The following is a 72,089-nucleotide window of genomic DNA, read 5'->3' as shown; positions in this document are numbered from 1 at the left end:
AATATTGTGGGACATATCTTCATGACTCTCTGCTGCAAGTGAACAAGACTCATGCGAGTGCTTTGAGCAATCTAGCACATTAGGTATCACAGTACACCACCACACAGCACCAATAGCCCAGTTCCCAAAACCAAAATGGCAGCTTTAATGTAGCACTGCTCTCAGGTTAATCAATCCTCTCCATCACTGTACTACTTCAGGTGGAAAACTGTGCTCAAATGTCTAGATTTCTCAGTCCTAGAGCTGACATGGTCTGTGGGAACTTAGCAGCCTCTGGATAATGCATGGCTGAGTTGAGCAGTTTTTCTCTGGATGACTGCAAACAAATTAGACTTGAAGTGTCTGGGCATCAGGGAGAATGGAGAGAAGACAGGAGTGCAAGTCCTCAAAGATGAAAAATAGAAGAAAATGTAGAAAACAATGGAAATGTGAACCTAAGAGGAGGGAAAAGAAAGAGAACAAAGATGACCTCAGCAGTACCAGAATACATCAGCTTTGTTTCAACAGGGAGAACTGTAGCACACAGGGCACAGTTCTCCCTGTTTCTGTGCCTGTTCAACTGGAGGCCCCATATAGAATCATAGAATAGTTAGGGTTGGAAAGGACCATAAGATCATCTAGTTCCAACCCCCCTGCCATGGGAAGGGACACCTCACATTAGACCATCTCACCCAAAGCTTCGTCCAACCTGGCCTTGAACACCACCAGGGATGGAGCATTCACGACCTCCCTGGGCAACCTGTTCCAGTGCCTCACCACATTAACAAGAATGAATTTCTTCCTTATATCCAATCTAAACTTCCCCTGTTTAAGTTTTAACTTATTACCCCTTGTCCTGTCACTACAGTCCCTAATGAAAAGTCCCTCCCCATCATCCTTATAGAACCCCTTCAGATACTGGAAGGCTTATATGAGATCTCCACACAGCCTTCTCCAGGCTGAACAGCCCCAACTTTCTCAGCCTGTCTTCATATGGGAGGTGCTCCAGTCCCCTGTTCATCCTCGTGGCCCTCCTCTGGACTTTCTCCAACAGTTCCATGTCCCTTTTATGTTGAGAACACCAGAACTGCACACAATACTCCAAGTGAGGTCTCAGGAGAGCAGAGTAGAGGGGCAGGATCACCTCCTCCGACCTGCTGGTCACACTCCTTTTGATGCAGCCCAGGATATGGTTGGCTTTCTGGGCTGTGAGCGCACACTGAAGCCAGCTCACATTCAGTTTCTCATCAACCAAAGAACTCTTCATCTTCTGTGGCACCCTTTCCTCTCTCTTCCATTCTGTTTCTCTTCTTTTTTGGTTGTAAGATTTTGGGACCGGGATTTGGATATTAAATGTGACTTACAGAATACTTGGCCCCACTATGCTGTGTCTATATGGATTCAGGAATAAAATACATCAAATAAATACATCAAAAACTATAAAAATAATCCAACACTTCTTTGAATAAAAATGTTCTAAACCAACCATAAGTGACATTTTATTGTATCCAGTAAATGATGGGTTGACCCAACAAAAGAGCTAAGAATGCTCTTTTTTTTCAAACTTTACATACTTGATAACATAAAAGAATAAAGTCCTCATTACTAGGATATGTTTAATGTTAGAAGTTCATACTAAGACAGTATGAAGAGAATTTTAAATGCATGTATCATGATTACAAAAAAACTTGTTCTACATAATTTTTTTAAGACTTATTGAAGAAATAGGTTAGAGTGTGTAACAATCCTTAAAATGTCTCACATAGTACGTGTGGGGCTAGCATTTCCTCACACAGCATTTCCTGCCCTTTCACACCAAGGACAGAATGGCACAGAAGAAAAGCAGAGGGATGTGAGGACTGGTTAACAAGTTCAGACACTGCTTCTGACAATCAACCACAAAACCAGGAGAGTCCAGTCAGGGAGCCTGGCATTTCCCAAGCCCATCAGCTGGTCCAACTTATTTATTGTCTGGAGAAAAAGCCATGCTTTCTGTCCACCTTCCTGATAACCATAATTATGAAAGTCTTTGCATGCCCAGATACTAATTTTAGCCCAGTATTGATGAATTACTGGATTTGCTATTGTAACAACCCAGCTAATCATACTACTGATTGTATTTGTTACTGTACTATTATTTAGAGATAAATTGGTGACTATTACTGTATCCCAAAACTCAGTAGGGCTACCTTAAGCCCTTATAGTACAACATACATAGTGCTGTATATAGGCTGTGGTTTAGTCCATATATTTATGGTCCTATGTTCTTGCTTTGAAAGCTCAGTGTATATTGCCAGTAGCAACAGTGGTCATGTTGCAGGGAAAAAAAACACACAGGCTTCTCTGCACAGAGACAATCCCACCTCAAATCTGTAAATGCTACTGATGCATTAGTCTATGCATACATGATAATTTATCATTTCCCCTTGCAAAAGAATGCGTCAGTGTAACAGCACACAGATGAGTCCAGTCCGGTATACATGCAAACCCCCCACACTTACTCTCCTGCCTTTGTCACACCTTAATATACTCTGTCTCTGTATATGAACAAAGAAACTTATGAAGTCTAAACCCAATTATAATGCGGCAGCTTTGAAAGTGGAATATATTTTTCTCCACAATGAACAAACTGGATCCTCTTCCCTGAAACTTTAAATTGCTTTGGTATTTTATTTGGGTAACAGTAACCTTAATATAATTTGTATGAGTTCATAACCTGAAGGTTAATTACCATTCACCAGAAATAAGAACAGTGCTGTCCAGACAGTTCTATAACTCTCTATATAGCAGTAACCTGAAGAGTCACTATGTGAAAATGGTATTGCAAATGCAAGTGGTGTTGGCTTTCTCCAATCTCAAGGATATCATTTAACCTGCTTTCTAAAAACAAACATAATATTTTATGGGTGAAATATGATTTGTATTAATGGAAACTGGATGTAAAAATTTGAAGATAATTTGAAGATGCCTTTTCTTATTTTTGCAACACCTGTAAAGAAATTCCGATATATTTCCTATGCTTGGAGGAGTCCAGCACTCCATCAGAAAGTTAATTTGAATTTTACAAAAGTAAGAGTAGAAATTAACTTAGGCCCCAACACGTACTGCTGTGTCTCAGAATACAGTTCTAAGACACTGATGCCTTACCTCAGTAATATATCCCCCAGAGATGGTCGTGAGCTTGAGAACACATCCGTACTCCTTTTTGTGGTTTCAGCCCATGTCACTTTACATTCTCTCACCAATGCCTAGGCACAGCTCAATAGATATGAAAGACCAGGACTGTTCCTTAGAATATGGTGTTGTGTCCCTCACCCTCCAGGCTGAAAAATGGACCCAGGATGGGATTCCACCAACGAAATCTTAGTTTTCACTGCAGAGAATCAGCATACAGTGGTAAGGCCAGACAAATAAACAAAATAAATTTAAAATTTATTATTACACTAATACAATTAAACTTGCACAATTTTCTGAGTCATGTTCTTCATCAACTTTGCAATAACTAAACAAATTCCTAAACTGAACCTCCCTAAGACTGCTGCCTGGTGTTACACTATCTGCCACTACTAAGAGGAGTCTGATAATGTCACATTTGTAACTCCAAGCGCTCAAGAGTGTGTTAGATTGTCCCTCTTCACCAACATGCTCAGCTACCTCTACCATTCCTAAAAGAACATTGTCCTATGCTTCTGACCATTTTGGTAATGCTATTCTGGACTCACTACAGTTGCTTAGTCCAGACAGGCTGCGGAGGTTATCCAGATTCACCAGATAAAGACATGGTTTACCATTTTATTCCTGCAATCAGCTCCACTTTGAGTGAGAATTTTAACTGAATGACTTCTCAACAACCCTTTCATGGCACGCTCATACAGCTCACAGTAGATACAATAATCTACCAATGCAATCCAAAATTACTTCGTTGCTTTTTAGACAAGTCAATTATATAGGTTACAATAAGAAAACCAGATGCCCACGGTGTGTGTAGACCACATAAATATTCACAACAGAACTTTTTCTTTATAGGCAAAAAATTATAATTTCACTGCCATTTTGTCCTGCTCATAGAATCACAGAATAGCTAGGGACCTTAAGATAATCTAGTTCCAACCCCCCTGCCACAGGCACAGACACCTCACATTAAACCATCTCACCCAAGGCTCTCTCCAACCTGGCCTTGAACACCACCAGGGATGGAGCATTCACAACTTCCCTGGGCAACCTGTTCCAATACCTCACCATCCTTACAGTAAAGAACTTCTTCCTTATACCGAATCTAAACTTTCCCTGTTTAAGTTTTAACCCATTACCCCTTGTCCTATCACAGAGGAGTCCCTAATGAGGAGTTCCTCCCCATCATCCTTATAGAACTCCTTCAGATACTGGAAGGCTGCTATGAGGTCTCCACACAGCTGTCTCTTCTCCAGGCTGAGCAGCCCCAGCTGTCTCAGCCTGTCTTCATATGGGAGGTGCTCCACTCCCCTGACTATCCTCGTAGCCCTCCTCTGGACTTTTTTCCAACAGTTCCATGTCCTTCTTAAGTTGAGGACACCAGAACTGCACACAGTATACCAAGTGGGGTCTCACAAGAGCAGAGGGGCAGGATCACCTCCTTTACCTGCTGGTCACTCTCCTTTTGATGCAGCTCAGCATACAGTTGGCTTTCTGGGCTGTGAGCTGACAGAAGTTAGCTCATGTTCAATTTCTCATCGATCAACGCCCCCAAGTCCTTCTCAGCAGGGTTGCTCTGAGTCACTTCTCTGCCCAACCTGTAGCTGTGCCTGGGATTGGCCTGACTCAGGTGTAGGACCTTGACCTTGGCTTGGTTGAACTTCATCAGGTTGGCACTGGCCCACCTCTCAAGTGTGCCAAGGTCCCTCTGGATGGCATTCCTTCCCTCCAGCGTATCAACCGAGCCACACAGCTTGATGTCATCGGCAAATTTGCTGAGGGTGCACTCAATCCTACTGTCCATGTCGCCGACAAAGATGTTGAATAGGATCAGTCCCAACACCGATCCCTGAGGGACACCACTCGCTACTAGTCTCCAACTGGACATTGAGCCATTGACCACAAATCTTTGCATGCAGCCACCCAGGCAATTCTTTTTGTGGAGTGGTCCATCCATCAAATTTATGTCTCTCCAGTTTAAAGACAAGAATGTCATGTGGGACAGTGACAAACACTTTGCACAAGTCCAGGTAGATGATGTCAACTGCTCTGCCTTTATCCATCAGTTCCATAACCCCATCGTAGAAGGCCATCAAATTGGTCAGACTGGATTTCAGTCTCCTGATGGTCTCAAACCAGATCCTCTCCTACAGTGGCCCTAAGGTATTCATTCTCACAGTCTCTGCTTCTGCCTTCCAAGACTTGGGCAGTGTGGTCAGAGCATTTGCCAGTGAAGACTGAGGCAAAGAAGTCATTGAGAACCTCAGTCTTCTTCAAATCCAGGGTGGCCAGTTCTCCCGATAGCTTCCAGGGAGGGCCCACATTATCCGTAGTTTGCCTTTTTTTTTGCTGTTTTGTTTTGTACCTATAAAAGCCCTTCTTGTTATCTTTCACATCCCTGGCCAGACTCAATTCTAACTGGCCCTTAGCTTTTCTGACCTCATCCCTACCTTCTTGGACAACGTCCCTGTATTCTTTCCAGGCTGCCTGTCCTCAGTTCCACCTTCTGTAAGCTTCTTTTTTTACTCTAAGTCTTCTCAGCAGCTCCTTATCCATCCATGGAGGCCTCCTTGGCCTTCTTGCTCCATTTCCTTCTAGTTGGGATGCAACACTCCTGAGCTTGTAGCAAGTGATCCTTGAATATCAGCCAGCAGTCTTGGGCCCCCCTGCTCCCTAGGGCTTTATCCCATGGAACCTTACTAAGCAGGTTCCTGAAGAGGCCAAAGTCTGCTCTCTTGAAGTCTATGGCAGTGAGCTTCCTGCACGCTCTTCTCACTGTCCTGAGGATCTCAAACTCAACCATCTGATGATCACTACAGCCAAGGCCACCCTGGAGCACCACATTTCCAACCATGAGAACAAGGTCAAGCATGGCACCTCTCCTTGTCAGCTCCTCTATTACCTGCAGAAGGAAGTTGTCTTCCACACAATCGAGGAACCTCCTGGATTGCTTATACTGTGCTGTATTGCCCCTCCAACAGGTACCAGAATGGTCAAAGTCACCCATGAAGACAAGGGCCTGTGAGCATGAGGCTGCTCCTGTCTACAGAGTGCTTCATCAAGAGTCCTCCTGATTGGGCGGTCTGTAACAGATCCCCACAGTAACATCTCCCATCTAATCTGGTGCATCAGCTGGTTGCTCATTTGGTGGGTGTGTGTTTCTTCTTTAGCTCCCTGCAGAACGGCGAAGCAGCTGTCGGTGGGGACATAATATCTTGGAAGAAGCCCCTTGCTTTTAATTGTCCTCTTCTACTTTTGTTGGTTTTTTTCTCTCCTTTTTTTTTTTTTTTTTTTGGGGTGGTGGTGGTGGTGGTATGGGGAGATTGTTACTAGCTCCCATCTTCCTGCATTAACACCCTCCTGCTTTTCTCTACATGCTATGCTGGACACTTCTGGCCCCTGCATAGTTTGGGCCTGGAGCAAGCCCACCAGCTCCCTCGCAACCTCCCTGACATCTCTTGGCCTACGGACAGTGCACCACAGCTCAGCCCCTGGTGCAGGAGGGCCTCCATCACGGCACACTGACTGCAGCCCTGTCCATTGTGCACCGTTGCCCTAAGAGACAACTGAAGGCATTTTCTACACTCCAAGCTCTGGGCTGCAACCTCCCCTCTCATCGGCTCGCTCTGGTTCTGACGCTGCCTCTGCCAGCGCAGAAAAAGCAGAAAAACCAGACAGACCCTAACCCTGAAGCAAGTGCTCCCAGAAGCCAACTGCCGCGACATTTGCTTGTTTACATCTTGTTTGTGTTAGATCCTAAATTAAGTTAGATGTTAGAAGCTGGGTTTTATTTTTTTGTTTGTTTGGTTGTGGTTTTTTGTTTGTTTTGTTGGCTTTTTGATTTTTTTTGTTTGTTTTGTTTTCCACGGGTTCAGTAGCTCACAAAAAGGGGTTTCTGATTGCTGACTTCGACCTGTAAGTGCTATTTTAGTGCATTAACAGCACTGTGTAAGCATCACATAGAGTAATTATAGTGGACTGAAGTCGTGAAACAGATGACAGAAAGCTTCGGAGCAGGGAGCCACTAACAGGTGAGAAAAGTTAGAAATTGTGAGGAAGGATAGGAGGTGTAAGGCCGTTACATAGCACAGAAATTAAAAGTTTACGGAAAAGCACAAAGACATGGAAAATACCAAAAACAACTGCTTTTTCTTCTGAAGCTCTGGCAAGATCACTTACTTTGAGATGGATGTAGACTGCCAACAAAACCACATCTTTTTCACAAATAGGTTTTTTGCTTTTTCACATTAGCTCATTAAAAATATATGGCCATTGGACAATTCAAAAATGTACTAAACATGAAATAGTGATAACATGTTGAAGTCCTCCTTTTCTTGGTCAGATGAAAGATGAGCTTCCTTGAAAAAAAAATTGAAATCTGTAATCAAGTAAAACCTAGGTAATGTTTAGGTGCCTTAATCTCGAAGTAGGTACAAGTGTTACCCTTTAATAATGTAGAACAAGATCCTTGAAATTGCTAAGACCTTTTTAGAGGAGCATACTGTGACCGCTTTCCATAATGTGACAAGGTCCTTTTGTAAGTACTCCTAATGAAATCAAAGGAAATTAAAATTAATTTAACTTCTTATCAGTACTTTAGAGGTTTCAGAGACCTATGCTATAGCACCACAGCTTGATGTAGAAAAAGAAATGAGAGAACAGATCACACATCGTAAATTCTTACTGAATACTAAAGTGTACATTTGTTTAATTTAGAATGAAAATATCATGCAAAGGTTGCTGAATGCTTATTCAATGCTAGTGCAGAAATATGGTATGTGCCTGTGCGAAAAGTGACAATTTTAAATAAATACCCTTACAAAATACTGCACTCTTCAGAGAAAACACCCTATAAAAAAAAAAGAAAAAAAGAATGCATTATTGGTTCTGATTTATTTGCTAATTTGCAGAGATGCTGTATTTCTAATTTTTTAAACTTGTTTCCTTGTTCACAAAGATAAAGACAAATATCTTGCTTCACACACTGCACTTTTTTTTTTCCTTGATATATATGCCAAATTCAAGGACCATCCAATAAAAAGCATCCTTTGATGGCCTTTATCAAGGGTAATAAAGGTCATGAAAGGCTGTCCTTTGCACAGACTGCATCTGATTTTTTTTCTAGAATATTAAGGAACATATCAGTGAGCTGTCATTCAACCTTGAGGTGTAGTTAAAATAGAAAAATGATGAGAGGTACTTAGCAGCTACTTATTTAACTAAACCAGTCTGTTTAAAACAGAGCATTAAGTTTCAGTGCAATTAAGGGTCATGTGGCGAAGTGGCATCTCTAAAACTCCATCAGTGGGAGATAATGTCAGACTAGTCACTGTGAACACAAGTTTTATTTAATTTCTCATAGCACAGAATTCTTGTAGTTATAGACAGGATAAAAGAACTCTCCAGAAAAAACAGAATTTCATATTTCAAGACAATAAACTCTCCCTTAGGAATCACTGCTTACAGATATTCAAAGGTTTTGTACATAACATTGCCGTGTGTATCACTTGGAAACTTGCAAAAATACAGTGAAAAATCTAATTAAATTATATAAATCCCACTTGCCCCGGTAAAATTCTCAAGTCTATGCAAATAATACTATCGTTCAGGTTCAGTGAAATTGCAATAGGAATGTCTGGAAGTGACACATGATTAAGCGAAGCAGGAAGAAAAAAAAAAAAGGTATTCACATTTTAACTAAAATGCAGTCAACATTTGTAACTTTCAGAATCAGTTCTTTCCTGAACAGCACTTGTCACAATCTGTACAGTGTTTCAATATGGGACAGATGTCGTGTGAACTAAGAAATCTTCAAATCCACTGTACATTCCAGATGTATTATTCCCCCAAAGGGTGCATAGTGCTTCCACTAAAATCTGCTTGTGATTACACACCTGGGAAGCGTCCACCTTTACCCAGTTTTGATCAGAACTGTGTTTTTTTATTGATAACATACTTTCCTGGGTTCAGCTGGGTTCATCATATGATTGTTTTGCCCCCAAATCTCAAGTACTGCATACAGACCAGACTGATTCCTAATAAATCAGAGCCTAGCAAGCTGCCCTGTGCATGCTAAAGCTGGCTTTGAAACTTGGAAGAGCTAAAGATGAGACTTACTTATTAACAAGCTATCTGTGGAGACTACCATCATTTTATCAGGGATCTTAGAACAGCATTCAGTAAATTTCATCATCCCCATGCCTGAAGCTGCATTATTTACTATGCTGACTGTAGTCTTAAGATCAAAACTGTGAATGACATATGAATTGGATGATGATACCTAAATGACCCTATTTTGAGCATATGAGCAGGTACTGATTGCTCACAAGAGCTCACTTACCTAGCAAGTCACTTGAGCACCTTCTCCATCATCAGCAAACAGCACCACACCTTCATGCCACACAACTAAAGGATACAAGCATTTATTCAAATCAGGAAGTGTTGCAGTTAGCTCTTACCTCTGTACAATGCTTTCAATAAAGGCAGGACCCTGAATGTTGTATGTATTGTTGAAGATACGATCCATTTTGACTTGTGACTTGCCAGCATTGCAAACATCTCAACATCCTATCCTATGATCATGTTCTTCAGCTGGACATGGAGTAGATATTTGTTTACTTTATGATTTATTTTACAGTCAAATTTTCATTCAGTTGACTAATAGGTGGTGCATTCTGCCCCCAAGGGCCAGAAATGCACAGGTTCTACTCCTGGCCTTGAAACTCTTACTGTAAATACATCCATTTCTCTGTATTTTTATCTCCCTTGAAGGAGTGTTAAGAAGAGTAATTACAGTTTGTAAAGTACCTTAAAAATGCACACACAGAAAGAAAACTATCTAGTGAACGAAACTAGATAATAGGAGTAGTAGTGGTAATAGAGACTTTTAATGTAGATATTCAGTCACCTATCACAGCCATAAACTTTACCTTAAAGAGGAAACAGAACTAGTTAAAAATTCATGAAATACATAATTAACATGTTAAGTAGATTTAAGTCAACAGACTGATGCAATCACAGATTAAGGAATATAAGCATGTCCACAACTTGGTACTTGCAATTCCCAGAGACAAAGCCTCTACTGCTTCTTATCCGAGTCTCTAAGCACTCAAGCAGCATTTTTCCAGCAGGAGGACTTTCTTCTCACTAAACATGCTGAATTAGTCAATTCAAATTAATCTTGACTCTCTCCTTCCTGCAGCAGACTGCACTAGCTCTCACCATCCATCCGTCTGTCCATCCGCCCACCCACTCATGTTTCCAAGCAGTATTATTTTCTCTAACAGGAGAAAAACCCTATTCCTGATCCCAAGGCAAGCACAGCTGAGGTGTGAGCAGAGGTAGCAGGTGTGCAGCTATTTTCCTTTTATTATGTCCAGAAAAAATACAAATAAGATATTCACCCACCAAAGAACATTCTTTTCATTATCCTTTCTATAAACTTCTCTATATCAACAGAGTATTGCCACTTACCTTTTTAAATGATCAGTTGTATTATCTAATCTTTATAACATACTTTCCAAGTGAATGTTTAGTAAAAATATTCCCTTTTAGCAGCACCTTGATGATTTCTGCTCTAAGCTTAAGAATTTCAAAGAAACAAGGATGCAGGGAGGACTCATTTATACATGACAAAGTCATGATCCCTCATAGTCCCACTCAGCTAATAAAAAAGTCCCCAGTATCACAGCTGTTGTTAGATGTCCTAAAACAGGACATCCACAGATGTCCTAAAATCAGGATCTGGATGCTAGATTCCCATCAGCACCTTTAGGCAGTTTTGAGTCATGTTTTCATTCCTGCAAACCCAGCTCAGATCCAGAAATTACTGCTTCTCTGACCAAGCTCCCCAAAGGAATTTACTCCATACATTTTCTTACAGCTTGACTTAGCCTGACTTGATTTTGCACATTTAATTCTATTAATATATGCACAATAAAGAAGGCAGCAACACCTCATTTTTAAGATCTTGGTGGCCGGAGGCTGGGAAGTAGAGAGCTAGATTTCATTCCCTCTTCTCATGGAGAATGGGATGAATATTTTCCCTGGGAAGAGACCTGGATTCTTATCACTCTCAAAGGACTCATGTCTTTGACATGAAACACTAATTAGATGGAATACATTTACTGATTTGAAATCAGTAAAAGTACGGGAACTGCGTGTGCTCAGTACCACTTCAAATAAAATGGCAGAAGATTTTTAGTAGTTTTCTCTAGATTTTCATGTCTATTTCAAAAATGGGATTTATGTTCAACTACCTACCAGTTCCTAGTAACTTTGAACTGAATTGAATAAATGCCTATGAAAACCAGGTATAGGTATCTGTTAGACATGTTCTCAACTCAATATCCAAACTTACAGGCTATGTTTAAAAATACTGTCCTTCACTAATATCATCCTCAATTTGTTTGTGCTCTGGAAAATGAAGTAACATGTTTTAAACTCATAAGAAAGAATGTCAGATGTCCTGGAATAAGAAATGAAAGCAAAATTAATAAATAGAAAAGCCAAAAGCTAGCAGGTAATAGAAAGGAAAATACAACAAGCAGCACAAAGCCTAAAAGTAGCCACCACAGGGCTCAAGTTTCTCCGTTTTGTAGAATTTAAAGGTTCAGGTTCCTGAATGTAAGCAGGGGAAAGTGATTATGGGGGAAGGACAGGTGCAGCCATCATTATGGTAAAACCCCTCCCGATCTGAAGGAAGTCTATGCTTCTGTATGCTGTACGCAGCCAGGATATCTCAGCACTGTAAGAACTGAATTTTAGACACATGTTAATTCAAATGTTAAAAATAGTCTGTTGATAAAGTCTCGAGGACTTTGATGTATCACATTTTTCTTAATGGATTGTCTTAATATGAGCATATTGTCTCAAGGTTTCGTGCCGAATGCAATACTAGGAAAACTAATTAGATTTTACTCCTCCCTATATCTTGCTTAGTATTTGTCCTCTGTTCACATTGTAATATTTCTTGCTAAGCCATACACCAAAGTATTGTAGAAATCTTGTTGTTATGTAGGGCTCCCTAAGAAGGATATGTTAAAAAAACCCCATAGATTACTGACTGATGTTTAAATTATATTTTCACTTACTGATAATTAATGTAACAGAATGAGCAGTTGAGTAAAAGGTTATATCTATAAAATTATTAAAAAGGATTAAATTATGCCTAGAAGCTACTAGTGAAAATGCACCCAGCCATGGCTATCTATAGTGCAGTTGCACTGGCTCAGGTGGAAATGGCATATTAATATGGCCCATTTACTTTATGCTATAGACTTCTCTGAAGGAGGAACAGTGCAAGGAGTAAGATAAAATACAAATGGAACATAATAAAATATGGATGTTGATATTGAGACACTAGTGGCAATTTTGTACTGCTGCTATAAACGCGGATGTTGATATTGAGACACTAGTGGCAATTTTGTACTGCTGCTATAAACGCGCTATTATTAATTGGTACTAATTTTTAGTTCTTCAATTTGCAAAGTATTTCAGTAATCTGAATAAATTATGCCTGCAAAAGAAAAGGTAAAACGACATTCCCCTTGGTAAACACACCCTTATCAGTAAAAAACATTTTAAAATCAGTATCTTTCAATTGCTTATGCCTTTCTATAACTTCATGTTAATACTCTTTTTATTGTATATTGCATATATCCTTAGATGCTTATTAAAGCATCTAAGGATCTGCTGAAGCACAGAGGCAACATTTCCAATAGCCAAAATTATATATTAAATGGTAATAGTTTATACATCTGACTTTTAGTCAAATTTGAGTATCTTTTATCTGATGAATTACTTTTGCTTCTGACTGTCCCTTAATACTTTGCTGAAGTCCAGAACTGAAGCGTACTTATTTCAGAACTTGCTTCAGGGCTGCAGTATACCTGGTAATAACAATGGAAATACTTAGAAAGAACCTATCCTGTGCATCCACTTACCAATGAATCTTTTGATTGTTCTTAATATAGAAACACACAGAAATTCAACAACTAAAAATACAAGATTTAATTCAAGAATTGCCTATAATTCTTTCAATTATTACACTTCCCCATTTCTTATCATCCTGAAGGCTTATCCATGCAGTAATTAAACATGATTTTCCCCACTCTGTTGACAAGTCTTCGATTTTGGTATGACAACTCTTGTTTTATAATGAGGTAAAGGATATTACTGTAAAGAAAAAATGGACTTCTCTGCTTTCTAACGACTGTCAAATATACTCCTCTGAACATACTGTCTTGGGAAGAAAATAGTCATATGGGATTCCAAATGTGTGCTGGCATGTTTATTTTTATAATACAAACAGCCATGAATTTAAGGTGACTTTCTCCAAAATTTAGAAGAGGCAAGACCCCTTGTCTCTAGTGCTGGCTATTTCTTCTACTAACTTTTGAAGTTTATAAGCAGCCATGAACAAAAATCACAAACTTGTAATTCTCTGTTTGGCATCTTTGCTTCCCAGTTAGGAAAGGGAGGATAAGATCTGATGAAAGTTATGTCCTGTGTTTTGAAGTCTAAACCTCTAGACTGGAGGTTAAGTGTCCATCTGTGTCATTTAAAAAATACATATGTAAAATCTGGATTGCTTATTTTAAACAGTATTTTCTTGGCTCTATCTGGTGTTAATTTTCTGTGCTTCCTTCTCTGTTTGGTATGTAAAATCAGCACAACTGTCATCTCACACCAGCAACTCCTTTAGATAATGGCTTTATTTCTGCAATATATTTAAACCAGTTACTCTCAAAGGCTTTTTTGGCATCTGTACGCGGCTTAAAAATATTTTAGGTGCTTCCTCAAGTAAAAGGATGAAGGCCAGTTTACAGAATCACTTGCTACCTGACCTTCTTAGCAATACCTTTCACTGTGGAGAGACTTTCCATCCTCTGGCCTTTGGTTAGCTTTAGTTAGATGCTGATTCATTTCCTGCAGCTTTTTAAACACAGCCAGCTGTGTGCTGCTGAAGGTCAATATTATTTAAGCATTGTTTCAGAGACTTCCTGTCCCTGCATTCTGTAAGGGGGAAAAAGTCCTGTTTTGTTGTTTGGTTTGGGCTTTGTGGGGTTTTGGGGTTGTTTTGTTTTGGTTTTTAGGGGTGTACATTTCTCCCTGAGTAAAAACAAGTCCTTGGGGAAAAAGCTTCTGTAAATGACTGATAAGGAATAGAAAAGGAAGTGCAGACTCAAAGCATCTAGTTTTCCATCCAGTTAAATCCCTCCAAGACCAGGGCATCAAAGAATCTGAAGTCTACATAGAAGAACAACGGGAAATTAAATGTATCCTTTGCATAGTTTCATAAGGAAAAAGATGTTCTTCTAAGGAACATTAGAGATTATCTGATTCTGCGAGTCTTAATTCATCAGCTGTTTCATTGCCACAGAATATGCAGTGACAATGACAGGAATAAAAAAAAAAATAATCCAAAGGCTCTGAAACCTTGTTTCTGTATTTGCTTTCAATAATAATTCAGGTTTCATGTCTAAATAATGGTAAGTATTACCACTAAGATGAACTATTAGCAATGGGTCTTTGGTTCTTAGTTTTTATCACTCAAAAAGGCTAAGTCTTTAATTTTTTTTTATTAAATATATGGTGGCTGTGAAAATATTAGAAACAAAACTATGTTACGTAAATTGGTTTATATCTTACTCTGTTTCAAGGCAAATCCAGCCATAAACCACATTCCTTCTTGATTAATATCTCAGTAGTGTTTACTACTCTTCAACTGCTAGTACAGTGTTTATTCTGTTCATAATACTGTTTCCTGTATCACTGTGATGTTTATTGTTCTGGTGTGTATTTTTGACCTCTAATGTTTTATCTCAAGCTCTGCTATTAAATATACTCTTTTGTTAAATATGGATTCCATCTTGTTTGTGGATTGCTGAATTTTTCAAAGCCTTCACATAAAACTATCCTAATTTTGATTGACAGCATGAAGTCAGAGAAGTTCAGTAGCCTTGGAGACAGCTTTTGCTCTCTAGCTACAGGGACTTATTTGGGCAAACTGTTTGCACTGCCAATTCTTCCAAGCTATTCTGCTGTCTCAGAAAAGCAGCATGACTGAGCTGTTGGTGGAAAAATGAAACTCTTCTTGTTTCTTTTCCGGAAGTGTATGCAACTTTTTTCCCAAGGTAAAAAGGATGCTGTCTCTAGAAAAGACCCAGGTATGGGCAGAAAATGGCTCTGTATAATCCGTACAGAATTTGTAAAAGATTTCAGCTTTCTTTTTCTTCTGAACTGATCTAAAACCAGTTATCAGATTTCCTATAAACCTGTAAGATACTGGTATTTTACAGTCACTCCAAGTAAATTACATTTTGTCCTGACACTCAGTTTCTAAAGCTTATATTAGCTACATGGTTAAGAATAACAGTGAGGTTTGAAGTTACACTTCTGCCTGTGTAAATCCTTTGGTCATCTCCATTCATCACATGCTCAGTTGCTTCACAAGGTGATTTTACTGTCCTATCACTTGGAGAAGAATTTTGTTAAGGGACTATGCTGTTTGCCAGATGTCCTCATTTTCCTCTGATGAATCATAGGATAGTTAGGGTTGGAAATGACCTTAAGATCATAGAATTATAGAATAGTTAGGGTTGGAAAGGACCTTAAGATCATCTAGTTCCAACCCCCCTGCCATGGGAAGGGACACCTCACACTAAACCATGACATCCAAGGCTTCGTCCAACCTGGCCTTGAACACTGCCAGGGATGGAGCATTCACGACCTCCCTGGGCAACCTGTTCCAGTGCCTCACCACATTAACAAGAATGAATTTCTTCCTTATATCCAATCTAAACTTCCCCTGTTTAAGTTTTAACTTATTACCCCTTGTCCTGTCACTACAGTCCCTAATGAAAAGTCCCTCCCCAGCAACTCTATAGGCCCCCTTCAGATACTGGAAGGCTTCTATGAGATATCCACGCAGCCTTCTCTTCTCCAGGCTGAACAGCCCCAACTTTCTCAGCCTATCTTCATACGGGAGGTGCTCCAGTCCCCTGATCATCCTTGTGGCCCTCCTCTGGACTTTCTCCAACAGTTCCATGTTGGTTTTATGTTGAGGACACCAGAACTGCACACAATACCCCAAGTGAGGTCTCAGGAGAGCAGAGTAGAGGGGCAGGATCACCTCCTCTGACCTCCTGGTCACACTCCTTTTGATGCAGCCCAGGATAAAGTTGGCTTTCTGGGCTGTGAGCTCACACTGAAGCCGGCTCATGTTCATTTTCTCATCAACCAGCACCCCCAAGTCCTTCTCCACAGGGCTGCTCTGAATCTCTTCTCTGCCCAATCTGTAGCTGTGCCTGGGATTGCTCTGACAAACAATGAAGAAGCCCCATAAATTACATTATGAATATGGAGTTTGTTATTGTGCTGAAATGCACCCTGCTAATTTTTCTTGAGCTGTTCTGTGGCCTGAGGCAGAAAACTCTGCTATGTCTCTGCTGAGTGTCCAGAAATGGTAAAGTCCTCTAACAATCAATATATGAATGTATGGTCTGTTAAATATAAACAGGCCACACCAGTGGAGTGGAGAAAACTGAAGAGTGTCTTGAAGACCACCAAAGAGAAGTTCATTGCTTAGACCAACTAGATTAAAGAGTGTGGGATACCTCAAAATGGAAACTGAAGCTTTCGGAGACCTATATTAGTTCTCCTCACTTCTTTTTGCAAGTTGAACATATCACTGATGCAGGTAGACATGAAAAAAGAAACAGGCAGTATGATATATTTTCAAAGATGGAGACAAGAGTATTTCATTTGCAAAACTGGTATACTAGTATATTAGTGATAAAGGGATTAACTATACTTTCTAACTTCAGGTGGTACCTAAATAGGCAGCCTCTTTACTAACCTCTTAGAGAGTTCAGGCATGGAAATTACACATCTGTAACACTTAAATGGCAATTCTTCCACAAAAATGATAAAATTAGAATAAAAAATAGTATCATAAAAGGAGATAATAAATGAAAGGAAACAACATTTTGTGTGCAAGAATTACATCCATGTCACAGTTATCTACATGAATTACGCTATTTCAGATATATTGCCAAAAGTACCCAGAGAAGACAACCAACCAACCAACCATCAAAACATGAAAAGCAGGCTTCAATTTGTAGAATATTTCAGTTTTCTTTTTCTTCTAAACTGATCTAAAACCAATCATTAGATTTCCTATAAACCTGTAAGTTACTGGTATTTTACAGTCACTTCAAGTAAACTATATTTTGTCCTTATACTCAGTTTCTGAAGCTTATATTAGCTACATGGTTAAGAATAACAGTGAGTTTTGAAGTTAAAACTTCTGCTTGTGTAAATCCCTTGATCATCTCCATTCATCACATGCTCATTTGCTTCGCAAGGTGATTTTGCAATCCTGTGACTCTTTTGGGGGAAACTAAAGCAGCAGTCCTACTCCAGCAGCACCCTGGGAAGCCTCCACGTCAGGGCCATGGACTTCACCACCACCTGGTGAGCACAGTGTTTTTTCCTTTCAGAGAGCCTTCAAACCACTTTTTGTACCAAAGACATTTGGTCTGGTAAGCAGACAAATTGTCACCTGATGTAAATTCCTCAAAACATGTAATGGAGATGGGAAAGGCCTCAGTCCTAACCGTTTAAAACTACTGATTAAATCTACTGCCCCAAATTACTTGCTAATGTAGAAACAGCCTGCTCCATATCTGAGAGAAATTCAAGGGAATCCATGCAAACTCCAATGAAGCTCCTCCTTGGGTTAAGTGGTACTGTGTTGGACCCAAGATATCTTACATAAGAGAAACCAGCTTTTCCTGATCAACTCAGTTCCCAAATGATTCAAATCAATACAACTGCATTTTGAAGTCAGAACAAACCTTTTTTTTTGTCTTACGATTTTAGATACCACTTTTAAAATACATTTAGGTAGTACTTCTTTATACTGTTTTCACCTACTTATCTGTCTTCTGTATATACACGTTTAGGTGATAACTGGTAAAAATTCAAACATACGTTTATCCAGATTGGATTTCAACTTCTCTCTCAGTTGCTAACACCTTTTTACTAGTGACCTCTTCCAGCAGATGTCATTATCTTGTAAGCAGCAAACAGAAAGCAGGCAAAGCCTGCATTGCAAAACAGGAGCAGTAGAAAATGTTTAGTGTTCTTACTAATTGAATGTGTGTGTATGGAGGGAACTGCATAATAAACAAAAAAAATTGTGTAATCTTTTATTTTTCACACTCTCAAATATATTCAAACCACATTTTCAAACCTTGCAAGAACAAAATGAAGAATCTTAAAATGCAAAACTACATTTAAGTGTGTGCTTGAGCTCCCATTAGGCATCACATTATTTCCTTATGTTATCCATATGGGATTATCTTCAATATTACTAAAATTTGACAGTGCTGAGATGGAGCATAGCTTATGCTTTCTAATAAACAAACAAACAAAAAACCAAACAAAAAAACACCCCAAAACAAACTTATTCTTTCAAACGGAAAGACAATATATCCTGAATTACAGAACTATGGGAGTTGCTCAGATTCAGACAGAACAGCAAATATGCTAAGGTACTCATCAACTCCAAGTAGTCTGAGCCATATTGTCAGGTGCATCTGAAAAACAGTGGTCCAAGTTCTCATGTATTTAGTGTGTGAGGCAGTTCTAATCCAAAGACATGTCCTGAGACAGGAGTGAAAATTGTTTATCCTGGGACATGTGTACATTTTTCTGCCCTTCTGTTAGTATATCTCAGAGATTACTATATCATTTCACCTCAGAAATGACTATATACTTTCTGTAACACTCAACCACCCACTGAGCATCCATGACTGCCAAAAAAAATAACAGAATATTAAAGTATCCCAAACCAAGACTAATGCACTTTGACACATAAGTATTTGAACTACAGTAGTACAACGTGTGGTGTGAGCAGATGAGCTGTCTTTTACAGTGGAGGCAGAAACATCTAGGCAAGAAGCAAAATTAATATGAGGGCATAAGAAACACCACAGTCATACTGAACTAAGCCATTGTTTCTTGTGAATATACAGCCAGACACTGCCTATCCATTAGTAGCAGTATCACTCTTGGATGCCAGGCAGAGATTAGGACCCCATGTATGAAAAGAACTTGGAAAAAGCTGCAGTCCAAGTGAGTAGCTGCTGCATCAAATACTGATTTTGCAGAATGCTGCAGGCTTACCCCATGGCAGTTCTCAGCTCTCTAAACCCCAGGATAAAGAGAGTTACTGCAGAATTACAAAGAATTTCTCCATGTCACAAGCACATACAACACTCTTCGCGTGTCAGAGCACAACATATGGAAGTACCAACACCATTTTCTGCAGTATTCTTGAACATATTATTGTAAAGATCAGAAAATTCATTTTAGCCTCAAATGATAAAATATATGTGATTTTGAGAATATACAGTATTCTTTGATCCTCTTCTCAAGTGAAAAATGGAATACACCATTCATTATGCGCTCTTGTCTAATGATGGCCTTCTGGTTTCCTTATGCTCTATTTTGGAGACTTCTTAGCTTTTAATCCCAGCATGGTGTATATATATATGTCAGCACCTTTTTGTATTTTTATTGTAAATTATCAAAAAGCCTTAAAAGAACTGTATCTACACACTTAATTGCAGTGATGTTTAATCTGTCCTAGAATCCCCCTGGGAATCACCTGAACGTCAAACACTGGTGCTTAGTAGGAGTTGAGCTGAGTGAGAGAGAAGTAACACAACAGAAGAAAGAATGGGGACCTTGCTCTTGACTTTCACCATCTGTGATGTGATACCTGAATCTTGGCACTTCTCATCCATTCACATGTGAAGACAAACATGTTGGCTTAAACCATACTTCATGATTTAGCAATGGTTCAAATTAATCTGCTCGGCTTCTGGTGAAACAGTCTAGCAGTACTCATGTAAGCAGACAGCATGGCTCAGATTGACTGTGATACCTAACAGCTGAGAAAGAGAAACCAAGTTCCTGAAAATTCATCCCAGTTATAAATGAACTAGAGCTAGATAGAGAAATTAAACATGGAAATCCAGTCTATACACAAATGAGATGCAGGGACAGAACCAGCATGTGCTAACATACCTGGGGAGAACACAGTAATAACAGCTTGGTCAGCACATTGTTTGGACTGAAGAACAGATCTCGGCTAACAAAGCCATGGCCATGAAATCTCTGATCACTATTTACAACACTTCTTTTTAGTTTTCAGAAGATTCAAGAGGATGATGCATCATATCATCATTTTATACCCCTTTTACTAAAAACCTATTATCGGACATACTCTGTAAGTAGAAAATAAAAAAGCTTTTCATAAGCAGATGACTCCTCTGGTGTTATGGTAAAAATGTGGAAGTGTTCGATCTCTTTCCCTATGAGAAGGGGAGATTGGAAACAATTACCAATATAAGGACTCAACTGAAAACAAATTATGCCCAAATACCTAGCAGTGTTCAGAGCAGAAAATATTATCAGAAAAAGATTACTATAATTCACCAGAGGTTTGGAAACATTTTTTTCATGAGAAGGAAATTGTTTATACACAATTAATATCTTCAGACACATGAGCAGAGCTGTAAAATTTTGTTCCAGAAGGTCAGGAACACGATGAATTCAATTAATCCTCTCAAAACATTCCTGTATTATTATAAAGCTATTTTTGTCAATGAGGAAAGTGTGATACCATCAGTCAATGATAGAAAATATTAGCTTTCTGGTGAGTTTTCTTCATTGTTTTATTATATATAAAAATTTCTACAATTTTTTTCTGCAGCCTTGAAATTATCACTTTTAAGTATTTTCTTCCACTTTCAGATTAAGCTAAGGTATACATTTTAGAGCACTTACACTTATCAATAGAGAAATCACACACCACATTTCATAGTCAGAGAATATGGGACTACTCAGAATAACGTAATTGTCATTTTGCAGCATAGATTTTAAGTCTCATTTGAAAGGAAGACAATGCACACTTAATACTCCCAGAGTTATAACACTGTGTCTCTCAAAAAAATCCTCTGCTCTTTTAATTTTTAGCTGGCATGCATTAGTAAAATAAGTCAGAATGTTTGTGCCTTTTCTTCCCTGAGATGCATTCAAAATGCATACTCTGCCTGCCAATATTGTGAAGTGACTTTCATTGTGTGTTTTATGGAACTGTTTTAGATATGTTGGATGAAATCATGGTCTCCTTTGAAGTTATGGAGAGCATTACTGTTGACTTAATGAGACCAACATTTCTTTTATGTTCAAAGTTAGGCAATGTTTTTCACTTTCTTTTTATTAAAACATACCTCAGAAAGTTAAAAAGTAAATCAGTACTTTCAGTGTTGTATACACAACATCCAAAAGCCTAAAAATGTCAGTAACTCAAAAATCCCCATAAATGGCTTTGAATGCCAGACACAAAGTTAGCTAGAATTTGTACGAAGTCAGAAATATAGTCTACAAAGTGCTTCTTATTGGCACCAAGTCTGAGTTGGGTTAACAAACCCTTATTAAAAAGTTCTACAGAATTTATTTAAAATTAGAGTCTGTCTTTTCATAACTTGTTTACCCCTGTGAAATAAAAAATGAAACAGGTTTTGCTATATTATGCCAAAGAATTAAAAAAAAAATAATGAAAAAGTATTGGCAAAAAGGTCTAGCTCTTTAATACAGACTATCAGGTTTTAGATTAATTTCTAATTAATTTCAATTCAAGGTCTGTAGACTCCTACTGGCTGCATCTTTGTCATTTATTCTGTAAGGCATTTCCATAGGGTATATGAGATCATATATATCAGGTATAAGACATATCCTATACTGACTTGTAGCTGATGAGAACTAGAATTTATAAATACTTCACATATAAGAGTAGCATTTCTGAAGAAATTGCTTCACATTTTAGGATATTTTAGTGGGTCATTTTGCTATGAACATGTTTAGACACATTCAGAGATCATTCTTCAGCAACTTATCTTTAATGGAAGCTGAAAAGCTTTTCTTGAGTAGAAGTTCATTTCTAAGTCATAGGAGTATGTGGACACCTTCAGTTCAGAACTAGATCTTAAAGAAACATTAAGCATTTTTTGATGGAAAACCAGGTTAGGTTAATGCCCTTTACATTGCTTATTGTGTTTTAGCCCCCGGAAGACAAGGTCGTGGCTGATGTTCAGATCATTACACAAGGCTGGAACATGGTAGAACAAATATTTGACACTTCAATACAATGTTTTTCTTCATTATTAAATGGGTATTACAAAAAACATGTAGAAATCTATCAATCAGATGCTCCATAAGAAAAATCTACAGTAGCTAATCTGAAAACCCTGAATGCTTAAAATGGCTACAGATATCTAGCCAACACATAAACATAGTAAAATGTACACCTTGGCCAAATGTTTCGCCAGAGACAGACTTTCTTAAGCTGATGGCTGCTTATAGGTACACTGTTGTTCCCAGGATGGAGAATCTGTGCTTGAGTGCATTTGGAGCTCCTTTGGTCAGATATTCCATGTTCAAAGGATCCAGTATTATTTTCAGTTCAGATTAATTTCAGATAAAATATAATAAAGAAGGAAAGTCTCCAAGAAAGAGGAGAAAAGTGAGTTTAAATCCCTCAAGTCTCCATTTTGTAGTGCCTCAGAGCACTAAAGACAGAAAAATATTTGGCTTTGTGTTACCCAAAAATCAAAATTCTAAAAAGATTGAGATTACATTATGTTATAAATACACAAAAATTCAAAAAATTAAACATGCACCAAACACAGATACTCAGCCTCTGATTTTACTTTATGTTACATCACTTTCCCCCATTTTCAATCTGTTTTATCTATTTACACTGTGAATTACACAGAAGAGGAAAGCAGAAACTCTTACAGACATATGCATAATATATAATCAAGACATATCTTACTTCTGGAAAGTGAATTAAATGGAATCCTACACCAAGCTCAGAGCTTCATCTTATGACTTTAGAGTTGCAGCTATAGATAAGCAAAAAAAGCAGGAATGGACTTCAGCTTTCCTTTCACACAGGTTTTGGCACCAAGGATTACTGTCTACCCACAATGATCTCTACTGTAGGCTTTTACAGGGTTTCCAATATAAGGGCAGTCTATTGAGTTAAAGAATTCTATTTATGTTGGGGCATTGAAAAACCATACATATGTTTTCTTCCTTTTTCTTTTCCTTCTCTGAAACCAAGTCTTTCCAGTTAAAATTTTTTTAGTCATCTCACATATATTTTTTTACATATTTAAAATAAGAATTGAACATTTGACAGTTTGTTTTCTTAAACAAATATGTGTGAGTACCCTGGAGCCATGTGCTGTATTATAGGTAACTATAATAATAAAGTTATTACTTCCAAACAGCATTCAAGTTGCTTTACTTATTCCAATAAGAAAGAACAAAAGATTTTTAAAAGCAGGATGTGTCTGACAATATCAAGGTCCCTTGCGTGGAGTTACAGAGAATGAGAATAGCTACAATCAATTTATCATGAAAGAATCTTGCTCTGCAGTATACAGAGTATGGAGAATTTGCTCAGTATGCAGCAGTATAATGAAGCAGTGAGAGACAGAGATTATGCTTTCAGTTTTATTCATATTATGCGTAAGAATTCAGAATTCATTCTTTGGAGGCTAAGCATCCTAAATCACCTGTAAAACATTTGCCTTATCTTTCAACATTAAAGCAGTAGTAGAAGTACTGCTGAGTTCTAAGAAAAAAATTAACAAGCTCAGAAAATCAGTTTAACATGCTGCAAATCTTCCAGTAAAATGTTAACTTTTTATACACAGAAGTGCTTGTGAGCACTTAGGCCTAGAAAAGGAAATCCACCGCCCCCTCCTTACACCAAATTTTTATATATTTTTTTATTTTTTTGAAAAGAGTAGAAAATATGTAGAAGAAAATGCAACTAAATATACTTCTGACAGCTCAAATGATACATAAATATAAGGGCTGACAAGGGCTGGTTTGTCATTGTAGTTCACTTCGATCAACTCTACATGGTTCCGTAGGACAATGAAATTCAATGCACTTATAATTTCCAAAAAAGTGAGCTCAGATTCTTTTAAAAGCATTTCTATGTGAAAACGGATCATTTACATGCCAAAAGCACTTTTAATGTGACATATTTAGCACATGTATTATTGAGAACGAAAGCTGCTTGAACTTAGTGAATTTTAAAGTCTATAAAATGGCACCCTGCTGAGCAGAAAGGTAGCTGTTCAGTGAATTTTCCAGTTATGTGATTATTTTGAATAATAGACTTGTATATAACTTTTTATGAAATTAAAGGTATGACATTTGCTTTAGTTTAGTCCCATAAATTGCACTTCAGAACATAAAGAATGGGCTTATGTATGAATTTGTTTTTCCTCCAAGCAATTTTGCTGATTTTTTAAAGAACAGTTTTATGTTTCATCTACTGAGTTACACATCAAACAGTTATCTTAGTAGATTTAATGAGCATTCATGTATAACTTAACACATATGAGGAACAGTGAGGAACCTAAAAAATAAAAGTATTGTGTTTTGCTTTGGTTGTCTAGGATCCATACAGATCCTGCTGCAAGACAATGACTAGTTTAATGAAAAGTCCTAACACTCAGGAAGCTTAATTGAGAGAAGTATTTGGAAGTATAGAGGTATGAAAAAAGCATTTAATTTGGCTCATGTTCTCTTTGACTTGGTTATGTATTATCTGACATACACTTCACTGTCATGGAATTACATGGTGCTACTTGCTCCCAGACAAAGAGGGACCAGTAGGGGAATAAGCTTCATCCTGGATTTTTATATTTTTTTTGCTATCAGGAACAGCATAAAACACTTGAAAATATAAAATACACAACAGAAAGCCTCCATGTGTGACACATATATAAATAAGCATTATTTTTTTTTCTGATTAGGTGTTGGACAAATGACAAAGGTTGCAATTTTTACACACAAGCCATACTTTCAGTTGAAAAATCACCTCCATAAAAATGGAGCTGTATCTGCTCACACTGCTATCATGTTGGCCACTGATAAGAATTCAAATTCACCTGGCACCAACAAGCAACATCATTTTTATCACTAGAGTCCAAAAAGATTCATCATGGATGCCTCAAACATGGCACAATACGTGGCCTCAGTTAAAGAGTGAGCAGGCCATTTGCAAATGTAGGCTTAATCACTTTGTGGAGTTTAGGTCTATGAAACAAAATTCAGATCATGAAATGAGCATTTGGGAAAGATATTCAGGACACTCTGATTTTAACTGCTTTGTTCACACTGTATATAGCAATCAGTAAATATGGCTGTTGAAGAGTACAAATTAATCCCTTCTTTCAGGGGTCACTGTTCTAACCTAAACACCAATACCAAACGCAAACCAGACACTGACTGTACATGGAGAGATTAAAGCAGAAAGCAAGTCTCCTGTGATTTGTAAAAAAACTGCCCTTAATATCAAAAAACCTCCTCTACCAACACAACCACAGAATGCAAATATTTCTAGCACTTTTAAACAACTTGTGAGCTAGGAAAAAGAAGGGTAAGACTATCCTGAAAAAGAACACTCAAATAGTCATGTCCCCTCGTCCTCTTTTGTTAAACAAAATGGTTTCAGAAAAGCTACTCAGAGGCATAAGATCAAAATGACAACATTTGATAGTATACATGATACATGATCCTTAACTTGATCACTTCCTACTTTTCTACGTTTTATTCCCTTATCGATGGGACTGATGCTTTATATTTTCTTTTGACTTCAAATTTGATGTAAAACCAGAATGCTATGACAAACACAACAGAAAACTAGAAATGAAGACTTGGGGCCAAATGAACTTAACAAAGGGAGTGAAACTCTCTGCTAGGTATGAAAACTGCCTGAAAACTTCAGGGAATTCATGGCTCCTGATGATAGTCTGATGCTTAATGTGCCCCCGGAAAGCACAAAGGGCTTAAACGGTGGATGGGTAGGTCACTTCCTGAATACACATCTGCAGGAGTTAGGTGCTTTGCCAAATGTGTGTATGTTTACCCTGTGTTCATAACCCAAAATCATGCATTCCATATATCAAATACATTGATTGCAAAAAATCTTGCTTCCTTCGCTTATTTTCAAATGTATCATTAAAAAAGAAAGAAAAAAGGTAGGTTTTCAAAATGTAGTAAATGTCACAGTCAAACAAGAGTTGAAAACTGTTCCCTGTTCACTTCTGAAATGCAGTGTTTTGGAGGCTTTCTCAGATCACTCTCTATTCTTCCTGTCCTGTACTAATCCAACAGTTACTAATCTAGACAAATGTATGCTAGTGGGGGGAAAAAAAGGTTGCTTTTAGCAGACGTGTGGCAAGGTTTTAATTTGTAGCTGATAATTTGCTACTGGAAGCTTACCCTGATTAGTCTTCTTATGGAACTAACAGTTGTTGAGGTAGTGTGAATTACCTACTGTGTATGTTTTTACCACCCATTCAGGGATGAAAATGAGTTACAACCTAGGCCTCAATTAAAGCTTGAAATAAGAAAACCTAAAACTTCTTTTATGTCCTCACTTCTAAAGAATAGAATTAGTTGCTTCTGATATTATTGGAATTGTAATTCACACTCCTGAAATCCAGCAATGGATCTTTCAACCCTTTTCAATGAAGCACATTTCAGCTGTTACCCAATTATGCTGCCTTTGCTCCAAGTCAAATCATCATCCAACAGCTGAGAATGGAAACAGACTCCATTTGTGAAAATGAGTGGTGTATTTATCTGGCAATGCAGAATGTTTTTAAGTGTTACTCTAGCTGTCGTTTAGAAATTAGGATGTTATTGGTTGTTCTATTAATTCTCATTTCTCAACTGATTTGTAGGTTGGTCTCATCAGAGTGATATGGTAGGTTTTTCTGTCAGCATTATATGCAAACCATGCCATAGGCATCGCAATGAGCAATGTATCGCCGATAATCTAAGCATCTGGCTTAAAATAAAGAACTCATCATGGGAATCATTATTTGTCAAAGGAGAATCCATATTATGCTTTTCATACACTGGTGCTTAATAGTCCACTAATCTTAAGTGATCACATTCCCACAGAATGGTGGAAAATACATGGAATTTATAAATCCACATAACAGAAAACATTCCTCTTACCTAGGTCTCCTCATCTTCTCTTAACAATGTGCACATATTGTTAAGCTATTGTTTGGGGCATAGTGTAATAAATAGCCAAACGCGAAGTATCTTTCACTACTGCCCAGTAACCTAATATGACAATTTTCTCAGCTTGCCACAATAGCATGGAATCTTATTTTAGGTTTCATTAATAATATTTCTAAGAAAGGGGAAAGTGAGAAAAATTATAATGGTAAATATCATTATAATGATTTTATTCTGTCGCTATTCACAGGTTCCTATAGATGATGTGAGACTAACAGTAAAAAATAACACAACTGGTGGGTGTTGAAGACAACAGATAGGAGACAGGGCATTCTTCATTTAAAAAAAAGAGTGAGAATCAAGGGGTGCAGGAGTCACAGGGAACCTTCTAGCATGCAAAAAATGCAACATTCTTATTTAGGTGAAACGGAGTGTGGCCACAGCTTCTTAGTGACTTCTTAGTCAGGCACTCTAGTGAGATTAAAGCTAGTTGAAGAAGGCTACCTGTACTGAAATAAGTTTTCTTACCACTTCTGTGTATATGCTATTAAGAGTGGGGAAAAACAAGCAACTTGTAAGCAAAGCAAAGCCATGACACTGATGAATAGCAATTGTCAACATATGTGTTTAGTGTTGAAGTGGTCTTTTTCCCCCTACAGCAATTTTAAAGAACCCTACAAAGATGATGTAGAAACCTGTTGGGTTTAATCCCGGTTAAATTAAGTCTTCCTCAAGCAGAAAAAAATGTTCAATATAGATTTTTCTCTCTCCCCTATATACATTGTAATTTCTGCTTATTCTTCTCTGGTAAATGGACTTACTTAGACTTCGTCTTTTACCCCTCATTACCCTTACATAGTAGGTTTTGTCATGCAGTCACTCTCAGGTTCTTTTATTTTATTGTAAAAGTGACATTTAGAGTAATGAATTTAATCTAATTCCATTTTTATCATACAAAGGGCCAGATTTTCAGGTGCTATGAACTTGTGTATTCCCTCTGAGGTCAGTACATCTGATCTGTGCAACATGGACTTGCCTTTAAGAAAACCTACCAGGTGCACGCAGTTCTCCAAATATGGCTAAATTCTGTAGGGATTTTTCCTACATTCATCAGACCTCACTTTGGGCATCTAATTTTAGGAAACACGTCATCTGTTTCCTCTAGCAGCTAGCCATCACACTGTGGATAGTTTTCTGCCTCTTTCTCTCAACTGAAAGCAATGATGCTTCCAGCACAGAGGACACCTCTATGAATTGCCTGACACCAGGAATAAATTTACAGCGTTTGCATTTGTTTTTCAAAGTTGAGGTCACAGCATTGTAGTCACCAAGCTTCTCCCATAGGGGATGGTGTTAAAAAATCCCAACTAATAGTGAGAGTGATGCCTACATCTGCTTGTGGCTACAGAAATACTAAGGTAACACAGGATTGCCACTCATTATGTGACATAGCTACCTGATGAAATTGTCTACATCAATAAGCATTAAAGGTTGTAAACATGAGACTATTCACCATGTATAATCGTGCAACAGAGACCTTTATACTTGCCCTGAAGAAGATCATGTTTTCTGCTACCCGCTTTCTCATCTGTAGATATGTTTAAATTTATTTATATGGTTACAGATTATTTGCAATATATTAATTTCGACTGTTTTCAGTGCACTTTTCAGTGTGACTGGTCAGCCAAGACACATTTCTTTTTTTTCTTTTTTTTTTCTTTTTTCTGCAGCTCCTTTTGATGACTGAAATGCTTTCATTGAATCATGGAATGTTTAGGGGTGCAAAGAACCTTAAAGACCATCTAGCTCCAACATCCCTCCCATGGGAAGGGACACCTCCCACTAGACCAGGGAGGAAAATCAAGTATTTCTTAATCAATATTTTGCAATTTTTTTCCATTTTTTAAAATTGCAGATAAGAGGCTCTACTACAAGTAAATTTAAGAATTTCAAAAGTTTTATACTTTAGTTACATCTTCACATACATTCAATATTCAGCCTGTTGTAAAAGAAATATAAAAATATTGATAATATATATACATTCCAACAGCAACAAAATCTGGAAAATTCAAGCATAATTTTCTATTATACAAGTATACCTTTCCTTTTTCTGGTAGGGTATAGGTAGATTTGTTTCTATAGACTTGGAAACAGAAAGTATTGGAGAATATACTGCATCTGATAGGAAAGAACTTGTTTCTTGTATTAAAAAATGTGTTCTCTGGTTTGATTAAAATTAGAGATTTGTTTGAGAAGAAACCACTGCTGAAAGAAAATTATAGAATATTCCTTTTAGAAAGTCCTATTACGGAAAATCAGAGCGCCTCAGCTCATGGCACCCATTCACAAGACCATACAGAATGCAATTGCATCATGTGCCTTACACCACACACTCAAGAGATGAAGTGTCGGGTTAAGTCTATAATTTTTTCCTAAGTACTTCACATTGGGTCCTGCTCCACAGAACCTTGGTAAGTACAGTAATAAGCAACTGTCTTGTGCAACACAAAACCCAGTTTGTATAGTGCTTTGAAACATCAAGACATTTCAAGGTAATTTACCAGAGATATACTATAATTGAATAATACAGTCTGCAGCTCCAAGCAAATGATGGTAAGCAAAGGGAAAACAAGTGAGTCTTCTCTACTTTCAAGGTAGGGAATCTTTCTGTTCCTTAATCTTTTCCTCTCCTGGGGCTGCCAATTGTGCAAAATGGCTTGAAATTACGGATTTTTTTCTCATGGACTACAATTTGCTCAGGGACTATTCAAGTAAACAAAATTCTATTTATCATCTGGTTGCATCTGTCTATACTATATTTACAATGCATTTTCTGTAATTGTCACAATACTGATCAAGAAATGTTTTGTAAATATTCTACAGATTGGTGTTGTGGTCTGTGTATGGAAAAAGTCGAGATCATGTCAGTTCACATTTATTTTACACTCAGATCAGCACAACAGTTTTGCTTTGATCGAATAATGCTTTTGAGCCATTATGCATATCTGCAAAAAAAACCCAACAAAGCCTACAACCTGACAAATACCATAAGCAAATAAAACTGGAGCTGAGCCTTTATTGAAGCCAATGAGAAATTTAGTATTTACTTCAGTGCTGCAAGCATTATTTTCTGAATGTTATAATGTACATAGTTCCCAAAGAATATAAAAGAAATTTCTATTGAAGTAGAAGCTAAACCAAAGTAGATTCCTTTAAAGGCCATGTTCTCTTCTGCTATATTAACACAAAAGAGAAAAAATGAGTCAAAATCAGTACCCAGCAAACATGGTGTTTGCTTTATGCATTTCATACTTTGTAGATTATCTGCAATGGATATGATTTCCTCTGTGTATTTCCCTTGATATTCCCCACAAAAACTCTCTACTGAAACTTTTTCAGCTAAAACCACTGTCAACTTCAAGTTTCCTCTAGTCACTTCGCAAAGCAGCACTGGAAAATTGCAGCATAGCTTCCTTGTTAGCATTTGGAAGAGGTCCCCAAAGCAGCATGGTGGGGTGAGCACCCTGTGATTTATTGTTATAGTTCCAGGTCTGCCTGCAAGTTGGGGCCTTCACACGTGTTTCATTACTGCCTTAGGTGTCATGACAAACAAGCAGAGTCATATTAACCAGAGCTCTATTAGATGTGCTCAGGAGCCTACATGCTGTACTGTGGTTCTGCAACCTGTCCTTCTGCAGCTGACCCACCACTTTGCATTCCTTGTTCAGTCCTATTTCCTCCTGAAGACTGAGGCTTTCTCTCACTTCAGCGTGGCTAGTTACCCTACAGTGGTATTTTGGAAGTTGTGTAACTGTAGTTTTCCACTGCCCAGAAGTAGGCTTTTTAACTTTCTAACATGCCAAAGCATGAAGACTGCATGTCACAAGTAGGGGGAGGGATGTGAGAATGAGAATTGCACGCATCCATTCATGCAACTGTAGAATCTCTACTACACATGGGGCTCCTAATGCTGCTTCAGCCAAGGGCATGACTACGAAACACAGTTCCTGTGTAAAAGACTTGCCTTTTGCTCCCTCCTGACAAGCACCATATCCTGCATCAAGTAGATGAAACAGGCCAAGACTCTGGAGTCCTATTTACAGTCTGTGGAATATGAGACAAAGAAGTGTTGTGGTTAAACCCCAGCCAATAATTCAGAACCATGCATCCACTTGCTCGCTCCTCTCCTTCTTCCCCCCACAGATCTTGGCGGGATTGGGAGGAGAATCAAAAGAATGTAAACCCCATGAGCTGAGATAAGAACAGTCCAGTAACTCAGTTATAATACAAAACTACTACTACTATCAGTAATAATAAAGATGGTAAGGGAAATAACAAGGGGAGAGAATATGAAACTAAAAGGGGAAAGGGAAAAATCCAATAAACATAAGTAATGCACAATTGCTTACCACCTGCCGACCGATACCCAGCCTGACCTGAGCAGTGATTGGGCCCTTCCAGATAATTCCCCCCAGTTTGTATACTGGGCATGACGTGCTGTGGTATGGAATGCCCCTTTGGCTAGTTTGGGTCAGGTGTTCTGTCCCTGCTTCCTCCCAGCGTCCTGTGCCCCTCGTCACTGGCAGATCATGAGACTGAAGTCATTGACTGAGGTAAGCATTACTTAGCAACAACTAAAACACTGGTGTGTTACCAGCATTTTTCTCAGGCTAAAGTTGAAAACACAGCACTGCACCAGCTACTAAGAAGCAGAAAAATAACTGTTACAGCTGAACCCAGGACAAGAAGAAAGTGTGAAGGAGACAGATTAAGACCTGGCATATCCAGTAGTAACCATCTAGTAGAGCAGATGACATACTGGTGTGTCCCTGTTTGTCAGGTTATTGCAATTTATGCATTCCTACATAAGAATAATAAGAGTATGGACTGAGCAGTGAAGGGTGAGGATTTTGTTTATTGATTGACTCCATTAACTACAAAGTACCTACAAAATACCTGCAGCACAACCACTGTGTAATGTGCACCATTCTCCTGCTTTACAACTGCAATGCATAGAATGAGAATTCATAGTTACACATAATAACCAGAAAAATTACATTTCTTAATATGCACAATGTTTATGCATTGTCAGGATCTGTCAGTGTGGAAGATTGAACACCCAGTGTCAAATCTGAGAGGGGGGAAAGGGCAATCTTGGAGCAACGGCACTTACTCCAGCTCTGCCCTGTCTCTGACCTCAACTTCAGTCAGAGCACACCATGCTTTAAACAAGGAGCAAAGCGGGTGAAGTGAAAGCAGTTCAGCTCCTTTGCTGCTAGAGATCAAGTCTGAGCAAAACTATTTTGAAGCAAGATTGTCAGTTTAAGTGAATTATGTGTGGTGGCTTTCTGATGTAGATGACTGTCCATGAGAGACTGGGTTGAAAACACCTAACTCGTGTATGCACACATAGGTTAAGTGATATAGTTAACTATAAACTAAGAGATCTATGCTGTCATAAAAACTGTCTCGATAAGACCATTAAAAGAGTACAGTAGCTGCATTTTAGATTACTAGACTCTGGATCTTGGTTTGTAGTTATTTCTTATACTGAATTTCTGAATTCTGTTTCTGGCTCTACAGTATTTCACAGATACAGTCAGAAGCTAAGAAATGGCACTCTACTCTAAAATGGAGCAGAGATTTCTTTCTCTTTTAGCCAGCTGAGTCTCTTTAGCCAAGATTATTCATCAATTCTTAATCCTTATTTTCAGTTCAAATGTCAGAAAAAATCCAAAATATGGGAGAAGGAATCCAGCTGGGTGGCTAGTTCTGAGGAGCTGAAGTGAATTTGAGCACTACTAAATATTTCTAGGTTGTCTTTTATGTGAAATTAAAATTCTTAATCATTTCTCTTTGGTGTAACAAGATTTAGTATCTCAGTTTCTGGAACTTCATTCCATTTAGATATTACGTGTTAGTTTATTATCATATTATCATAAAATGCATTATCATAAAAGTAAGCTAATGCTGAAAAATGTAGAATTAATGTTGACAATAATGTCTTCAAAAATTATGGACATGTATTCAAAAAGACAAACAACCCAACCCCCCCACACTTCCCCCTCCCCCAGAGAAAAGAAAATCTCTGGAAAAGTTACAATGACATGAAACTCCAGGACTGTGGTGTCCTGTGTCCCTGATTGGTCTTGTACTCAACCAACCTTTGGTAATTTTAGAAAAATTTTCAAAAGTCGTTTTAAAATGCTCTGCAGTATATAGCTTATGTCTAGTGCGAATAGGAAGACTACAGAGTAAGAGCTAAACCAAGCAATTTTATAGACAACAAGATATTCACACAGGCTACTGCAGGTATTTCAAAAGTTATGCTCCCCTTTCTTTCTGTCTCCTGTTACAGGTCATGTGTTGAAGTGCTCTGTGGGGCTTCTTGGTACTTGCCCTTTTGCCTTGATGAGAAGTCTGCTCTGCATCAACCCTGCATAATTGAAAGTTCGGTCACCAGATGAGAATTTAGAAAGCCAAAGAAACAGCAACAATGCCAGCCTGCAGTGGATCTTTGTACTCTCCACACATAATCCAAGCTAAATTAAGCAACAACCTGCTTTGCAATTTCACATTTATTTTAAACACTTCTTGTAGAATCAAATAGTAACCTAAAGAATCAAAACACCTAAATAACTGAATGCATTCTCTCCTAAGAACTTTAAGACACCATTAAAAGAACCAGGTAGATATAACACCATATATAAACCCAGAAGTTCTTCCTTTAGTCTGACTAATCTGGTTTATTTGCAACTAATTTTTCTGCCTATTTTGAAATTTGTGGTTTCTTCTTAGTATTTTTGCCTTTATAGCTCTCAGGCTTATATTGTACTATAGAAGCATTGTACTTGCAACCTCAATCACAGAAAATACAAACTGTATTAGCAGAATGTGGCTATATTTGCTATAGATAAAATTCTCCCCTTGTCTATGGATCCACATGTAACTTTGCCAAAAAATCTGTCAAGTCTCTCAAGTGTGGGCCAAGTGTGAGCAAACTGTCTGTGTTTCCCAGACTGATTTGAAAAGATTTTCTGCAGAACCCTACAATCCCATATCAGCATTTGTTTCACCCTCTCTCTGGGTCATTCCAAGGAATAATTTATGGAATGTCTTTATTTTTGTATTTGTGAATAGTGTAAAATCCCTGTAATCTATTAATCATCTGAACCAATGAAATTCACTTTTCCATGGATTTCTCTAGTGTTGACTCTGCTATCAAAGAAAGTGCAGATCCCAGCTGCACTGGGACCACTATGCGAACATCTCTCTCAAATGGGTTTTCTAGTGTCTTTTAAGGTCTGAATGATCAGAGCAGGCATTTCCTTCACTTGGGATCTCAAATATATTTTTTAGTTGTCCAGTATCTACTGTCTATGAAATTCAGAAACTGGTTTCAGAAGTGATTAGCAGAAGCCACAGATAGAAAGACAGAAAAACTGAGACAAGTACACCTGTTTTCAAAAACAAACCTGGCTTGAGAGGTTTTCACAATCATTACAAACCTGAACAATAAATATTAGACACCTGACATATACATAGTAATACAAATAATCTTTGTCCAGGAAACTTGGTTGAGGGCAGGGTAAGGTGTGCAGTTAAGTGTGCTAAGGATTGACCAGCTGACAGGTCCCACAGGCAGTTTTCAGTGAAGAATTACCACTGAATTAGCGTGTTTCTACAGCGTTAAACTGGCATTGGGCTTCACCCGATTTAAAATTTGCATCTGCCATCTGGCAGTAAACAAAAAATCAAGGCTGATAACATTGGCAGATAACATTGGAGATCAGGAAAGCCACAGTGAGCAGTCAAGATGGCATAGCATCCTGTGTCCCTTCATGCAAAATATCAATATAACTAAATGCAAAGCTACACTGAAGAGCAAGAAATGAATATTCAGAACAAGAGACTGGCTACATGCTGGAAAACAGTGACTGAATGGGACTGGAGGTTTCAACAGACAAATATCTTAATGTGAGCTTCCTTGGTGTGTGAAAGCGTTTCCAAGGTGAGTGGCTGGTCATTTCTTTAGTGCTCCCAGGGACATAACTTCAGCAGGCCCTATCACCACATGCGATAGTGGAGAATGTGTTGTATGTGGAATAGTTCAGGCTCTCAGCTCAACCCAGCCACCTACACTGAGGCTGATGAAGGAAATGTCACCATAATTGAATTTCTGTGCATAATTTTACATGAGTGAATGAGCAAAGTGACTTAGTGGCAGAATAAATTAGTATAGTATCCATTCATTGTTTAAGAAATATTACAATACAAATCCTTGCTTAGATCACATTGAAAATGAGTTTTGATGTCTCTTCTTAGTTCTGGTTTTTCCACATGAAAGGCCCAGGATACAAACAGCAATGGTATCACAGGTCACAAGCTTCATACTTTTCAGGGACTATCTCCCAGCAGTGCCTGTCTATAACCAATCCTAGAGTTTTCATAAACAGCACATTAAGAGCTGATATTTTTTAAACAACAATGAAGAAAACTCTGAACAGGTAAACCTGAGGGAAATAGGTCATATTAATGGCAAGCATATTTTTCATCACACAATAGGACAAAATTTTTTTTCTGGGGGGAAAAATTAGCAACTTTTTCAAATGTTCTTTCTTCCCCAAATAATATGAAAACTATAATGTGACACTGCACTGATGTGTGAACTAAACATATTCTTAAGAAATAGGGTCAGCTGTAGAGGCAGACAGCATGCTACCCTATGGGACCTTCTGTCCACACCTGGCAACTTGTAGTCAGAAGCATCTGGCATCAGGCTGCATGACTAAAAGCATTTTAAGGACCCCTATGCATAGACTAATATAAGATCAACTCCAGTACACAAAAACTCCTCAAAAAGCATTTTGCATGAGCTGAAGTATTATTTTAGAGGTCTGCAGAGGTTAGGAGCATAGTAGCCACTACCGAGTGCTGACCACCATGGTGCTGAGTAGACAGCTGAAGAGTGGGAGTACTCAGCTGGATAAAAAACAAATAAGTACATTAATTGGGAAAACAGAGAAGTAAGTTTATCTGTTGCACAGGGAACCAGGCAGGTGGCACAGAAATGTCTGGCAACTACTTCTAGTTGTGATTAACATCCATCAAAACGGAGGCTTTCCAGCAGGTCCACAGACTAAGCCCTGTCATGTCATTGGATGGTGATGTAAAGCCTACAATGAATTTCATTCGCTAATGAACAGGGCTTCAGCAGATGAAGGACTAGATCCACTCAAATAAAAAATGGTAGAAGTGAGAAAGTTGGTAAATGTGATTTTTTAACTTTTTTTTTTTTTGCATGCAGACATGAACCATCTATTTTATGCACTCTTTAAATCACAGAAAAAAAACTCTAGTACTTTTTTCTGCCATACACCTGTACTACAGCCATGATCAACAGTTTCCTTGAAGTAACTATTATTTTTACAGTAGCAGTACTAGTGTATTTTAACTATGAAAGGCTTTTACATTAAAAAATATTTACGTTGTGATAAGTATTTCCATTAGATTTAGAGATTTGTATTGGACATTCAACATAGACAGTATCCAAAAAAGAGCTACGGCTGTTCATTGTAATAAAGCTAAAAAGGAAAAGAGGGAATACAATAAACCACAAACTTGTAACATGCTTCTGTGAGAGAAAAAATGGGTTTATGTATTAAGACAAGCTTATTGATATGATAAAGTTAATTTAGTGTAAACAAGTACCCTTTATCAAGAATACTGTAACATAATCGTAAAAACGTAGAAAAAACGAAATACCATCAGTTTACCTTGGTTTCTTTATAGGCTGGTATTAAGGACTTAAAGCACTCAGATATGAAATTTATATAATGATCAATACATTTCCTTATATATTCTTTCAAATGCAATTTCATTTTTAGTTGTAATCATTTTAAACAGCTTTTATAGCATCACAGCCGCAGACTAATGCCATTCATCTGAGGGAAACACCCCACTTTCACAACTGTCTATCTGAACCGTACGGCCAAAGCCATGAGTGCTGTAATTTCAGAATAGCAGACCAGGCATATGCTTTTATACATCAGAGTGTAATGGGCTATGAGTGATCTGAGACAGCACCAGGTTAGTTGGAAACAGTACCTAAAAGCTTGGAGATGCTGAACACAAAAATACATTGTGATAGAGGTTTGAAAAAGTATATCTGTATGCAAATTTTTTTGCTACTTTTCTCCTGACAGTAACAGCAACCACATGCCTGTTGCAAGTAAAAATAAACGACGAAAGAATACAGAATCTGCATGTCCACTTGCTTTCCTCAAAACAAGTTATCTTAAGGGAGTAATGTGGCCTGCAAAAGAAAAGAAATACTTCAAAGGCTAAATTCAGCTGAACAGGAGGGTAAAGGTCTGTTTGCAATTGCTCCCTGACATTTCTGCATGTAATTTTCATCCATCTATTTTAGACAGACACCTATTTCACTGGTTTTGCATTCAGTCACTCCATTTGCATGCATACTTATGGTAATTGCAAGTGTAAATATAGTGGGGAAATTGACCTCAGGCCTTGATCTTATTTTTTTTAAATGTGGTCCACATTTATAAGAACACAGTTAAATTTGCCACTCCAAAATTCTGCTCCTCACAAATACCAGTATACATCAGGAGTATTATTTGGTTTCCAAGTGTTCAGAAGTGAAGGAAAGGAAAAAGGGAGAACAGCTGTAAGAATAAAGACGTGTTTGAAGGAGCAGGCAGAGCTTAGGATAAGAGATATGTGACAATATTGTGATTTACAGATCAAACATTCCAGCCAGGAGCTGTGTATGAAAGCAAGATACAGCACTGTTCCAACTAACAGGATAGCTCTTCAGCTGATACAGTTCAGCAAAGCTTCACTGGAAACAATGAAGCTACACTGATTTACACTGGCTTGAGATCTTGCTCAATATGTTTATAGCTTAATGGCTCAATATTAATCTAAAAATCAGAAAAATAACAACTTGTCATTTATTTAACCCCAGCATGATGGAAGGTTAAACTAAATACAGAAAGCCCATAACAAATAACAGGGACATTCTAAGGTCACCAAATGAAGGCTGTCGTTTTTGTATTCAGGCCAATGATAAAAGAGTTTTTAAATGTTTGGACATTCAATCTATGTAGTGCCACAACCTGAACATACCCCTTTACCAAACACAGGCTCACTAAATCCTCTTGGAATGTTGCTTACCTCTGAATAAATCAAACTTGACAGACTAGGTTAACTTTACAGATTCATTTTTCAGTCACAAGTGATTGATATTTTTTACAGAATACAAGCTACAAAATTCTTACTGCATTACTGACTATTGGAAGTCATATTGTTCTTGGGTGTCACATGGAAATCCAAGCCATTTTTCAAGTACTTTCACAGTCATCCACCCTCTCTGTGAGAGGACAGTAGTGAGAGTACCTCAAACAAGGATCACCCAGCGGAGATAGTTTATCAATTATTTTACACTGGTGTCTGTCTCCTAGAGGCTGAACATGCTGTACTGTGCATTTTCCAGCACTGGTCCAGTGCTAAAATCCTAAATCCATTATCTTGGCTAATGTCACACACAATAAGGAACAAAATACTGAATAAAACTGAATGAAAGTTGAGTTATAGGGAGGTTTATTGTTAGTTGATTAAAAATCATAACTGAAAAGAGGAAGGGGAGTTAGAAGCTATTTCTATCATATGATTAAAAAAAATCTTTTGTGGGAAGGACAGGAGTAAAAAGCCCCTTCATTTTAAAATTTGTGTGTATTTTTTGTTCCCTTAATTAATAAATAAATATGCATGTAAGTCCTATGATGCCAACAACAATATTCATATGTTGCATTTCTCGTTTGTCTATGTTGGTTAGTATGTTGGTTAGTATCTGTTAAATATGCTATGTTGGTTAGTATCTGTTAAATAATTATACATAATACAGCTTGAGGCTATTTGATATGGGTATGTATAGAAAAATGATTGTAATTCACTTTTATTATTATTATGACCTTGGTCTATGACAGGACTGAATTAAATATCGGTGAGAATTTACACAATTCACTGTGCTCGGGTTTATGCCACTTAACATTCAATGTTTAACTGAAGCACCTAAGTTAGGTGGATTTAGATGCACATTTGTCCCGAGGCTCTCTATGCTGTCAATGAAGACTGATAGACACTGCCAAAAGGCAATTCTGATCTCAGATGAATGGAATTACCCTTTGGGGTGATTGCCACCTCCATTTTCCATAGAGGGAGACTAGGGTAAGGGTGCTACCACACTCAGTGTTTCAACTGTGCACTAAACAGTTGTCTTGGGGTGCATATTATGCACGCATTCTGGGGAACCACAGATCCTCAAATTGTTAATATTTCATATTATAATATTATGTTAGAAATCTAATATTTCCTGATCATAAAGTCAACAACCAGTTGACAGAAACAAAGAAAAAAACCCCAACAACAACAACAACCAACCAACCAACCAACTGGAAACAAACAAAAAACCAAAACCAGTGCATCAGCTAAGTTTTATGATTATATATCTGGGCATTCATCAATTTAATTTTTATTCTCTTTCAATGTAGTCTAAAGATATTGCCATAACAGTCCCAAATACCTTCATTACAGATGGGCATATAGCTTATCTGAGAACTTCAATTACCTTTCCTATTCATATATCACATGCAGACTATTAAGCATCTTATTTGGCAATCTTCTTAGGCAGGTGGGCAGGACTGATAAATATTGAAGTTGTTCTTCATTCAGTTCAACTAGTGTGTGCATTTATTTCTTCAGATTCCAGGAATAAATCCCACTGATAACAACTAAAGTATCTCCTCCAACCTGCTGAGTAACCCTCCCTCCCTGAGTAATCATTGGTTGTTGGTTAAACAGTTTCAGGTTAAGAAACTGAACCAAGACATTCACCCTCCTGTGTATATGTTGTAACCACTGCATTAAGAAGTGCTATCTGTTCTGTTCTTGCCATTTTTTAAAGAAAAAACAGTCCCTGTTTACTTCTTTGAAAGTGGAAGCCTGGGCACCTAGCTACAGGACAGGGTTCAGTGATCTGAGGATCTGAGAGGATGTGGGTTTCAGATGAAGGAAGTGCCACTCTTAGCACTTGAAAAAGGTACCTTGAAAAGTTAGTGTGAGGAGTGTGACTTTCAGACTAGCCCCGGCCACTGCTGAATTGAGTGTCCTTGTTCAAGGTTTTTGTCCATTCTGGTTGCACATTTCATTTGAAACCTCTTGCAGCACTTCTTAGGCATCTCATTTCCACACTCTTCCAAATTAAGCACTTGAACCAAGAAACTGGGTTTGCTGACTGTGAATGAGACTATCAGGATCAGGATTAAAAAAAACAATAAGACATTGACTGCTGCTGACTGGGACAGCACATTACAGAAGCACCGCTATATTCACCTTTCTCTTAGCATCCCCTCTACAACTGGCTACTGACAGAGAAAAGGTTGTGGACTGTAAGACTGGATCTTTGGAGAAGAGTCTGTGCCAAGGGCTCACTATATACACTAAACATGTACCAGTTGAGTTTACATCAGCTGTCTCTAGCTTGCTCCCTTTGACTTACTTCTCATTAGTAATCTGAGTGCACTGGGAGCACAACTCTTTTAGCATTCATCTGAAAAGAGTCCAGCTGGCACACTCAGAAACCATGCCAAAATATGAGCCAAAGTACGTTAAGTGGGGACTACTGGAATATTCACATAGTTGTTATCCCAAACACAACACTAATGTGGACACAGCCAGTGTGACCACTTTTGTTTTCTGATGCGCTGCTGTCCTACAACATATATATAATTTTGTCTTTTTACTTGAAATATTGGAATTGCTGTTGTGCTAGCACATTACCAATTAATGTAGTTTTCATAGATGGAATACAAAGTTCAAAAGATCAGACAATAATCTGGATTTTTTTTTAATACTTATAAAAAAGAACAAAAATGAAGAGCATCTTCTTGTGAGATGTTTGTTGGGTTTTTTTTATACCATTATGTTTACTGTTTTATGCAGTAAATTTATGAACCTATCATTCAACAGCCTTCTCTCCTTTTCAAACACCATATACATTCCTGTATCCTAATGATACAGAAATACTTTTTCTTCCTTTTTAAGAAAGATTGCCTGTAGAGTTATCTCTGAGGAATGGCCAGAAAGGAAGAGGTAGGGGGTCCTAGACACAGAGTGGAAATTGAAAACATAGAGAGTAAGAAGTTTTAAATGCAGTATATATATTTAACAATAAAGGAGAAACAAAGAGCAAAGAACACTCTTTTCCACTTTGGAATTCAAAACGGTCAATCCATATTATAATACAGTTCATGCTACAAAACCAAATTCATTCCAGCACACAGTGAATTTAATTTCAAAGAAATTCTGAAAAATTAGCAGCTTCTAATGAGACCAGCTTAAAGCATAAAGGATATTTCTGCTGAACAGATATTGAGCTTCAACAGGAATTTTGTTCTGTTTAAGCTGGCATGTCCTCCACTACCAGGCTTACCATGAGCAATGCAACTGCAAAACAATCAGATATTTTTTCAAATTTTGGATTTCAAAATCTGCCATGAAATATTTTGGGGCACACAATTTACATCTGACACTTTACAAGTCAGTTCTTGCTAACTAAAGCTTCTTTCATCTTGAGCATCCAGTTAGGACTTCCAGTACTGGTATTTCAGACACATTAATCCAGTGTTCAACTAAGGCTGAAAAGTCTACTCTCATTTTTTTGTTTTTATGGAAGGGTAAAGCAAAAAACAAGCAAGCAGAGCACACTCAAAATTACATACCAGTTCTAGCCCCCACGTTTCTTGACTGGATCTGTAGTTGGAAAGTTGGATAGATATTTCTTTCAATTTTAACAGTTCTCCCCACTTGTACACTACAGGAAGAATCCAATATTTTGCAAGGATTTTCATAGAAAGAAAGGGAAAACAAAAAAGAAAAACAAGGAGGAAAAGACCACTGGATTCCAAATACCAGTAAGACAGTATACATTATACCGACCTATGGTGTGGGTGTTACTGGTTCAAACTCTCAATTGAATTTAGGCTGCCATTTTCTATAGTGTTATAGTTCTTTAACTACCCAGCTGTAAAAAAAAATAAAGATTCATTGTACTGTTGTACCTACATTAATTAATTACTTAAATAAGAAGAAAGCTTTAATTTAGGTCTTCCATTTACAAAGATATCACATAACAAACAGGCAAGTGTTTGCTCCATTGTGAGTTGTTCTAACCTTGCACATCTTTTCTTAAAATCTATTGTAAAGCTCTAATATTAGCAGCTATCAGCCTCTGCCTACTAGCCTCATTTCTCCCACATCATTTTTTTAGTAAAAGTTACCATCATCTATTAAATATCCCTTTTATCCCATAAATTAATAGCCAGGGCTTTACTGTTCAAGCAACTGCAGGAATAACCATACTTCATAGAAATTTACTTCAGCCTGAGCTGCTTTCAGTATAGAGGTGCTGCTGAAAATGGCTACATTTCACAACTGGAGTTACTAATGAACAGGAGAGCTAGCTGTTATGACTTATCCATAAATAAACAATAAACAGCAACTTCTAGTGCAAAGTCCAGAGTTTAACCAATCCACTGTCATTATATCCTGCCTGCTCTGACTTAGTATAGCCTACACAACCACATCCAGTAATTATACTGTAGCTGGTAAGGAATCCATCCTTATTTTCACTCAATTCCTGACATGGTTATTTAACCATCCACCCCTCTATTCATCTGACTTTCTGGGTGTCTCATGGTAACTTATTTTCTTACACTCTCCCCTGCTAAACAGCTGCAGTATGTAACATACACTATCATTTTCCTTTAAAACTTTTTCTCCAAATTATAATGAAAATACTGTTATCTGTTATACCTTCTATCCACAATAAGCATACAAAATAACGATTTGGAAGGACTTTAAATATTTCAATATATTAAAAATTTAACCTAGGGTCGCAATATCCTCATTCCTGTGAGGAAGTCAGATGTTGAGCAAATAATAAACAGGAATGATCTATACAAAGCTTTTCAGCCCTACTGAAGCTGTGGCAACAGTCTCATTGCCCTCAATGTCAGTGTAGCCAGGATTTCACCCGTTGTTAATCTGAAATTTCCTTCAACAGTTGAATCACTTTAATTGTGAAACAAAAAGGAATTCATAATAAAGTGACTTGTCTTGTAAGATTTCCCATATTTACTGTTTCTAGGTAGAAACACAAATGAGATAAAAGAAACTGACAAGAGATAAGAACTGAGTGGTGCCCTGTGGCAGGATCAGAGGGAGTGGGCACTAACTGAAACATAGAAGGATCCTTCTGAACATCAGGAAACAGCTTTTTACTCTGTGGGTGACAGCACTGGCACAGGTTGCCCAGGGAGGCTTATGGACGTTATCACCGACCTTGAAGATATTCAAAAGCTGTCTGAACATGGTCCTGGGTAACCAGCTTCAGATGGCCCAGCTTGAACAAGGATTGGACCAAATGACCTCCAGAGGTCCCTTTCAATCTCAGGAACTGTGGTTCTGTAGCACTTGTCCAGTAGATTTAGACTACTTGGTCCAAGTAAATGCTGTTATTACTTTCTTTCTTACCAAACACTACTGATCAAATTTTTTACCTTGACCTTACAGAGAAAAGGTGCCTGCAGTACCTCTACAGAAGTAGATGAATAAAGCAGAGTAATCACAGCCCAATGCTATACCTCCTAAGATGTCAGCCAGCAATGGCTATTGCCCTCCAATCCAATTAATTAAAGAGTATTTCTAAAAGATACCATAATTCCTTGCATTTGCGCAAGTTTCCTGTAGGACAGATTTCTAGTGACCTTAGCAAGAGTCTGTAATTACTCATGACATAAAGGCCCCTTTTCAGTGCTCAAGAAAGTGAGGAGCAGCTTCGTACCATCTAGACGACAGTTCAAGATGAGCAGCATTAACTTTAAATAGCAAATTAATCTTTTTATAGACTATGCTTAATCCTTGGGCAGAACCTTACAGTTATTAGCACCACCTGGTGCAATATGCATAAAATTTGCTGCCACTGTTGAGACAATCCAAAGCTTATGCTAGATTTCAATTCCACTTAAGGTTTCAAATAAGGATTTAAATGGGGTTTTGGAATGTGGAGTGAAAGGGCTGGTTAAGCTAGTCATTTCCCAAGGTGGTGCACTTGCTGTGAACTCATTGTGTGTGGTTTCTAGGCCTAAATATGCAAAGTAATAGAATATGCCTTCAATAAATTTTATAAATAAATTCTGACTATACATATCATTTTAAATATGGGTTTCATATAGATGATAAAATATGTTGTAAAACAATAAAAAGAACAATGTCTTATCTGGTCATCTGTGTTATGTGTCTTACCTGAACCACATGAAACGCAGCTAAAAATACTTCAACATTTTTTGCCAGACAGTACAATGATAAGAATAAAATAAAAAAAAAGTGTAAGGAGAAAAGTCTTCTTTCAGTGATTTTTTTCCAGATCTGCAACACCCTAACATGCAAAACTGAAAAAAAAAAAATAGAGATTCTTTTTCGTATTGATTTGGTCAGTTGGTAAAAAGGGTATGACAGTAAAGGGAATGTACAGTACCTGCGTTTTGATCTTACTTAAGGTTGTAATAGAGAGGTTATACATTTCATCTGAGCTGACAGCAGTTTGAAATGTTATAGATAGGCTTCCTGAGCACAGCCATTATTTACTGTTTGACTGTAATGTCAGTCTTTTTCAGCTTTTTCAATATTGTTTGCACTTTGCCTTTGTGAAAAGGGCCTTGATTGAACTATACAAGGGGAGATATTTCTATCTTTTTATGGGATCAATGAAGATGTGTTTACAGGTCCAGGACACAGTGTACACACCACAATAATGGATTTTAGTCTGTTTGTTGACTGAAAGCTCCTTTTCTTTGTAACTTGTCAATCTTGCATCTATTACTTGATTGCAACATAAAAGGCTATTTGGACAAGCTCTGAAACAACAACTGTATCAATCTAACTGAAGTGGTTACCTGCACTAAATATGCAGCCCTTAGCAGGATAAATCACTTAAATTTGAAATCATGCAGGACTTTATTTGCCTCTCCATCTGTCATCCCTGCAATGTGCAGTTTTCTTTAAACATTTTAATTGAAATGGTACAAATTGCAATGAAATAATGAAAATTAAAACCCCACACAGTTAGAATTCTGAACATAAGCAGAAACTGTATGAACAAGTCAGTGCTCCAGCCTGTATCATTCCCACCACTGATTTCCTCTGTTCTGCAATGATCAATGAATATTTAGTCAGGAGTGAGTGTCCTTAGCTTCCAGCCCTCAAATTTTTAATGTTGTCTATTAGAAGAACATAATCCTTCCTTACCCCTCCAGGTAATGATAAATGTATACCCTAAAGCATCTCATCCCATTATGCTTACTGAGTCTTGAAAAACACATGGATTCATAATCTAAACAAAATTATTCATGCCCCAAAACAACATACAGCTAAACCGTTTGATTCAATGACATTCAAGAGCAAGGAAACTCCACAGGGTGACAGCATGCAGCATAAACTCTGTCGCAGAGCTTATACTGTTGCACAAAAAAAATAACCAAAACCACATTTTGTGAATGTTATAACAAGTCCAAGAGGAGTGACACCTCAGGGAGCGAGAGCCAACTGTGGAAGTTTGCCCTAGACTACCAGAGGCAACTGTTCTGAGACAAGGGTTGCAGGGGCAAATGCTGTAGTCACAGCAGCAGGGATAGCATAGACAGGGACTCAGAGTTCAACAGCAGCTGTAGTCAGCACTGATTTTTCTTGGGTTTCCTCTTTCTGCTTTGTGCTAACTAGAACCAGCAGTGGGAGCACCTGATCCTCCTAATTCAGTGTCTCTCCAGCTCCAAAGGTGCACGTATACACAGCCCACCTGCCACACACGATGGGATTGTAGAGAAGAAAAGCTTTTGTTTTCATTTCACAATTGACTTTCAGGGTATGTACCAACTTTGGTTCCAGCACACTTCTAGCAGACCACTGAAACTCTACAGTGCTGGAAAGTTAAACAGAATACCAAAGATAACAACAAAAGAAACACTAATATGAAAACTGATGCAGCTCTGAAAAAAAAAACAAACCCAAAACCAAACAAAAAATTATGTCCTCTTAACAAGGTTAATTCATTTGAAATGTATTCACAAACTGCAGAATACTGATGCATTTTTCTTACCATAGTTGACATTTCTAATATTAGCATTACTAGAAGCAGCTATTCCTTATTCTCAAAAGAAGAACAATAGTTGGCTTGACCTGCACTCTCTTATTCCCTGGTAGCAAGCACAGCAACAAGAAAAGGACAGCAAATACCTGTTTCAAAAATAATTTCCTATCTGGCAGTGATTAGACTGCTATAAAGGGAAAATGTTGCAGTCTCAGTGCTATCATACTGGAAAGCTTCACTAGCAGTAACATTTTTGTACCACAGCTTTTCAAGCTAAAATGTAGAAATGTTCTTTCTAAATTGCATAAGACTGTGCATGTTCTACTCTCCTTTGTTCATTCTTGCTCACAAAAGTTGCAAGTAGTTAACTTCAATCTGAATGAGTCATGGTTCTAAAACCTTGTGCTTTTAAAAAGACCACGGCAATGAGTTTAAAAAGAACTGAGGGAGATCAGCATATAACAAATTCAAATATATTATTTTTATACACATTTCATATGCTGTTTCTGAGACGCTTTTGTTCTTTGACCTTTACATTTCTGAGGCTCAGTAAAATAAGCCCCATCATAATTTCAGAAAATATTTGCATGGTTATTCAGTAGTATCCTCTTCCCTTTGCAGAAACCAAACAGGAAACTAAAGGTATCAAATGCTATTGAGCAACATTGCATATAGCAAAGGGTTCTTGGGCCATCTTAGCCATAGTTGTTTAAAAAACCTGCTTTGTAGTTACATGGAGTTCTATGTATTTGTCTGTGGTTTAAAGTCATCAGAGAAACAGTGATGTTGTTCAGCAGGTTTCCATACATGCACAGGAGAGAGGCTGAAGGGGTTATTCCTAATTTGGTTTGTAATCATACAGCAAATAAACCAGCCAAAACCACCACAACTCTGAGCAAAGACGCATTAACAGGAGACTGCTGAATCCTAAGAATCTTCAAGAAGTTTTACAGAACTTGTAGTTTAAAAGGTAATGGAAGACTATTTGTAGAGCTGTGTTTCCGATTCCTGTAAGTATCTTTGTTTCAGTCTCAATGCCATATAATTTATTACATTAGTCATTGTAACATAGGGCATATGATACAGCCTGAAGAAAGAATGAATAAACTAAGTACCTTTCTGTCTTTTTATCCTGTTTTCATCTTCTATGCAGGAAGTTTCTAATGATAGGAGAGCAGTAGGAGCACTAGTAACGGATAGAAGTTGCAAAAAATCAGTATTCCACTTACAATGCCAGCCAGTAAACAGATTTCTGTAAAGGACAGTATGGAAAGAAACAGTTAAGAAACCTTGTTGTTGTTGTTTTTTTTTTAGACAGGTCACACAATTAAAATAATCACTAAATATCTATAATAAAATATATGCTACAATGTCTTGTGATTTCTGGTAGCCAAAACCAGGATGAGCTGCAACTTGTTAACTTTATACACACATCTGAAAGATCCAAGTTGTAGAAAGGCAGCAGTACAAGCCAGTGGCAGCCTAACAGCATCAGTAGTTTAGTTTTATGCTGCCATTTCAAGTGATGTTGGTGGACTCAACCTTTTTAACACACAATGATGTCTAAATAAGCAAAATACAACCGAATGGCACAAAGAAAAAAGCCTACACTTAGCTGACTTTTCATACATAGCTCCAAGAGCCATCAGTGTAGGATGCTAAACTTCAGTAAATCAGAGGCAGGGTGAGTGTAAGTATGACAAAGATAACAAATTTGAGTAAATTTAAAAGGACATGACACTTTCTGCTGTTTTCATTTAAATTGTCACAAGTTTGACATCCGGAGAAACTTAAAAGCACTTTCTACCCCTGAACTAATTTGTAGACACTGGGGAAATAGTACACTTTTTCCCCTTAAAGATACAGTGTGCATTCCTATCAAGTCAATTGAAGCTGCCTTGGTTTTTGTCCTGAACTGGCTTCCCACTTGGCAGCCTCATGTCATCTCAGTGCCACTACCTCTGTCAATCCCAGCCAAGTGGTTTTTTTTTGTCAGCCATAAGTAGAAATAAAAGAAAAACTGTCCATATATGTTCTTTTCAAACCTTGATACAGACACTGTTTTTGTAGTTAGTGTACAAATGTTCAAGCCTTAGCTGGATAACTTCTGCTAGTCCACCTGATCATGTCAGACCAACAAGCCTTGATTATGCTTACTACATGTTGTAATATGTACAAGTGAGATAATAAACAAGTATTTTTTTGTTTTCTTGTTTTTCAGCAGTTGTAAAGATAGATGATTTTTAACAGTGCTATTTAGAAAAAGGAAACACCACACCACTACTGAATTTCTGCTGCTTTTTAAAGGAAATGTGCAAAATTTACAATACAAAGATATAAAAATTTCTTTTTCAATATACAGTTTGTTAAATGAGCATGACTAATTTGGTGCTAACAGCACTGCCTCATTCTTGGCTCAAAAGGCTCTCTGTGCAAATCACATAAGACAATTAATAGAAAAAAGACGTAGAACAGGGAAGAATGGAACAGGACAAGTTCTGGAGCTTTTCTCCCCTCATAAGTTCTAAATAATGTCATCATGGTTATCACTCTTTTTAGCTCAGAGATTCATGGGGGGGGGGGGGGGTTCAGCCCAATGGAAAACTTTTAGTTGAAAAGGAGTGACAAAATAGACAACTCAAAGCACCCTTATAGTCAGAGCAGTCTCAGGACAACTGAGAGAGCTTTAGCATTACTTGATACAGATGGCTTAACCATGGCTTAACCATGCCAAGTGCAAGATCCTACACCTGGGTCGGAGCAATCCCAGGCTACACTGGGTTCAGCAGTAGCAGTCATTTTTCTCCTTCTTAGTAGCTGGTGCAGTGCTGTGTTTTTGACTTTCAGCCTGGGAACAGTGCTGATAACACTGATGTTTTTAGTTGTTACTCAGTAATGTTCACTCTGACCAAGGACTTTGTGAGTCTCATGCTCTGCCAAGGAGGAGGGGAAGCAGGGAGGAAGCAGAGACAGGACACCTGACCCAAACTGGCCAAAGAGGTGTTCCATACCACAGCATGTCATGCCCACTATATAAACTGGGGGCAGTTACCTGGAAGGGCTAGATCACTGCTCCAGTCGGGCTGGGTATCGGTTGGCGGGTGGTGAGCGGTTTTATTCTCTTCCCTTGTTATTTCCCTTATCATTATTATTATTGGTGGTAATAACAGTGGTTTGTGTTATACCTTAGCTACTGGACTGTTCTTATCTCAAACCATGGGAGCTACATTCTTTTGATTCTTTTCCCCACCCCCCTGGGAGCAGGGGGAGGAAGGAGGGTGAGTAAGCGATCAGCTGTGTCATTATGGGTTGTCATCTGGGCTTAAACCATGACACAGGCCCAGATACAGGTTGAGCAGAGAAGAGATTCAGAGCAGCCCTGCAGAGAAGGACTTGGGGTGCTGGTTGATGAGAAAATGAACATGAGCTGGCTTCAGTGTGTGCTCGCAGCCCAGAAAGCCAACCATATCCTGGGCTGCATCAGAAGGTACATGACCAGCAGGTTGAAGGAGATGATCCTGCCCCTATACTCTGCTCTCCTGAGACCTCACTTGGAGTATTGTGTGCAGTACTGGTGTTCTCAACATAAAACCAACATGGAACTGTTGGAACAAGTCCAGAGCAGGGCCATGAGGATGGTCAGGGGCCTGGAGCACCTCCCATATGAAGATAGGCTGAGAAAGTTGGGGCTGTTCAGCCTGGAGAAGAGAAGGCTGCGTGGAAACCTCATAGCAGCCTTCCAGTATCTGAAGGGGGCCTACAGGGATGCTGGGGAGAGAGTCTTCATTAGGGACTGTAGTGATAGGACAAGGGGTAATGGGTTAGAACTTAAACAAGGCAAGTTTAGATTGGATATAAAGAAGAAGTTCTTTACTGTAAGGGTGGTGAGGCACTGGAATGGGTTGCCCAAGGAAGTTGTGAATGCTCCATCCCTGCCGGTGTTCAAGGCCAGGTTGGAGAGAGCCTTGGGTGACATGGTTTAGTGTGAGGTGCCCCTGACCATGGAAGGGGAGTTGGAACTAGATGATCTTAAGGTCCTTTCCAACCCTAGCTATTCTATGATTCTATGATACACACCCGTCCAGTCTCTTATCTTGGGGTGGAGGGGTGGACATTCTCCATTTCTGTAAAACACAGCATACAGTTCTACCTTTAAGAAAGGATCATCAGCTGTTGGTTCACAAAAAAACCATCTTTCTTTAGTCCTAGTTAAATCCTGGAAAGATGTGACATTTAAAATATTTTATGGTTTTAGGTCTTTATTCCATATATTTCAGGTCCTGTTTTGTGAAATCTAACTTTCTGTATTAATTGTATTACTTAGCTCTGTATTTGTTACTTAATTAACTCTGGCCGCTTTCACATCTAATACACTTCTGCTTTTTATGTGAGATCCAGGTGCCCAAGTTTTTTTTTTTGCCCAAGTTGAGAACTGCCATGCCTAACTAATTTTCTGGTTTCTTACTTTACCTGGGAGATGATACATAGCAAACACCTTTCTCTTCTCCATGCAGAATAAGAAAGTTCCTAATGCATTGCTTTACAATTAATTACTATATAACAGAAAGATGATCGACTTCCATAAGTGGTCTTACCATTTAAAAGTTGGTAACTTTGACCAAAATTACATTCTTGGAAAAATCTCCTCAATCAAAGATTTTTTCAAACATCATAATTTTATGTTACAATGCTGGTGTGTGATGTATATTTATAGATATTGTAGGCAGTTGTAAAATCAGATCATACACAGGTGAATTAAATGCCTGCATATGTACATATGCACTTAAGCATTATCTTAGTAGGAAGTCATAAAGAAATACTACAGCTGATTAAATCAACCAGGTAAGTTTTCCCTACATATATAGAAGGAGGTAATGAAAATATTTTCCAGATTTCCTTTTCCTGAAAAGTTGGTTATCTTGTTAATTCAGGAAGATATTAACTATCCAATAAATTCAGCATATCCCTAGTTGTAAGCTGTCAGGATGTGACATAACATTCTATAACATGATGCTACATGGTACATAATGCCTTAAATTAAAAAGAAAAAGAAAGCAAGACATTTCTTTCAGAGAAATAGTAGGTAGCTAATCTGAATATTTGGGGTAATTGGCTCTAGGAAGAGAGAGAGAGATCATTATTTCAGGTTCCCTAGTGAGTGTTAATTAGTCATATTTCTTCATTGTTTGACAAAAAGAATACTGCTCGTACTGCTAAATCTATAATGACATACAGGCTTTTGCAGCACAGGTATTTTAAACTACCTTGACTGACTGACAGGTCGGTATTTCTATTCATAGTTGAGTGTGCTCACAGAGTCAAAGTTATGTTGTCTCAAGAGACATGAGTGTTTTCTCATCCTGATCATGAGAAGCCTTATTTTTAAATAGCAGAGAACAAATTGTACTCTGACCATTAAAATGGAAGTCCTCTATTTGTAAGCATAAAGTGTGCACAGTTTCCTTTAAGAATGAAGCCTCAGCACTATGCTTAGGCAGCCAGCAGTCAGCAGCTATGGGTAAATTACAAGTACTTTACTGTCATGTTAAGCATCCAAGTCCAACACTGAGGTGCAAGAGTGGCAGTATCATGCCCGTCAAACTTTTGTTGTCTGCTTCTGACAACCAGATATTTAGCACTAAAAACTTAGGTAAGTGAGAAATAATATCACAAAGATAGCTATGTTGCTCTCTTTATCTTTGACATGACTACATTGCCCAAAAAGAGAGAAGAGAAATGTTGGACTTACTGCCTACATGAAACTTCAATTAAGATTCTTATTCCAAATAACATTAATTTATTTAAGTTGATGAATTCAATAGAAGCACCTAGAAAAAATATGTGATGGCATAACATTCACAGACATGAGAAATATTTTCAAACTGTTCTGCATCCTCAAATCTAAAGACTCTTTCTTTCTAAGAGGATTACTGATTGCAACAAGACATGGGAAATGTGTGTGTGAATGGTTATTGCGCTTCCCCCACCCTTTTTTTAAATGAGGAACAGATTACCTAGCTCAGGCACTCAGATACCTGTTCTCTGTTCTATCTTCAGTATATCTTGCTCATTAGCAGGGTGGTTTCTTACATCAGCACCTGCATGCATTTGTGTGAGGACTCAACAAATAAGTAGTGAAAATTAGAGCTGCACAGATGAGAAAGTTATTCTTCTAGCTTTGTGCTCTTACTTAATCTACTGAGCTAAAACTTACTGTACTTTTGAGAGCCTATTAATGAATTGATTAGATTTTCCTACCTTGGAAATGTTTTCAGAGGGCACAGCAGTGGCTAAGAATGGGAACCTCACTCATTAAGTCATTACATGTCTGGCAGAACTACTGGATACCTATCTTTTCCTATGAACTGTATGAATAAACCTGGTAGCACTTGGTGCCCGAGACTAGCAACAATAGTATCTGAATCCCAGTGTGGAATTACAGCTTTGTCAAATTCAACCCAGTCCCAGAAAAGACTGCGTTACCTTTTATGTGTTACAACTTTTCCCTTGCAGCCCAGATAGAATTGCATTTACTGCCTGCTTATATCTGAAAAAAATACATACAGACTTCCACAAAATGTAAAACATTCAGATTTTTATATGATACAATTGTAAAACAAACAAACAAACAAAAACCAAACCCCCCCCACAAAAAAAAAAAAACAACAAAAAACACCCCAAACCCACCAAACCACCAAAAAAAAAAACAACAAAACCCAGACAAACCCAATCCAAAGCAAATCAAAAAAATACCAAACCACACAAAGGGCTACACTTGATGGGTTGGTGTAACTTTACTGACTTCATTTTCGTGGAACACTGCTTCATGGCTCGTACCCTAGTCAACACTCAGAAGACTTGCTTTCTTTTTAGTTAGAATTTCTAACCTCTGTTATCTCATCTGCCTTACAAATATAACTGAGATTTGTCTTCATAAAATATTGAAGCATACAGTACTGAGTAATTGCTAAGAATTAACCTGACCACCATTACTCAGCGTATGCACCTCAACAATGAAATTCTGTCAATGACTACAGCAGGAGCACCTTTTATCAGAGGTGATTATACCATATATGACTTTGAAGGGTACAAAAAATCCACCTGCAGTGTGAGTACATACAGCAATGAAAAAAAGTTACTACTGATTCCTAATGACAGTTTAAACAGACATGAGGTATGGTAACTGATATGATAATAGCCATCTGTATCCAATCTTGTCCACATAAACTTCAAAATTTGTCATAAGAACTTTAAATAACAAGGCTCTAAATGTTCTGTGACTAAATTTTTAGGTCATTCTTCTATGACAAGAGTATTGTCCACAGCATTTAAGGCCCTGTGTATTATTCCTGTCTTGGGGTCTCATGAGAAGTCCTTATTATCAACAGAGGTATGTACACAAATAAAAAAAAGATATCTCAAATGGTCATTTTAAGCCTTTCTAACAGTAGCTTGCTTTGCAGCATGTGGCATTTAACATTTTCAAGGCACCACACAGACATTAGCTAATGAATCCTGACAACATCCTTGTGAAGTAAGTGTCTATAATCATCACCATTTACAGGTGGTAAAGCTGACACAGAAGGCCAACTTTGTACATGAGCTACAGTAGGGATACATTTAGCCAGATTAGTTAAGTGTCATAAAGAATTTTAAACAAGTCCTTTCTGCTTGTTCACAGGAGAACTAGAAGCGAAACCTGGGGTTTCCTCTCTGCAGTCCTCAGACTCAATACACTGACATGCTACCTAATGATTTTAAGGAATTCTGGGCCAGACCTTCAGATACCATCAGCAGCTGCAATTTTTCTGAACCTAGCACAGTTTTAACTGCTTATACCAACACACAACTTAGTCCAAAGTCTTTCTGAACAGCCTCACACAAAAACTCTTTATGCCTGATTAAAAAGAAATGAAATGCATTTTCTTGGCAGCACCTGGTCTCTTCAGGAACACGTGTTTACATTTTGCTGAATTACACAAATACACTATGCTTTTTGGATAGCTGCAGACATATTAATATTGAACCGCAGACAACCACATGTTGGTAATGAGCCCATTTTGTGCCTTGGCTCATGGAAAAGAATGTGGAAATACCTTGTTCTGTGGTATTTTTCCTCTGTCAGTACTGATACAGTGCCTCAGGCACTCTGAAAATAATAGCATAAGGTTAACTGACAATTGCATGTGTATTTACACCACTAGCCTGATATTATCATATTGTTAAAGAAAGAAAAAATCTGGGGATAGAATACGCAACTAAATAAATTTCTAGCTGGTGAAAGCAAGTTAAGCTAGAAGAGACATTACTTTTAAATTGCTCACATAGCTCACACATGCCATATACATGCCATTTCAGGAACCTCTGAGAATCCTACAGGAGGGGCAATGACACAAAGAAAGCTTTAAAAAGCAGTAAAACATCAGCCCAAAATTTTAAGCTTTTCATAAATGCACTATGAGGCCACAGGGAGCAAGTGAATTAAGCAATGAAGGATTCATCTAAAAATTGAGTTGCTTTGACAGCTGGAATGATCTTCAGAGTTTTCTTCAAAACAGTAAGATACTTTTTTCTGAAATTAGGGAAGAGTCTGCAGGCCCTAAGTTGTAAGGTCTCAAGGAACTGTATTCGTGGGACAACAAGTAATTAGTGTTGTTATGTGGCACACATGTATTTTTAATATGTGGCATGGCCCTCAAAATGCAATGAGATGTCCTAACTGGAAACTATCCTGCTGGCTTCTTGAAGACTCCCATCCTTACATTCTGTACTAAGCAGAGAAATAGCTGTGGCTTTCATTGCGGTGTCTGAATAAACAGACTCTCCATGCCTCTCACTTGTGCCACACCTTGCAAATGTGCTCCACTTTCCCTGTATCACCAGTTCTCCTTTTATGTCTGTGAGTGTGTCCTGCTCATACAAGTTCCCATTAAGCTGTTGAGTTTACTCCAAAAGCATTGCTCCATAGCTTAACGCTTTTCATATCTATAGAGTTAAACCAGGTCCCTAACTGTGCTTAGGAAACACATCCTTTTATTTTGTGTAAGGCTTTGGTTACATCTTGGATTTTTATAAAGTTACAATTATGCCTCTGTAAGCCCAGTACTTACTACCATTGCTGGATACACTTTTCCCCTTTAACTTTGCTGACCTGCCACATAAAATGTCATGCATTTTACTTGCAAATTAATTACTGTGGAGATTTTTAATTAATGTGGGGATTTTAATTTTCCTTTAGCTTAGAAGGACATGAACAAGTTTCACTTACATAATTTCAATTCAGTAAGAAGTTTTATTTATTGGTTTCTCTGCTGCATAACAAAAATTAAATCCCAAAAGCATATACTGTGCAGCTAGAGATTATTACCTGAACTTTAGCTGGTAACATAGTTTTAGTGTTGATCACTGAAGAATTTAAGCGGTGATTTCTGGGAATGTACACTATACCTAACCTTTTCACCAGTTGTCTCACTGCCTGACTTTAAATATATTTTTTACTCAATCAATAATTTCTTAACTGACAAAAACAATTTTCTAAAAGCTGTGGTAGTATGTAGAATTTGTTATACAGCAGTAATTCAACTTGTCATGTTGTCCAATAGAAATATTACCAGAAGGCAATCCACCAGTTTCAGTCACTGTCACCGAAGTTTAAACAACACCACGGCATTTGAGAAACAGGGGTTTGCTATAAAATCTACATCAGCTAGTGGTGGCAACTTTCCATATCATGTCACTTTAGGTGGTGAACTCAGCCAATACCTTTTGAATTGTTTCTTACTCAGAGTAAAAGAAATTGTGCAAAACAGAAGATTGAAAAAACTTTTAGATCACTCAGGTGACATGTTGAACGTGATGCAGTACTGCTACCAGAATATCTACCAGACCAATGCCCTTACCCTTAACAAATTATTCAAGCAGAGCCTTTAACAAATAGATACATACACTCCCACTGACACAACTTTGCGAGGAGAGGGAGAATAACAGGGAACACAATATCTTCTTCTTGCCTGTCGTCCTCCCAGTTTGTGAAGCTATCCCCAGTGTCCCCAGTACCTAGGAAAAAGGGCAGAAGTTCATACAAAACAGCACTACAGCAGCACTGCACTGTCTGGAAAGCTGCTCCATGTTCCTGAAGGGAGCAGGCAGAGGCTGGCACAGATCCTCTCTAAGATGCTGTAATCGACTTCTGAGTCTTCTTGGGGTGAGGGCTCATGTCCGAAAGGTAATACAGCTAAGAAGATAGAGTTTTTAACACAAAATATTGTGTGATATAACACTTGGGAAAAAAAAAAAAAGAAAAAAAACCCAAACCCACAACTTAGAAGAAACTGGAGTTTAAGTAGCTTGAAAAGATTTGTTTCTTCTGTCCAATTTGTGGCAGCACCAATCTGTGTTGATCTACTTTGCATAACAACAGCCTCCAAGTCCCCAAAAAGCATGGCTTTTTAACATTTACATGCTCATTTTGATCATGTGGTATCTAGCACTGACAAAAGGAGTTGTGTAATGCTGATATGATCCTCAAAATAGCACCTTCATAGCTAAAAGCTAGGGCACAGATCTTTTGCTAATTCCTGCTATATTTAGGATTGTGCAGTCTTACAGTTTCCCCAACAAGCTTCTGTTAAGTTAAATGGCATACGCCTAATTCAAAAATGCCAAAGGCCCAACAGTACTGAAAGAAAATATCCTGACAGCAAGGTCACGTGATTCATAAATCATCACAGCTGATGTCAGTTTTTCACAAGAACTCTAAATCCGGGGCTTGTACAGAGAGACAGAAGACTTTCAGAGAGAATTCATCTCCTTTATTTGCTTGGAAATAGAGTTTATCATGCTCAAATCTGTAGTACAGAATCTGTAATCAAAAATTAAGTTTCAGAGACTTTTCAAGGAACTCATTTATGTAGATAATCTAATTAAAATTAATTCCTTTAGCGCATGCTCAGTGAAATGTGGCTTTTCACATATTGTTCTCTTTAGGAGATGGTTCTTGCTAAGCTTTTCATAAAGCCTATCTGTATATGCAGAGACTAGAAAATAAATAAACTGTGGAGCAGTGATGAATATTACAATATTTGTTATGTTAGTAGCTCATGTTAGTCTAAATACTCAAGACAAGCAGCAGCAGAGATGATCCTCACTGTTATTTTCCAAAGAATGTGCATTGCCTTACAATCTATTAAAATCATACCACCAGGCTTTTGTAAGCAGTGCTACAACAAAAACAGTCAAGCAACTTGAAAATAAATTCTTTTTGGTTTCCTGCCACTAAGACTTATCTTTATCCTTTGTACTATATGCAAGTAATTATTATTTTTTTTAAGATATAAAAAAAATCTGATTTTTTTTCCAGGCAACCAGTATTACTTTTTTACATCTTCAGAATTTTTAAATTTCATTAAATTACACTAATTTCTGAGTATTGGTAGCCAGCTTAAATCTGCACTTCCAAGCCATTCATATACGCTACTGACAAGTTGAGCCTAGTTCTACACATTTCTTCTTGGTTTTGCAGTTGTGGCAGGGATTCAGGCAGGGTCTGCTGTGGCAGGCAGGGTGGCAGCTCCAGTGCTGGCTGCCCAGACTGGCAACTGCAGCCTGTTGCACAGAGAAGCAGTGCGCCTGCTCTCCCGACTCTCTCACTACCAACTGCTGATATTGAAAAGACAGCCCAGAAAGACTGAATGTTGCTGTCAGACTCAAAATAGCAGCACACTTCGTTAGGACGGCTTTACCTCCTGCATCGGTGGGAGAGCTGGAGGGGATTTTAGCAGGGGGAAGTTCAGACACTGAATGTCCACTGCAGACAGGCAGATCCCTTCCCCTACCTGCTATCCCAGGAAGGCCTTCACACCCAGCCCCTGAGTTCATCTCCACCAGCTTTTGGCAGCAATTCACATAATAGCTCCATTTCATTTCTGAGATTACTATCATTTGGTATTTTCCAAGAAGTGAACAGGGTTTGTGCAAAGTGGTTATGTGTAACACTCAAAGGCCATACTTGTAACAAAACCTGACAGGTCTTACCTGTCTATTAAGGAGGTGTACAAGCACAAACTGGAGGCTGTTCCTCTTCTTTGTCTAGGCCTCTCATATTACAGCTTGTTTCCCCTTTAGCAACAATACCAGTTCCTAAAGAGTAGTATTAACATACTTCTAAACTGTGTTTAATTAATTCGTCAAATATCTGAGCTGATTTTTTTTTCCTATTACCTATACAAAAAGTTTCTCTATTTCATGCTTTCATGCTGGATGCAACTGTTTCTTGCTTTACACTGACAATCACACTTGTTTGTCTCCCTTAATTGTTTCTTAACCACATGAAGAAATAATTGACAACACTGACAAACTTTTTTGTTTGTTTGTTTGTTTTTTAACTGGCATATCTCTTAGATTTTCTTTATATTCCAGACTGTTTGCACAAACACATAAGAACAAGAGTATTCCTACTTTCTTCGCATTGTTCAGGTTCAACACACCAGCAAAAGCAGGTGAAAATTTTTGGTTTTTAACAAATGGATACAATTTTTCTTACAGAAAGTATTTTTATATATTTTGCAGAAAATATTTTCAAGAAAACAAGAGTCCCTAATATTGAAGAGATTAAAACATTAGAAATTATTCCTCATTTACATTAAATTTGAAGAATTTCTTTGTACTTTTTACCCTCACAGTCTCTACCCATATACCTAAAATCCCTACTCACTCTTGTTTAAATATTTGCTCTATTGATAGCTCTTTGATGTCACAATCCAAACCACAGAATTGTTAATACATGTTTACGACACGGTATTTTTAGGACAACATAAGTGTGGATTTAAAGGCAGCCAAAAGCTGCTGAAGAACTTCCAGTGTAATGAGACATAATTTATAAGGAGAGGTAATTTCTTCTACCAGACTCTCTGAATATATTCATAGAAAGCAAATGAACCTTCAGTTGCCCAAGCATTTCCTCAGATTCTTCTCTGCCTTAAAGCTTTTCTTCCCACTATGTTTATTAAATATTTTACTGTTCTCTATAATCTTTACTCTCCTCTTTATAACGTCATGGCTACATCAATACTACTGATCCTAGCTAAGGTCACTGATATTGCTACAGTAGAAATGCAGTACTTTACTTTGAAACTGATCCCAGATTTTTCAGATACTGCATGCATGTCATTATTGTTTTAGTCTTTGGGGGTATTGCTCATTGCTATAAATAAGGTATATGACAGTTTATAACTTAGTACTGTAGAAGAATTATCAACTGGAAAAGATATATTAGACCCCATTTTTCTTCCAGCAGTACTGGGGAAGGTGCTTAGAACATTAAGTGATGATAAGCATGTTTTTTTGAGAGTACACACTTCAGATTCCTTCAGCATTGTGTGGCTTACTATCTCCCACTTTGCTGGGGTACGCCACCTGGGAAAACTGTTACATACTGAAAAAGCAGCATTTATTTACCTGTCCCCCTAGGCGCCAGCAATTTCCATGGCAGCTCTGACAGCACAGCATCATACCTGCTGGGATGAGGTGGAATGTTGTCATACAGCTGAAAGAGAGCTGGCAACTAGTAACAGCTGGGTAGACCAAATAAATGTATTTTAAAATTAAACTCAGAATTCTTTGCCGACTGCTACGCTTTGCAAACAAACTTTAATTTGTGTTACTTTCTCAAAATTCTATGGGCCAGTTTTATCAGTTATTTGTCAGCTAGCACAGATTTGAATGATCATGCTAACAACTTGTCTCTTATTAAATTTGTTTTGTTTTAAGAAGAAAGAGAACTGCCAGCTGCAACATTTGGTTCTCACCTTTTGAATAAACCATGAGCTGTGCTTTAATCAAGGCTCTCGATCTGGGCCATTATAAAACAAGGGCAACTGCAATTTTTTTCATTCCTCAGTTCAGTTTCTGAATCTGATCTTCAGCAAAGTAACAACACATGCATTGAAAGATTCAAATTTAATTAATTTCTCATTGTTATATATTGGGGTGGTTCAGACAGCAAAGGATGTTCAGATAACATGTCTGTGGCCACAGTATTTCCTATACAGATAAATCAGAAGGCTTTAGCATTTGTTGCATCAAAATCAGCAAAAAACAGGAATGCAGCAATAATTTTACTGATGCCTATTTACTATACAAGTAAAGTCTAATCCTCAAAGTTTATTCCAGTAAATTATGTGTCAAATAGCACTACAGTTACTACACCACAGAAGTTATACTATGACGCTACTGAATGTTGCACTACAAGTGCATTTGCTCATCTCTACCAGTAATAAGAGGAAAGGAGTCATTAAAAAACCAAAATACCTTTTTTTTCTGAATAAAACTTCATTGCCATAGCAGAAGAACTTCTACCTGAAAGTCAGTGTGGTTTCAGGGCTAATAGAAGTACCACAGACATGGTATTTGTTCTCAGACAATTGCAAGAAAAGTGTAGAGAACAGAATAAGGGGTTATACGTAACTTTCGTTGACCTCACCAAAGCTTTTGACACTGTGAGCAGGAAAGGCTTGTGGCTGATCTTAGAACGATTAGGTTGTCCCCCCAAGTTCCTGAAAATGATTATTCTGTTACATGAGGATCAGCAAGGCCAAGTCAGGTATGGCGATGCACTCTCTGAGCCTTTCCCAATAACCAATGGTGTGAAACAAGGTTGCGTTCTCGCACCGACCTTATTCACAATCTTCTTCAGCATGATGCTCCAAAGGGCTACAGCAGACCTCGACGAACAAGACGGCATTTATATTCGATATCGTACCGATGGTAGCCTATTCAATCTAAGGCGACTGAAGGCCCACACTAAGACCCTAAACCATCTTGTCCGTGAACTGCTCTTTGCTGATGATGCTGCCCTTGTTGCCCACACAGAAGCAGCTCTGCAGCGTTTAACATCTTGCTTTGCGGAGGTGGCTGAGGTTTTTGGGCTGGAAGTCAGCTTGAATAAGACAGTAGTCCTCTACCAGCCTGCACCCCAAGAAGATTATCGCCATCCCCATATTACCATCGGCGAGTCAGAGCTTAAGACAGTTCAGCAGTTCAGCTATCTGGGAAGCATCATTTCCTCGGATGCCACGATCGACAGAGAGATAGACAACAGAATAGCAAAGGCATATAGTGCCTTTGGAAAACTCCATAAAAGAGTCTGGTGTAATAAACACCTGAAGAAAAGTACAAAGATCAGTGTCTACAGAGCCATTGTATTGTCTACTCTTTTATATGGGTCTGAATCATGGGTCATCTATTGTCATCACCTGCGACTCCTGGAACGCTTTCATCAGCGCTGCCTTCGTACAATTCTAAACATCCATTGGACTGACTATGTGTCTAATGTCACTGTCCTCGAACAGGCAGGGGTCACCAGCATCGAGGCCACATTGCTGAAACTGCAACTGCGCTGGGCAGGGCACGTCTCTAGGATGAAGGATCACCGCCTCCCCAAGATCGTGTTTTACGGTGAACTTGCCACCGGTAGCCGCAAGAGAGGTGCCCCAAAGAAGAGATACAAGGACTCCCTGAAACAATACCTTAGCCTTGGCCATATTGACTACCATCAGTGGTCCACCTTGGCCTCCAATCGGGAGACTTGGAGGCACACCATACATAATGCCGCTGACTCCTTTGAGAGTTCACGAAGAACTAGTCTCGAGGAGAAAAGACAACGCAGGAAGAATCGTGTCCCACCTGTTCCACCCAAGGAGACCTTCTGCTGTGCTTTTTGTAGCCGGATTTGCCTATCCCACATTGGCCTTCTTAGTCATCAGCGCGCTTGTAGTAAGCGTGGGTAAATGCCCTTCCCAAATCTTCGTTCGCGAAGTCAAGCCATGATGATGATATATTGGGGTTAGAAAATTATTAATTTTTCTAGGACTAGAACTGTAAATTATAACAGCCTGGCTCAGTTCAGCAGATCTATGACAGTTGATATTAATAGTGCATCCGTGCCATCATGTGTAATCTACCAGGATTTAACCAGTCTACAGAGGAGTATGGAGAAAGTGGACTGAAATGAAAAGAAAAAGAAACAAATGTTCAATGATTAGGTTTTCTCACCAAAATTGAGATCAAATTTTGAGTAAACAAACAAGGTTTCTCTTCATCCTGAAAGCAAGCAAACAGAGGATGAAATCCACAAAAGACGTTGGAAATGGAGCAGGTGGCCACCTTCCTTCCCCTGACCACAGGAGCCCTGCAGGTGGGAGAAGGCCCTTACATTCCTCTGCATCCTCCTCCTGCCACAAACCCCAATATGGGTATGACTACACCAAAGCCAAAGGAAATTTAAGCTTCACCCTACTTTCCAGAAGCTTCTCAGTCATACCCTTGGCTCCAGCTCCACTTGAAGCAGGTCCCCCAGGGGAGCAGGGGCTACTGCAGCATCAGGCAGTGCTGCAAGGAGTGATGGAGGGCAGCACCTGGGTCTGCTTTGTATCTGCGCAGTTTAAAAGGCCAAGCACTGGTGTTGATATATTGATGGGTCAGCAGATCACAGCTTGAAATCCCTCTGGTCAGCGCTAAGGAGCTCCCAGCTCCCAGAAGGCTGAGGCAGCTCCTCTGCCAAACTGCGGTCCCACCAAGAAGGGGTTCCACCAGACTTCCCTCATTCACGGGCTGGCCAAAAGGTGGGAAAAAGGCCTTCAAGCTGTGAGCCTGGTAGCATTTTGTGTTCAGAACACATTAGTATGAAAGACTTGAGAGTAACTTGCACTGTGGTTTGGGACTGACCTGCATGAGTTCAGAAGAATAAAGGTAATGGACCCAGGTGCCCCCATGTTGAAGGATGGTGCCTGTACCACCCCAGTTGTGGACAGAGTGATAGGACTCTGCTACCTTCCTGCTGAATGTGTCCCAGGACAGAGTTATCATGTCCAAACCCTCTCTCTTGCACGCAGACTAAATGTCCTGTGAAACTATGCTTCCTAGTGAGTAAATCATCAGTTAAACAGCTTTCAACTTTGCCTGGGAATAAGGTAGCCATTTTAAAATCAAGGCTACATTTTGCTGCTTGGCAGATACCAGAGCTGCTATTACTATTCCGAAAATACCGTTTCCTTAGTCTTGTGCTCCAGGATTAACTACCCAGTGCCAGAAATTACAGTTTCTTGCAACAGAAGAGACAGTCCAACTGATCAGTAGCATAGAAGATAAAATGAAGGAAAGAGCATATTTATACAGCAGCTTGATGGCCTCTTTGTTAACCAGCCCTTGTGAAGTCTTTCAGGGTCAGACTGCTCTAGGCTAGTTACATTGCCTTTTTCCCTCTTTGACACCGTTTACATACTTTGTCCTTAATTACCTGAGCTATGCATGTGTATTTTCCCCATGGGGCAGGTGCACTGGCTAGATGCCATTCATCTGAAAGAGCGTTTGAAATGCTTGTGTATAAACATCTGGGCATGTTTTCACTGACCACATACCTGAGGAGGTGTTTTAAACAAGGACTGATATAGTTTACCTTTTCATTTTTCTCTACCATGTAATGGAATAACACACCCTAAATAACTGAGTACCTTTAATTACATTTAGCAAGGAGCAGTTGGCATCACTTTACAGGAAATGGAGAAAGCAGCTAGTCTTGGCGAATTACCTCAGCATCATTTCAGCTAGTTCCTTTGCTTTAAAAATTGCTGCATTAAGCTGTCTGCTAAAGATGCTGTAGTTCAAAAGGACCATTCCTACACAAGAATCTAACACAAAATTATTGTTGCACAGTCTTATGGGAGAGAATGTGAATTAAAAAGTAGTTCTCACTGCCAGTCTTAACTGCAATGTATGGAGATTCACAAGATAAGATTGAAATGCATAACTTCGGGTTTATGTTTATCATACTTTTCTTAATATACAAAAAGTGCACTTGCACGCTTAAACATAGACATTCAAATTTGTGTCCTTAAAAGCATTTGCACAAAAACTGTAAAATTATAGTGTATATTGACATAAATGAGGTCCTCAACTCTGTCAGCTACATACTCATGTTTTTACCTAAGGGTTCAAGGGAGTAGTTCTTCCATTAGCTCCATGGCATTTAGAACAGTCTCTTCTTTTTAGCACTATATTATAGCAAAATTAAGCCCTGAAGTTTTGACCCTATCCTCAGTCCACATTTTTGATCCATTTTGTTCCATTTCTGCTCACTCTGTTTCCTCTTAAGCTTTCCTCCTGCTGCACTAGGCTTGGAGTCATTTCATGACTATGAGCAAGGAGTTTTAAAACAAGTCAACCTTGTGACAATCCTCATTTGTCTGATTAAAGGTCAGATGAGTCTCTTGATTAATTAAAATTAACTCTTTCTCAGAGGAGATATTGCTACTTAACATAGTCATTTTTCTTGTTGACAGAGGAAGGACAGTTCAGTAATGCTATGATTGATATTAAGACATTTGAATGAGTAAAGAAGCTTTAAAATCTGATTGGGAGTTAAAGCAAACAACATATTTGTCTCATATATACTAGAAACTCTGTAAGGCAAAATCCACCAAAATGATTTGAAGGATACCCCACTGACTTTGAAGGGCATTACATTAGTCCCCAATATAAATAGTAAATTAATGGTCTGGTGAAAGGAAGACATAGCAAAAGAAAGATTTCACTATTCTGTAAATTGTTGTATATATTAATCAAATTAAGATTGTTCTTTTAAACTTGGAAGAATTGATTATTTTTCAGTTTCTCCTCCCCCCTCCCCCCCCCAAAAAAAAAGTCATAGTAGTTAGGTAATCACAGAGATTTTTTGGCAATACAATTCAGAATGTGATATCCCAACAAAGTATCTCTCCTGTATGCTCCCCTCAGTAACGAGATGACTGTCAACTAAAAAACTTACCTGGCCTTACACAGACACTTACAGTGATAGATGAAACAATTCCTTCACCTAACTAGAGTTATTTCTGACTCACTTCATTCTCTAAATGCTTTATTTTTCTCACCTGGATCGCAGCCAATCCCCTTGATCACAACTGATATTAGTCAATCCCAGGTCACAACAGTGTGCTGTTGTCTGCAATGTAGAAAGCAAAAGTCAGTGAAGTTCTATTTCTTTTTTGAAATCTTCATCAAGAGGTGAAATCACGTTCCTGATAACTTCTTTCACGTCACATTGTGAGGAAAGAACATACATTAAGCAGGCAGTACTTGGAAGACTATTTATCTGATGACTATAAGCTTCTGACTTACCAGTATTTTTCAGTAAGTGATATTGTATTCTCTGTATGATATTGTTTGGGTTTTTGTTTGGGTTTTTTTTTTTTTGTTTGTTTGTTTTTTTAATTTAAGTTGTTCTCTTATTCCTGCCAACAGATCTGAATGTGGATAATAATTAGAAACTTGAGCAAGTTTCCATGCGGGAAGAGGTGCAGCACCAAACCTATGCCCTAGGGAAACAGGATTGAAGCTATGGTGAAATGCTTCTGTGTTCTCTGTTTTTTTTTTTTTGTTGGCTTTAGAGGCTGAATGGTTTAGCTATAAGAGCTTGTCACCAGCTGCCTGGGTAAGTAACACTGGACAGAATCATCTAGTAAAGATTCACACCTTCCAAATTAATTTCCTGGGCTTTGGCTGTGGCACACCCCACTCCAGGAGCTCCCAAGAAGGTAGTCTGTAGGTATTTCCTTTAATACCTTCAGCAAAAATAAGAGTAAGAGGTGTTTATACTCCCTTTATGCTTTTTTCCCCTCTGCATGTAATTGGTCTTATCTGTTCTCTGTGAAAAGATTTTATAAGAGATGATGTTTAATATTTAGTAATCTACTGATGGGAAGTTCCAATATTATTACTTAAAATCTAACGAGTGTTAAAACTGTTTAGTAAGAAAAAACAATAAAATCCAGAAAATCAAAAATGCATCTGATTCACTGAACTCACCGACATTTGGGGGGAGGAAAAAGCTACAAAGTGTGACTTCACAAATCTTTTACAGTCTTTATAAGGCATTTCTTTTAAGTCCATGGTTAATTTGGTAAATCTCAGATTCTACTTCAGTTTGATTGCAGCAACAGAAAAATACTTTAGTGAAGTTGCAGGAAGATGGCTATTTGCATTGTCTATAATTTTTTAATCTGCCATGCTTTTGGCATGTCAATCAATAGGACATGATGCCTGGTTAATTGAAGTTCATCATATATCTTTTAGTAGTGACTGTCACACCATATCCCCAACAGGACAATCTATTATAGGTGAATTCAGTCATACAGTTAAGAAAATGAATAGAACCCTGTTCCTTCACAGTGCTGTATGCAGATAATTAATAGCATAATGAATAATTAGAATAAAAATATACTGTATCCCATACATTTTCCTGTAACTATATAATTTTCTTCACTCATTTAGAAAGCAGGTATTTTTTTTTTCATTTGTCACAAGTGAGTTACTGCCAATAAACAAAGACAAAATGTGGATCTTTCTAGTATTAGCAAGTGTATCTTTGTTCTTTCTTTTTTGAAAACTTTCCTCATAATGCAACTGAGACAATGTCATGGATCCTTTACAGGCCAATACAGAAGGACCAGGAGGTAAATATCCAAGTAAAGATATGGTTCTACCATTCTTTTAAACTCGGTTTCTGGCACATCTTGATAGGTGACATTATATTAGGCTGTAAGTTAGGAGTGTGCATTGCAGAATACCACAATATGCTTGCACTTATCTTGTACTTTCCTAAATTACTGACTGTTGTAATGTGACCTATTGTTTCCAGTGACGAAAACTCGTAGCTCAAGAACCAAACAGGATACTGCATTAGTCTATATTAGCAGGTTGCAGTGTAGGGGGGAATATGGAGGGTAGGTTGTTCCCAGCTCCCCTGGCTCACTAAGAGTTCACATTGTGCCTACATCGTATAACGTGAGAACTGCAAATGCAAAGGTTCTCAAGCTGGGAACATACAGCCCATGAAATTTATCTCTAAGGGCACCTGAATATAATGCACACAGTCAAATGGAGGTAACTTGGTTAAAAATACAATTGAGGAAAGCAACATCTCTAAGAAGGCTCCAGCTTATCAGAAGGGAAAACAGTATAAGAAGGAGCCCTTGCTAGCTGGTAGATATAGTGTGTTCCTATTGGGTAGGCACCAGGACTGAAGACAGTCACAATGGTGATAGACTTTTTCTGATCTTTTCTGACTCACTCAAGTCCTGCTATCAGCCCAACATGCTGACACCATTTTATTGCTACTCCATCCTCCCTGCCACCTCTTACTATCTACATTGAATCATTCTCTGTTGTGTGGAATCATTCTATGCAGCTTTCTCACTTAGCTGTTTCTTTTTTCCCCCATGCATTTTTCCTCATGATTCCAACTTCATCAGGGAAGGCATGCCCTCTCAGTTTTTGCTAATCCAATTTGCCTCAAGGGGGGCAAATCAAGAAGAAAAAAAAAAAAAAACCACACCCCAAAACCGAGTTGAAAGCAAGAATGTACAATTTTTTCAATATAAATAGAAAAGTCTTATGCCATGTTCACATGAAGTCATCAGATCATGTGGGGTTCTTGCCCTCCTGTGAAGACCATTCTGAGGATCTCTGTCTTGCTTAATATAAAGTCAGTAACTCAGCACATACTCACACCTGAGTAATATCCCAGGGATGCTAAATATCGAATTATTGTGAGAAATGGAGTTCCTTTTCACAGTGAGGCTGCAGTTTCCAGATCCATTTTACTATTCTTATATGAAGGCAGAGATTCTCAGGGACTGTCTCATTCAGCAGTGCTAGTTTGCTGCTCACACAGGAAAGAATAAGCATTTGAGAGGCTACGATGTGAAAGCATACCACTTCGGAAATTAGACAAGGCAGAGCCCCAAGTTCCCTAAACTGATATTGAGGCAGAAGAACCAGGACAGCCTGAAATCAAGAAAAAAACACTATGAAGTCTCTGACTTATTATCTTTAATTTTCTGGTCTGCTGCCAAGTGGTGAATAACAATGAAGTGACTGGGTCAAAAACGTTAGCTTGCTGTGCTGATTTGAAAGCGTAAGCGTCTCCAAGGTCTCCAGCCTAGTGGCTCTAAAAGTGGTAGACTTTGTCATGTGTCCTTGAAGTCACGAGCTCATCAGTATATTGAACAGCGCTGTGATGTCAAAGCACAGGCCTCTCTGGAGAACTGACTCAGGCCTTCTGTCTTGCTGGACTGGTGTCAAAACTTATGTAGGATCAAGCTGGATGAAAGCCAAGAATACGCTCTTGTAGAATTACTGGCACATCCCCTCGAATTTTCTGGGTTTATGTCAAGATACTGACAAGGCCATTCTGTTTTCCCTTAGCTTCTGTGGAGGAGAGTGTGTAGTAGGGTATCCATTTTATTATGCAGAAATTGAAACACTGCAGGCAAAAGATTCTTTCTCTTTTTCTCTTCTGCAGAGGATCTCACACAGGGCAGAAATGAAAGAGGCACTTGATTTTCAGTGTTGACCTGGGTAACTGTACTTATATCCACAACTGATCTGTTACTTCTGTTAACATGGAAGGAGAAGAAGATCAGGATCCTTATATATCCCGTATCTGAGACCTTCTGTAATTGCCCCTGCTTGAAATGAAATGGTTTGGAATAACCACAGTTAAACTCACAAATAAGGAAACAATGCCCCACCCAAGGTATTAAAATAAGATAGAGATAATTATTCTTCTAACATGTCTTATTGTCTAACATGTCCTATACTTGTTTACTATAAATTCCTCTCCGTGTCCTGTGAAATCTGTAGATTGTAATTAAGAAAAAGGAATGTTCTTAACGTATCAGATCATCATTACATGGAAAGAGGGTTTTGTGTAACAGAATAATATTTTTGAGTTGTTCTGAGCTTTCAAGAGGAATATTATTTCAGGCTATGAAAGACTCAGAATATAGAGAATGACAAATATCTGTATTACAATAAAATCATTTGAAGTGATGCAACACTGCTAATTTCCTGACAGCAATGAGTCCAACATTACATGGTATTGAGGAATAAAAGGATTATAGTTCCTTTGATAAGAGTACTTAAAGCTGATAGCAACGCAAAGTGGCACTTGAGTCAAGTGACTGGCTGTTATTGGAACTAGGACTAATATTTCAGGAATTCCAAAAAGTGACCTGAGACTCTGTGTGCCATTGTCTGAAGCAGCAACAATGAGTGACAGAAACCTCACTGAAAGGTAGTAAATTTATGCACTTATCTGTATTACAGAGGTTTAAAAGCATTTCAGCACCTGAGATGAAGACTTAGGGGCTTTATACTTTTAAAGATCCAGTCCTAAGTCACTTACTTCTGAAATCAGAAGTCAGGTTCCTAAGTGATCTGGATGGTTTTGAAAATTTTTCCCATTATATTCCCTGTAGGTTATGCACATTATTGGCGTAGCGCAATATATTTTTAAATAGTCTTTGTATCATTGTCCCATTTCAGTTGAAAAGAATTAAAAATTGTAATGCAGATGAATTTAGTGTGGTTTAGTTTTTAACTAAGTAGGATGTTTGATTTATATTGTTTGAAATCAAATTTAAAAGGATAACAGGTTAACTGTATTTAGAAAAATATAGTGCAGTGTTAACAAAGCTAGCCTCTAAAGCTGATACTTCATCAGCCTGACATATCACTATTAATTTGAATGTGAAAATTTGAGACTTCCTGGAAATAAGTAACCTTTTTTTTTTTTTTTATATATTCATGTTTTATCCATCAATTGTTTTAAACACTCATTGCTGAGTAGGGCATTTAATAGCTTTTCCTGTGTTTACTGGAGCCATCTATATGAAGTTTAGCTTGTTTGAGCATAAAATAGGGAAGAATCAGTCTCATTTTTTGATTCTGTAGTTCTGTACACAACCTTATTATGTTTAAAATGCTACTTTTATGAGTTGTAAACCATATTTCCTAATAATTACTATATATAGGAGCATAATTTAGTGTATTTTTACAGGCTTAGTACATTTTGTTCTATTGTAAACCATATTTCCTGATAATTACTATAGATAGACAAATAATTTAGTATATTTTTATAGGGTTAGTACATTTTTATAGTATGGTAAACCATATTTCCTTATAATTACCAGAGAGAGAAAAATAATTTATATTTTTATAGGTTAGTACATTTTTATTACTGTACAATTTCTGCAGATTAAGTACTTTGTACTTTTTCTTTTTAAGCAGTCACATTTCCTCAGTAACCACTTTTTTATTATTTATATAATTTACGGATGATGGCTTTTTAAACTTGTTTTCCCTATTTTGCATTTTGAAGTTTCTATATAAATGTATGTGCTGCTAATTTCGAAGGAAGAACAAAGCATCTGTGAGACACTGTAGAAGTTAATGACATTGTTAAAATGATGACAGATTGCTTTAATGGTAGATATGCATTTAATTGGGGGAAGTATAACAAAATGTGCTATTTCATACTACTAAAAAGAGTCAGTCAGGAGCCATCACCCATTTACAGTCTTGCCTTCAACCAAATCACAATGCATGTACAGTATGATAATTGATAGACATTGCTAGGCATGTATTCATGTACTGTACATTCATTCCGACAACCCATTAAATAGTGTTTGTTAACCTTTAATTCAGATGTCTGCAATAAGATAATACCATGTAAAACACAAGTCAATGGAGGGTCGTAAAGCTGTTTCTACTACAGTTTTTATTAGCCTGTTATTCAGTGCTGAATGCAGCTACACCCTGAAGCAAGTCTTGTATAAAAGTACAATGTCAATATATTATGATACAAACTCAACCTATAAAATCAATGACAAGTATTATGTCTGTTGCTATCGCCTACTAAAATATAGATACTGTTTTTAATGGATGCAATGGTGCTAGACAACATCATTGTGCTATTAAGTTTAATCCCTTAGGCATGAAACAGACTAACAGGGCTTCTGGACAATGACTACTCATTGTAGGGTGCTGTGACAATCAAGACAGTATAACTGACCACAGACTATGTGTTAAATTTCTTTTAATACGATGTTAAAGCAAAATAGAATTCTGATCTACACCACGGTGTGAATCTCTATTGCATTCCACTTAATAAGGTTATTCTGTAGAAAGAAGGGACCATCTATCCCATTCTCCAGGTGTCTGTGATTTGATTAACAACTTTGGTGACTGAATAGAAAGTTTGCCTATAAAATCTGAGAATGGCACTGAGCCAAGGGGGATGTTGCATATGCTAGAGTACATGGTTAGAATTCAAAGAGTTCTTGATAAATTGCAAGAAGGATCTGAAATCAATAGGAACTAATTCAGAACGAATAACTGCAAAGTACAAAGGGGAAATCTTCTCCCTACCCCCACCTGGCTACATAAATAAAACTAGGAGAAAACTAGAAGCAATAATGAAACTGAAGCTGAAAAAACAACACTGGGTGGAGGAGAAATGTTGTCTGTGACGTACTAGTCAGATTGTTGCAGGTAAGACCAGAAGTAATTTTTACCCCTTGCTAAGCCACAGATTTGCAACTGGAATTCTTTGTTCAGTTTTGAGTACCACAAGGAATAAAGTTAAAGTGGGATAGAAACTCTAGAAAATAGCAAGAATAATCAGGGGACACCTGGTGGTATATAAGACCTGTAAAGACAAGTTGCATGAAGAACAAACCAG

General features: G+C 38.0%; 1 long non-coding RNA gene across 1 annotated transcript; it reads left to right on the top strand.

Moving 5' to 3' along the window:
- Positions 1-33,649: 33,649 nt before the first annotated feature.
- Positions 33,650-44,652, top strand: LOC133219979 (uncharacterized). Its single transcript, XR_009727607.1, has 2 exons — positions 33,650-37,659; positions 43,517-44,652. It is a non-coding gene; the product is annotated as an uncharacterized LOC133219979 (long non-coding RNA).
- Positions 44,653-72,089: the final 27,437 nt, after the last annotated feature.

The sequence above is a fragment of the Neopsephotus bourkii genome, unplaced genomic scaffold (genome assembly GCF_033783945.1).
Source record: "Neopsephotus bourkii isolate Nb327-2 ecotype Australia unplaced genomic scaffold, CSIRO-AGI_Nbou_v1 NB_1388, whole genome shotgun sequence".
In the NCBI taxonomy this organism is placed as follows: Eukaryota; Metazoa; Chordata; class Aves; order Psittaciformes; family Psittacidae; genus Neopsephotus; species Neopsephotus bourkii.
The sequence above is the reverse complement of the archived record's forward strand: the minus strand, read 5'-3'. Positions and strand labels throughout refer to the sequence as shown.